At 44.2% G+C, this 72,089-nt stretch overlaps 1 protein-coding gene across 3 annotated transcripts; it reads right to left on the reverse strand.

Moving 5' to 3' along the window:
• Window positions 1-17,726: 17,726 nt before the first annotated feature.
• LOC100280151 (uncharacterized) lies at window positions 17,727-38,002 on the reverse strand. 3 transcript variants are annotated; one of them, XM_008678910.3, is made up of 18 exons: window positions 37,449-38,002; window positions 32,973-35,753; window positions 26,790-26,880; window positions 25,268-26,702; window positions 25,057-25,136; window positions 24,332-24,416; window positions 24,158-24,249; window positions 24,004-24,072; window positions 23,893-23,929; window positions 23,724-23,806; window positions 21,294-21,740; window positions 21,126-21,162; window positions 20,985-21,042; window positions 20,783-20,922; window positions 20,624-20,689; window positions 20,408-20,522; window positions 19,732-19,770; window positions 17,727-18,309 (listed from the first exon to the last, which is right to left on the reverse strand). In XM_008678910.3, exons 2-18 carry the CDS (start codon window positions 35,683-35,685, stop codon window positions 18,182-18,184), a joined length of 5,715 nt encoding a protein of 1,904 aa, XP_008677132.1. In that variant the 5' UTR covers window positions 35,686-35,753; window positions 37,449-38,002; the 3' UTR covers window positions 17,727-18,181. The 3 variants fall into 3 exon arrangements, with proteins under 3 accessions (XP_008677132.1, XP_020407095.1, NP_001307457.1); XM_020551506.2 differs by lacking the exon at window positions 37,449-38,002 and adding an exon at window positions 36,148-37,221; NM_001320528.1 differs by having other exon boundaries at window positions 17,768-18,309; window positions 37,465-37,791.
• Between the last annotated feature and the right edge of the window lie 34,087 nt (window positions 38,003-72,089).

Below are 72,089 nucleotides of genomic sequence, written 5' to 3' on the forward strand. Positions count from 1 at the left end.
ATGACAAGTTTGTAGAAGCACAAAAATCACTTGCATTAGAGATTAAGAGAAATGAAATGCTTTCTTGTGAGTTGTCTACATGTCATGATTCAATTGCTAGTTTAAAGAGCATAAATGATGATTTAAATACTAAACTAGAAAAATCTAGTAAATCAACATCTTGTGTAGAACATGTTGAGATTTGTACTAGGTGTAAAGATTTCGATGTTGATGCCTGTAGTGATCATTTAGTTTCAATTTCCAAACTAACTGAGGAATTGGCTAGTCTTAATGCCCAACTTAAGACTAGCAAGAATGAATTTGATAAACTAAAATTTGCAAGGGATGCCTACACGATCGGTAGACACCCCTCAATTAAGGATGGACTTGGCTACAAAAGGGAAGCCAAGAACTTAACAAGCCATAAGGCTCCCATTCCCGCTAAGGAGAAAGGGAAGGCCCCTATGGCTACTAGTGCTAAAAAGAACCATGCCTTTTTGTATCATGATAGGAAAAATTCTAGAAATGCTTGTAGAAGTTATGATGCTTTTGATTCACATGCTTATGATTCTTATGCCATGACTGCTTCTAGTTCTTCCTATATGCATGGTAGAAGTATGACTAGGAGAAATGCTATTCATCACGTGCCTAGAAAAAATACTATTCATGCTCCTAGGAAAGTAGTAAATGAACCTTCTACAATTTATTGTGCTTTAAATGCTTCCTTTGCTATTTGTAGAAAGGATAGGAAGATAGTTGCTAGGAAGTTAGGGGCAAAATGCAAGGGAGACAAAACTTGCATTTGGGTCCCTAAGGAAATTTGCACTAACCTTGTAGGACCCAACAAGAGTTGGGTACCTAAGTCCCAAGCCTAAATTTGCCTTGCAGGTTTATGCATCCGGGGGTTCAAGCTGGATTATCGACAGCGGATGCACAAACCATATGACGGGGGAGAAGAAAATGTTCACCTCCTACGTCAAGAATAAGGATTCCCAAGATTCAATTATATTCGGTGATGGGAATCAAGGCAAGGTAAAAGGGTTAGGTAAAATTGCAATTTCCAATGAGCATTCTATCTCTAATGTGTTTTTAGTGGAGAGTCTTGGATATAATTTGCTATCTGTTAGTCAATTATGTCATATGGGATATAACTGTCTATTTACAAATGTAGATGTGTCTGTCTTTAGAAGAAGTGATGGTTCACTAGCTTTTAAGGGTGTATTAGACGGCAAGCTCTACTTAGTTGATTTTGCAAAAGAAGAGGTCGGTCTAGATGCATGCTTAATTGCTAAGACTAGCATGGGCTGGCTGTGGCATCGCCGCTTAGCACATGTGGGGATGAAGAACCTTCACAAGCTTCTAAAGGGAGAACACGTGATAGGGTTGACTAACGTACAATTCGAAAAAGATAGACCTTGTGCAGCTTGTCAAGCAGGTAAACAAGTGGGAGGAGCACATCACAGCAAGAATGTGATGACCACTTCAAGACCCCTGGAGCTGCTGCATATGGACCTCTTCGGACCCGTCGCCTATCTGAGCATAGGAGGGAGTAAGTATGGTTTAGTTATTGTTGATGACTTTTCCCGCTTCACTTGGGTGTTCTTTTTGCAGGATAATTCTGAAACCCAAGGGACCCTCAAGCGCTTCCTCAGGAGAGCTCAAAATGAGTTTGAGCTCAAGGTGAAGAAGATAAGAAGCGACAACGGGTCCGAGTTCAAGAACCTTCAAGTGGAGGAGTTCCTTGAGGAGGAAGGGATCAAGCATGAGTTCTCCGCTCCCTACACACCACAGCAAAATGGTGTGGTAGAGAGGAAGAACAGGACGCTAATCGACATGGCGAGGACTATGCTTGGAGAATTCAAGACCCCCGAGCGTTTTTGGTCGGAAGCCGTGAACACGGCTTGCCACGCCATCAACAGGGTCTACCTTCACCGCCTCCTCAAGAAAACGTCATATGAGCTTCTAACCGGTAACAAACCCAATGTATCGTACTTTCGTGTATTTGGGAGCAAGTGCTACATTCTAGTGAAGAAGGGTAGAAATTCTAAATTTGCTCCCAAAGCTGTAGAAGGGTTTTTGTTAGGTTATGACTCAAATACAAAGGCGTATAGAGTCTTCAACAAATCATCGGGTTTGGTTGAAGTTTCTAGCGACGTTGTATTTGATGAGACTAATGGCTCTCCAAGAGAGCAAGTTGTTGATTGTGATGATATAGATGAAGAAGGTGTTCCGACGGCCGCTATACGAACCATGGCGATTGGAGAAGTGCGGCCACAGGAACAAGATGAACGAGATCAACCATCTTCCTCAACTATGGTGCTACCCCCAACTCAAGATGATGAACAGGTTCATCAACAGGAGGCGTGTGATCAAGGGGGAGCACAAGATGATCATGTGATGGAGGAAGATGCACAACCTGCACCTCCAACCCAAGTTCGAGCGATGATTCAAAGGGATCATCCCGTCGACCAAATTCTGGGTGACATTAGCAAGGGAGTAACTACTCGTTCTCGATTAGTTAATTTTTGTGAGCATTACTCCTTTGTCTCTTCTATTGAGCCTTTCAGGGTAGAGGAGGCCTTGCTAGATCCGGACTGGGTGTTGGCCATGCAGGAGGAGCTCAACAACTTCAAGAGAAATGAAGTTTGGACGCTGGTGCCTCGTCCGAAGCAAAATGTTGTGGGAACCAAGTGGGTGTTCCGCAACAAACAGGACGAGCACGGGGTGGTGACGAGAAACAAGGCTCGACTTGTGGCAAAAGGTTATGCCCAAGTCGCAGGTTTGGATTTCGAGGAGACTTTTGCTCCTGTGGCTAGGCTAGAGTCAATTCGAATCTTGCTAGCATATGCCGCTCACCATTCTTTCAGGTTGTACCAAATGGATGTGAAGAGCGCTTTCCTCAACGGGCCGATCAAGGAGGAGGTGTACGTAGAGCAACCCCCTGGCTTCGAGGATGATCGGTTCCCCGACCATGTGTGTAAGCTCTCTAAGGCGCTCTATGGACTTAAGCAAGCCCCAAGAGCATGGTATGAATGCCTTAGAGATTTCTTAGTTGCTAATGCTTTCAAGGTTGGGAAAGCCGATCCAACTCTTTTTACTAAGACTTGTAATGGTGATTTGTTTGTGTGCCAAATTTATGTCGATGACATAATATTTGGTTCTACTAACCAAAAGTCTTGTGAAGAGTTTAGCAGGGTGATGACACAGAAATTCGAGATGTCGATGATGGGCGAGTTGAACTACTTCCTTGGGTTCCAAGTGAAGCAACTCAAGGACGGCACCTTCATCTCCCAAACGAAGTACACGCAAGATCTGCTAAAGCGGTTTGGGATGAAGGACGCCAAGCCCGCAAAGACTCCGATGGGGACCGACGGACACACCGACCTCAACAAAGGAGGTAAGTCCGTTGATCAAAAAGCATACCGATCAATGATAGGTTCTTTGCTTTACTTATGTGCTAGTAGACCGGATATTATGCTTAGCGTATGCATGTGTGCTAGATTTCAATCCGATCCTAAGGAGTGTCACTTAGTGGCGGTGAAGCGAATTCTTAGATATTTGGTTGCTACGCCTTGCTTCGGGCTCTGGTATCCAAAGGGGTCTACCTTTGACTTGGTTGGATACTCAGACTCCGACTATGCTGGATGGAAGGTCGATAGGAAGAGTACATCAGGGACGTGCCAATTCTTAGGAAGGTCCCTGGTGTCATGGAACTCTAAGAAACAAACCTCCGTTGCCCTATCCACCGCTGAGGCCGAGTATGTTGCCGCAGGACAGTGTTGCGCGCAACTGCTTTGGATGAGGCAAACCCTCCGGGACTTTGGCTACAATCTGAGCAAAGTCCCACTCCTATGTGATAATGAGAGTGCTATCCGCATGGCGGAGAATCCTGTTGAGCACAGCCGCACAAAGCACATAGACATTCGGCATCACTTTTTGAGAGACCACCAGCAAAAGGGAGATATCGAAGTGTTTCATGTTAGCACCGAGAACCAGCTAGCCGATATCTTCACTAAGCCTCTAGATGAGAAGACCTTTTGCAGGTTGCGTAGTGAGCTAAATGTCTTAGATTCGCGGAACCTGGATTGAATTGTAGCATACATGTATTTATGCTTTTGATCATGTTCCTTTTTGCATTTTGTTGCTTATTATGGTGCTCAAGTTGTACAAACACTCCCTGGACCTCACAAGTCCGTTGCAAAGTGATGCACATGTTTAGGGGGAGATGTGTTACAACTTGACCCTTTGAGACTAACCATGTGCTTGAGTTTGATGATTTAGTCTCGAAGAAGGATTGAAAGGGAAAAGGTGGACTTGGACCATGAAAGACTTCCACTGCACTCCGATGAGAGGGTAACTTATTCCAAGTTCATCTTTAGACTCTTATTGCCTTTGTATTCTTATGAAGATTTTGGTGAGGCAATGGGGTTAAAAGGCCAAGATTGATCCCGTTTTGGTGCTTGATGCCAAAGGGGGAGAAAATAAAGGCCAAAGCGATAAATGGATCAGCTACCACTTGAGAGATTTTGAAAATAGTAGAATAGAGTTTTTGTTTTGTTAAACTCTTTTATTGTCTCTCCTGTCAAAAGTTGGCTTCTTGTGGGGAGAAGTGTTGATTATGGGAAATAGGGGGAGTTTCTGAAATCTTTGATCAATCTCTTTTGGAATGACTCTCTTTATGCTTCAACATGTGTGTTTGACTTAGAGATAGAGATTTGAGTTTGATTTGCAAAAACAAACCAAGTGGTGGCAAAGGATGATCCATATATGCCAAAAATGAATCAAAATAGATTTGAGTTCTATTTCAAGTGATTTTGCACTTGTTCTAGTTGCTTTATGTTGTGTTGGCATAAATCACCAAAAAGGGGGAGATTGAAAGGGAAATGTGCCTTTGGGCCATTTCTAAGTATTTTGGTGATTGAGTGTCAACACAAGTGCTTAAATGTGAATCTATGCCCATGGATGAACAAAGTGCAAATCACAAGCAAAGGTATGTTTCTATGTCTTAGTACATTGTTTTTGTGTACTAATATACTTGTCTAAGTATTGGAAACAGGAAGAAAAAGAAAAGGAATGAGGTGGTTGTGTACAGCCAAGGGGCTGTTTCGGTCTGGGGCACCGGACTGTCCGGTGGTGCACCGGACAGTGTCCGGTGCGCCAGGCTGCCTCGGCCGAAGTGGCCGCTCTCGGGAATTCGCCGACGGCGTACGGCTAAAATTCACCGGACTGTCCAGTGTGCACCGGACTGTCCGGTGAGCCAACGGTCGGCTAGGGCCAACGGTCGGCCGCGGATTCAGCGCGCGACACGTGGCCAAGCCAACGGTCGAAAGGGGGCACCGGACTGTCCGGTGTGCACCGGACATGTCCGGTGCACCAACGGCTCCCAGATCAGCAACGGTCGACTGCACTGTTTAAGGAAAGAAATCAGGCACCGGACAGTGTCCGGTGTGCACCGGACTGTCCGGTGCACCCGACGACAGAAGGCAAGATTGGCCTTCTGGATTTGCTCTCAACGGCTCCTAGCTGCCTTGGGGCTATAAAAGGAACCCCTAGGCGCATGGAGGAGAATACCAAGCAACCTTAGAGCATTCTTGATCATCCACACTCAGTCTTTGCGCATTCGTTTGTCATTTTAAGTGATTCGAGCTCCGTTCTAGTGAGAACTTTGAGATAGTCTTTTGAGCTCGATTCTTGGCCGTGTGTGTGCGCATTTTGCTGTGGATTTCTGTGTGTTGCTTCCCTCCCTTACTCCATATTTCTTTGTGAATCTCAAGTGTAAGGGCGAGAGACTCCAAGTTGTGGAGATTCCTCGCAAACGGGAAATTGAAAGGAAAAGCATAACACTGTGGTATTCAAGTTGATCATTGGATCACTTGAGAGGAGTTGAGTGCAACTCTCGTCCGTTGGGACGCCACAACGTGGAGTAGGCAAGTTTTGTACTTGGCCGAACCACGGGATAAATCACTGTGTCTACTCTGTGTTGAACTCCTTGTGGTTATCATATTGTGCAAGATCTTCTCTCTAGCCACTTGGCATTAACTGTGCTAACACTTAATCAAAGTTTTGTGGCTTAAGTTTTTGAAGTATACAGGATCACCTATTCACCCCCCCCCCTCTAGGTGCTCTCACAAGCTCATCTACAGAGGGCTTTCCCTCACCTTCATCATCACTACCACTTTCATCACTAGAGTATGGAATGCTTTTGTTACCTCTTGCCATAAGGCATTTGTGTGATGACCGTGATGAGCGTGATGAGGACCGGTGGCTGCGCGTCCTTGGAGGTTCATCTTCACTTGAAGAGTCATCCCAAGTTCTAACACTTGTTAGCGCCTTGCCTTTGCTCCTCTCCTTTTTGGGTTCGGCCATAGTTGGACAGTTGTCCCTGAAGTGGCCCTTCTCCCCACATGCGAAGCATCCTCTCTTCTTTTGCTTTTTCCTGTCAATGTTAAAGAGAAGATCTTCGACCTGCAGGGGCACACCCATTAGATTAATCTTGCGGATCATCCCCATTACCTTTCCGACGCGTCGGATTGTTTCTTCGTCCTCGGAGGATGATGTGCATGGTTGATTATCTTCATCATCATCAATTTCTTCTTCTTCTTCACTTGAGGAACTTGGAGTGGGAGCCTTCTTTTTGTCCTTCCTTTCATCACATGCAAAAGCATATGACCTTGAGGAAGTTGGCTCCTCTCCCCGACACATTTTTCGCGACATCTCAAAAGCCGCAATTTTTCCAATTACAATGGTTGGGGTCATGTTACCCAAGTCCTCCATGTTGTGAAGGATAGTGATGATGCTCCCATATCTTTGTTGTGGTAGTAGGGAGATAATCTTCCTCACAATGTCTGCATCACCTAGCTTATTAATGCCAATAGAATTGAGCTCATTGATAATTAGATTCAAACGAGAATACATGTCTCTAACAAGCTCATCATCTTTCATAGCAAAAGAATTATACTCATTTAAGACTAGGCAATGTTTTTGCTCACGGACATTGGATGTGCCGTCATGGAGCTCATGCAATTTTAGCCAAATCTCATTAGCAGTTTTCAAGGTAAATACTTGATTAAAAATATCCAAGCTAAGAGATTCATACAAGCAATTTTTGGCTCTAGCATTTAAGTGAATTTCTTTTTCCTCACTCGTGGTTGGTTTCTCAGGATTCTTGAGGGGTTTCATCCCGTCACGAGTGACTCTCCAAACACCTAGACCAACGACCTCTAGGTAGCAAGCCATTCTAGCACTATAATATGGGAAGTTAGTGTCGTCGAAGTGTGGTGGCCTATGGGTATCCATCCCTTCCTCTAAAAAGCGTCGGCTCTTTTAGCGGTGAAGCTAAAACGTTTCAAATGAGCCAAACCAGGCTCTGATACCACTTGTAGGAAACGGGTGACGCCTAAGAAGGGGGGTGAATTAGGACTTATAAAACATTCGCTAAACTAGGCCACAATTAAATCCCTAGAGCAAAACCTATGCAAATAGTCAAACTAGAATGTGCAAACTTGGTTTTGTCTAAGTCTTGCTATCTCTACTGCAAAGGCTAAGTTTCAATCTACACTAGATATGTATGAATACAAGATTGAAACTTAAATGCTTAATATAAATGCGGAAACTTAAAGAGCAAAGTAGAAAAGAAAACTCTCGTGGATGACGCCGGTATTTTTACCGAGGTATCCGGAACCGTGCAAGGTCCCGACTAATCCTCGTTGGTGCCCCTACGCGAAGGGAAGCCCACGCGAGGGCCAAGCACCTCGGTCGAGTAACTCCATAGAGAGCCGCGGGCCTTCTCCACACGCAAGTGGTGCTCCGCTTCCGGCTCCTCTCGGACGCTCCCCGCCGTCTCCACTATCGAGCTTCCGGCCGAAACGCCGAGGGCCTCGTTCCCTCCGGTACACGGTGGCGGCCGTGACACAAACGCGGTTGTCACGGTCTCGCAAGACTCTCGCCCCACTCGGTACAATTACAATGGCTCACGCAAGAGCCGAGGGGTTGTGAGGTTTATCTAAACTCACTCAACAATCTAGGGTTCACCTTGTTGGGGCGAAGGCAAAGACGCCACCCTTCGCTCGAGGCCTTCGCTGAGGTCGCTGGTCTGACAGAGACAAAACGGGCGGGGACACCCTTCGCTCCATTTGGCACCAGACGAAGGCCTGCGGCGGAACCAACCCGCTGCGCGGCCTCGTTCGGCTCTGAGGCCCACGTGTGATCTGGCCCATTGTAAACGGGCCCTGCGTGGCCGCCTTTGTGTTACGGGCCCGATCTGTAAAGGCATGCTTGTAATTACAGCCTGTAACCCTGCTTTATGGGAATATTCTGGGGATAAACTAGGTGTCTGAGGGCACATGCGTCCTTAACACAAGGCGCTGGGCACTCAGATACCTATAAATATCCCCGCACAGTGCCCGTGAGAGGCTAGATTAACAGAGCTATTGCCCCCGAGCACGTAACCCTGTTGTCGCCACTGTTCACCCCTGTTGGCCTCCTTGCTGCTGAGAGCAAGTTCCAACATTTGGCGCCCACCGTTCGTGCTACGACAAAACCACCCGCGATGGCACCCAAGAGAGCTAACCCGAAGGCTGACGAGGCTGCGAAGGCAGCACTGCTCGCCGCAAGAAAGGGCAAGGCCCTCGCCCTCACCCAATCCACCCACCAAGAGCCCACTGAAGACAATATTCCCCGCACCTGCGAAGACGACACCTTCCGCACCTGCGGGCCCGAAGGACAATCGCAGCCGCCCCAGGCTTCGCCCCACTGGAGGGCGCGGATCTCACCGAGGACGGCGAGGTCCTCGGCGTCTCAACAGAAGAACAGTTACAGTTGCGCGCCCTGCGCCTCAAGAACCGCAATCTCCAGAGGCAGAAAGAGATACTGGAGGCCAAGCGCCAGCGTGTGTCCGCACTAGCCAAGGTGCGGCAAATGATACGCGACGAGGAGCAGAAGGCCCAAGACCTCGAGCGCGAGATCGCGCTGATGCAGCGCGAAGGCCACCTCGGTCTACAACAAGAGCCACCCCTCCAGCAGCGCGCACAACCGGAAGACACGCGCGAAGGCCACCTCGGCCTGCAGCATGGCCCACCCCCGCAACACCGGGCGCAGCCGGAGAACCCGCGTTTCCCCCAGCATGACTACGCTTTCCAGCACGGTGCGCCATTCCAAGGGGTCAACTACCTCGACGAGCGAAGTCCCCTGGCGCCACACCTGCAAGTGACGCCTTGGCCAGCTAACTTCCGAGCAGGGGCATATCCCAAGTACAACGGCAGCACCGATCCGGCGCAATACATAATGAGTTATCAAGTCGCCGTTGCATCCGCCGGAGGGGACGACGCCACAATGGCGAAGTCTTTCATCATCGCCCTAGAGGGCCCAGCACTCACCTGGTTCACCAGATTGCCTCCGCTGTCCATTGATTCGTGGAGAAGTCTCAGGGACAAGTTCCTTCTCAACTTCCAAGGGCACCAATAACCCTGTTCCTACAGGGGTACTATCATCCAACCGACGTCAGCGAGGCCAAGCGCCTCAGACATCGAAGCCGGGACTTCGCACTGATCGAGGGCCAGCTCTACAAGAAAGGGGTCAGTCAGCCAATGCTTAAGTGCGTCACCGAAACCGAAGGCATGCAGATCCTACGTGAAGTCCACAGTGGCACGTGCGGCTCGCACGCAGGGCCAAGGGCCCTAGCTGCCAAGGTGATCCGCCAAGGGTTTTACTGGCCCGCAATGATCTGCGCCGCAAATCGGGTCTCAAGGTCCTGCGAAGCCTGCCAGAAGTTCTCTCCTCGGTCAGGCAACCCCTCGCAGTATACAAAGCTGATTGCCCATACATGGCCTCTCCAGCGCTGGGGCCTGGACATTGTCGGGCCCCTGCCCACCGCTCAGGGGAACCTTAAGTTCGCCTTCGTAGCCGTCGAATACTTCACCAAATGGATCGAAGCGAGGGCTGTTTCTACAATAACATCAAAGACTGCCCAGAAATTCTTCTGGCAAAACATTGTTTGCCGCTTCGGAGTACCGTCCGAACTAACAGTTGACAACGGCAAGCAGTTTGACAGCCAAGATTTCAGGGATTTTTGTTTTTCCATTGGCATCAAGCTTGCCTTCGCTTCAGTCTATCATCCGCAGTCCAACGGGGTCGTGGAGCGCGCCAATGGGAAAATCTTCACAGCTGTCAAGAAAATGCTCCTCGATGAAAAAAAAGGCAGATGGACCGATTTATTACCCGAGGCAGTCTGGGCGCTAAACACAACTGAGTGCAGGGCGACTGGGTTCACTCCTTTCCGCCTTCTATACGGATCGGAGGCCATGACCCCGCAAGAAATAAAGCATGGGTCCCCCGCGTACAGTTCCGTCAGCCGTCCCCGACGTGGACGAGCCAACTTCAAAAGATCTTATTGACGGAGACCGGGTCTTCGCCCTACAGGCCCTAAACAAATACCAAGCCCAGACCAAAGCATGGCGCGACCACGCAGTCATCCCGAGAGAGTTCAGCGAAGGGGACCTCATACTCGTCCGAACAGCTCGGACGGAGTCCAGGGGAAAGTTGGAGCCCAAGTGGGAGGGCCCCTTCATAGTCAAGACAAAAGCATCCCCCAGCGCCTACAGGCTCACAACGCCAAACGGCGAGGACCTGGAGCACTCCTGGAACATCGACAACCTCCGCAAATTTTTTGTCTCACTAATCGGGGCTGATTTCGCCCTTGTAATTCGCCAAAAAACAACCTTGTACCGGCCCGCACTCTTTTCCTCCCGGGGGGTGAGGTTTTTAACGAGGCGGAGCCATGTAATATATGTGCGAAAAATCCCCCGCAAAAACATGCGTCGAAAACAGACCGCGACGACGGCCTTCGATATTCGACCAATCCGAGGTCACCGCGAGGCTAAGCGCTAGCCACCCTCGCGTGCGACAAATCCGCGCAGAAGTCGCCTAAGGGTGCAGCCGGACTAAGCACAACAAGTGCGCAAAAAATCTGATGTCTATCGCGAAGACTATCCGCGCAGAAGTCGCCTAAGGGTGCAGCCGGACTAAGCACAACAAGTGCGCAAAAATTCTGATGTCTATCGCGAAGACTATCCGCGCAGAAGTCGCCTAAGGGTGCAGCCGGACTAAGCACAACAAGTGCGCAAAAATTCTGATGTCTATCGCGAAGACTATCCGCGCAGAAGTCGCCTAAGGGTGCAGCCGGACTAAGCACAACAAGTGCGCAAAAAATCTGATGTCTATCGCGAAGACTATCCACGCAGAAGTCGCCTAAGGGTGCAGCCGGACTAAGCACAACAAGTGCGCAAAAAATCCGATGTCTATCGCAAAGACTATCCGCGCAGAAGTCGCCTAAGGGTGCAGCCGGACTAAGCACAACAAGTGCGAGAAAACCCGAAGTCTATCGCAAAGACTCCGCGCAGAAGCCGCCTAAGGGCGCAGCCGAACCAGTACAACAAAAGCAGAAACGACAGCATCAAACCGTCTGCGCTAAGACCGACTATAATCACACCAGCATAGCAAAACCAAAACATACAAAGTACACAACACCCTCGCAGGCACAGGCACGCGAGGGCACACAACTTCATCTTACAAGCCTTTACACATATATAAGCGAGGGCGCCACACTCTACATCGGCTCAACCTTAGGAATAATTCTCATCTCCCTATAATTAAATAACATTATCCTAAGCTCCTCACCCGCAAAAAGACTTCGCAGTTCCCCTTCCCCTGTACCCGCGGCGGCCGGGAAAGACAACAGCTCCTGCCGACCAGCCCCACTCACGCGAAGCCGAGCCCCTTCCTCCGCACTAACCCTACGCTTTGCAACCGCCCTTCGCCGTCGGCGCCCGGTGCTAGGACCTGGCACGTCCGGCGCGTCCGCGGCGTGTGGCGAAGCCTCCGCCGCAGCCACATCCAAGGCCGCAAAATAATCCAAGTCCTCCTCCGACGACTCCTCAGTCCACTCAACCGAGCTCCCAGAGTCAGTAAAATCAAAAAACTCAGATACAGACCCACCATATTCATTCCCACCTTCCGCGGTCGAAGCCGCCAAAAACTCAGTAGTAGCGGTTGCGTGCGCAGGCCCAAAATCTTGAACCTGCGCAGCAACCAAAATTCAGCACAGCATCCAAAAATTCCCCAACCCTAAACAACCACTACGCCACCTGCGAAGGCCCTGACGCTGTGGGAGCCTCCGCCGTTGGCTCCGCCGTTGGTTCCGCCGCTGCCTCCGCCGTTGTTTCTGCCGCCACCGCCACGGGATCTTCAGCACTCGGCACAGCAGCTGCGGGGGCATCAGGGGCGCCTTCGGCCACCTTCGGGGGCAGGTCTTCGCCGGCCGCAGCGGATGTGGAGGCAGCCGTCGCGATCGCTGCGGTCTCCGGGGTTGGCTCCAGGGCGACCCCAGTCACAGCCTCCGCTAGGGTCGGCTCCGGGTCTGGCAGCGCGCTGTTCAGAGCCCCGAAGTCGTCCACCCGCTCGCCGCGCTCAGCCTAGGACAAGACACACAAATTCAGCAAACGCACGCACAACACGCATACAACAAACGCCAAACAAACAACAACGTTACCTGAGCCCTCGCAGTCTCGGCCCGCTCCCTGACCACCTCACAACCATGCAGACCCCACATCCGGTCGTAGAGGGCCCCGGCAGATTCCTTCACAACGGGGTCTTCGACCTTATAAACATCTCGCTCAAAATCTTCATCTGCCTGGTCGAAGACCTCGAAGTGCCGGCACCCTTCGCGGGAGAGTGCGTTCATCGCCCCCTCGCAGGTGACCAGGGAGGCGTACGACATCAACCCCCCCCCACAACAGTGGGGAGTTCCTGCAGCTCCTCCTGCACCCATTGCAGACAACGAAGCCCGGGCTCTCGGTCCGGCACCTCGAAGTCGCCGGTCCGCGCGCCCAGCTCGCGATATGTATCCATAAGCTGAGCGCGCGTCCGTTCAGCCTCCGCACGCATCGCGGCCTCGACCCCCTTCGCGCGGCTCTCCAGGGCGGTAAGCCGCTCTTGCAGATGTTCGGCGAGCTCCTTGGCAAGATTGCCCTCCGCCCGCGCCAGCTTGGCCTCCGCCTGCGTAGCCTGCTCTTTGGCGATGGCCTCGTTTGCCTCCCTCCTCTCCGCCGCCAGTTGGCACCGGAGGTCAGCCTTCTCCTTCTCCAGGGCGGCCACCCTGTCCGTCAGCTTACGGCACTTGCTGTCGGAGGCCGATTTCTCACGGACAGCGTCAGCATGTTGTGTCCGAAGTCTCTCGACTTCGACGGACACAGCTGCCGTGAGGGCCCCCGATGCAGTACGGCTGGCGAAGTCAGCCACCTGCAGAGCACACGTAAGGTCGTTGCCCCAAAAGAAAGAGGTGGGGGAGAGAGTATAACTCAGCGGACCTGACTCAGCGCCTCCGTCGCCTGACTCAGCGCCTCCGTCGCCTGACTCAGCGCCTCCGTCACTCCCTTCAGCCGGCGGGTCGCTGCGCCCGCCTCGTCCCTAACCACCGCGAGGGCCGACACCTCGCCTCCGGCGCCAAGGGCCTCGCCCCTCGCCCTCGGCACTATGGCCGCCGTCGCGATCTCCGCGCCAGGCGCAACCATAGCAAGCTGGCCCTCGTCCGACCCTGCAACGCATCCTCGAGTTAAATATATATATATATATGTATATATATATATATAATAATAATAATAATAATAATAGGCCAACGACTTACCACCAAGATAGTCGTCTACAGTAATATCGGTGCCGAAGTCGGCAACGCGCTTGCCCGACAACGGCAACGCTCGGGCCGCCTTCGAAGCCTCCGCCACTCCGCTGGCCGGCGGCACCACCTTCGTTGACTTGGAGCCTCCAGCGCCCGCCGTTGCCTCCGGCGCCTTGCTAGGTGCAGAGGCGCCCGCCTTCGCCGACAGCGGCGGCTTGCCTCCGCCGGAGGCCGCAGCCTTCGCAGCCCCCCGCTGCCTCTTCGGCCTAGCTTCATGCAGCCTGACAGTCGCCTGGCGTTTTTGCGCCGCGCCTTGGCGATCCTTGTCCATCACTGCCCACACAACAGCACCGATATTCCGCCCGTAAGGAAAAACTCTCCACTGACGAACCATACGAGATGTAAAACAGTCCTCGCCAGCCGCGCAGGGGATAGGAACATTCCTAGGCCAGCAACCCCCGGTAACCCTCAGCATCCGAGCCGAAGACTCCCGGAGCTCGGGCGAAGACATCCTTTCCCCCGGGGCCGCACACGTCCTCATTAACTCTCTAGCAAAACTATCAGACACCCCAAGTCCTCCCATCGCAGTACCTAATTTTCTCTTTTTTGAGGAAGGGGCGGCCACCGGCGCAGGGTCGTCTCCTGTCTCCACGGCCGTTTTCTTCCCACGGCGGTCCGCTTCGTCTTGACCAGGATAGCCATCGTACGGCAATTGATTTAATTCGAAGACCCTGTTCAAACGGTCATTTGACCCGCGGATATCAAAGCTGCGCTGGCCTTCCGTCCTCGCCACGTAACGCCCCACGAGCCGCACCGCCCCATCCTCCGCATCGCGCACAAAGGCGGCCGGGTCGCGTTTTCGCAGATTCAGTGCGAAGGCAGGACTTCGCACCTCCCTCCCTCCGTGAAAGGGCATCTGGCGAGGGCACACTTCGCCCAACGCCCAGCCATGCGCCAGGGGCCACACCCCGTACCCCACGAACTCTTCAACTAAATCACGCCCACTGCTCTGACCGGCGGCGCACCGAAGGGCCCCTTCGTCTGCATCCTCCTCTGCCACTTCAAAGGGCGGATACACAGAGTAATAATGAGAGCACATCTCAGCCACGGGGAGTCCTTCATGGCCTTCGACAGTAGCCTCAGCAACGTAAAACCAAAATTCATTCCAATTGCCCCACTTGTTGCGGGCGCACGGAACCAACTCCACTACTTGCATTGTGGTCTTGCCGGTCTTCGGCGTGAATGTGCATGACCCGAACTGGGCAACTTCGTCCCCAATCACCCTCTTCTGCCAGTGCAAACAATAATACTTCGCAAAAACTTCAACCGATGGCTGTCCACCGTACGAAGTCGTCGCCCAGACATACTTCGACAGTGCCACCATGGCATTCGGTGTCAGCTGATGTATTTGAACGTTGAATCTACGCAGGACTTCGCCAACAAACCGGTGCGCAGGCAAGCGGAGACCGGCGGCGAAGAACGCCTCGAAAACGACCAACTCACCCTCCGGCTCGGGGACCTCCTCCGTCCCCGGAGCACGAGCAACTCCGCCGCCAAAGTAGCCCAACCGCTGCATATCTTCAACGCGGGCTGACGTCATCCGCGACACACCAAAATCAACAGAGTCGCCAGCGCGCAACTCCTCCACCATCGAGCTACTCAACGTCTCCTCAGACGAGGCGGCGGCCGGCGGCGTAGTGGCAGCGGAAGAAGAAGAGGACGGCATTGCTACGTACCGTCGGCGGCGGCGGGCGGTCTGCTTCACTCGCGCCAGAACTCCGGCGAGCAAGAGAGCAGCGGAAGAAGAGGAGCAGCAAGACGGCGGGCGGCTAGGGTTTTCACGGAGCGCGGAAGGCAAAGTTCAAACAGCGCCAACCCCCGCCCCCTTTTATAAGCAGGGCGCGGCTCTTCGGGAAACCCGCAATCCGACAGGGCGCGACGCTTCGGGAAACCCGCAATCCAACAGTACGCCGTCCATCAACGGTCACATCAAAAACCCCCGCGGAACCACTTCGAGCGAGGGCAGCGTCTCCGCCATCTAACAACGTCTTCGGCACCAGGTGACTTTGTCGAACTGGTCCCTCGGAGGGCAAATGTTGGGGCGAAGGCAAAGACGCCACCCTTCGCTCGAGGCCTTCGCTGAGGTCGCTGGTCTGACAGAGACAAAACGGGCGGGGACACCCTTCGCTCCATTCGGCACCAGACGAAGGCCTGCGGCGGAACCAACCCGCTGCGCGGCCTCGTTCGGCTCTGAGGCCCACGTGTGATCTGGCCCATTGTAAACGGGCCCTGCGTGGCCGCCTTTGTGTTACGGGCCCGATCTGTAAAGGCATGCTTGTAATTACAGCCTGTAACCCTGCTTTATGGGAATATTCTGGGGATAAACTAGGTGTCTGAGGGCACATGCGTCCTTAACACAAGGCGCTGGGCACTCAGATACCTATAAATACCCCCGCACAGTGCCCGTGAGAGGCTAGATTAACAGAGTTATTGCCCCCGAGCACGTAACCCTGTTGTCGCCACTGTTCACCCCTGTTGGCCTCCTTGCTGCTGAGAGCAAGTTCCAACACACCTAGAGCAAGCGCTAAAGCGGTCTAACTAACCTAAGCACTTCGCAAAGCACCTACGCTAATCACTGAGTGATTCTATTATAGGGTGTTTGGTTTGAGGAATAAGCTAATCCATCATCTTCTCATTCCTCACTATTTTTGTTTGGTTTGTGGAATGGAATGAGTTGATCCATCATCACCCCATTCCTCATAGTTAGTTAGTTAGTACTAATATGAGGAATGAGGTCATCCCACCAAATTTAAGGAATGAACTCATGATGCACCACCTCAATTTGGATGTAGTGATTCCTTAAACCAAACACACCCTTAAGCACTTGGGTGTTTGAGCACTTGGAAATGTCTACAATATGCCTTGGTATGTTGCTTGGGCTCCCACACCTCCAAATGGCCGGTTGGGTGAAGTATATATAGGCCCCCAACTCAAATATAGTCGTTGGAAAGCAGTTCTGCAGCTTTCTGCGGTGCACCGGACAGGTGCACTGGACTGTCCGGTGGTGCACCGGACATGCCACGTGTACTAGCCGTTAAAAGTAGCCGTTTGAGCTTCCGAAGATGGCGCACCGGACATGGCGCACCGGACAGTCCGGTGTGCACCGGACAGCCCATGTCCGCTTGTCGTATTTTGGTCGTAACTTTTAGCTCCGAACTCCGATTTCGATGATCTTGTACTTTTTGGAAAGCTTATGAAATTCTCTACATCCCAGAGTTAAAGCCATACCAGTTTGAGCAAATTTGGCACACCGGACAGTCCGGTGTGCACCGGACATCCCATATGCTGCTCTTGTTTCTTCAGCAATTCCGACTTCGTATTGTGGCCATAACTTTTAGCTCCGAACTCCGATTTTGATGATCTTGGACTTTTTGGAAAGCTTATAAAATTATCTACATCTCAGAGTTGAAGCCATGTCAATTTGAGTAGATTTGATTTTGTGAAACACTTCCAATTCAGTCAGCCCTTCCTCTCAACTTTGTCAAGTTCACTTTTGTTTTGCATCTTTGTATCTCACTTCTACTTCTTGATGTGCTGGACTCTTAGCATATATAAATTATCTTCAATATGACTTTGTAATGTCTTATATGGGTATTATAATGTCTTCTTTGAGGTGTTGCATCCTCAGAGCCTCAGTCCAATCCACTTTGCATCCTGTGGACTACAACACACAAACACTTGGAAAATACATTAGTTCACAGGTTGTGTTAATCATCAAACACCAAAATCTATTAAGCCAAATGGCTCAGGGTCCATTTTCCTTACATAGTGGAATGTCACATTCTAAAAAATAGTCTATTCCATTAGTAAGATTCCAATTCCTCGAAATGAAAAGAAACAAACGGGACCGAGAATTCCATCGACAAGTATTTTTCCCCCCTACCAGCATTACATTATAGAAGAGACAAATTATTCCATATTATTTTGATATATTCACTGTCAGATCCCCACAAGTAAAAAATTAGTCAGTTTCCATCTCAAGATAGAAGGGGGGAAAAGGAAATAGTCTTTGAACAGATGAATTGAAAATGCTTTTCCTTTGTTTTGAAACAATCAAATAACGGCTGATGAGGCTTACATTGTTTATACTATGATCAAAGAACATGTACGACCATTGTACAGATAGGTCCATCTTCCTGTTGTACAACAACTGATTCCACTCACAAGAGGTACAATTAGAACAGCTCGACTGTGCACTATGTTTTTTCTCCCATTTGCTATATTGATCTTCAGAATAAAGAATATGCGACTCAACAAGAACAGCTAGGCTGTTACCAAAGACGGAATCTAATTTAAGAGATCATGTCGCCACAAAACATCTCCATCACAGGTTTTCAAGGTATTGCCATTCATTACAGATGGAAGTCATTGGGTTAGAATTTGGAGGTGATTTGGCGACCTATTGGGTCAGCATCTCATTTCGGGCTATCCATCCTCGTCTGGTTAGCACCCCTATATTTCTTCAATGTACTATTATTCTTCTGCTCTTGCTGCTCCAGGCTTTTTGCCTCTAACAACCTTGCTGACAGGAAAATGCAACCTTGCATAAAGGGGCCTTGGTGCCCTCACTGTCCTATCAAAGCCCCTCACGCAAACAAATCCTGACATTTCAGAACAGAAGGCAACTACGTATAAGCAAGTTGTAGCTGATAAAACAAAGTTTGTAGTTGCTAAACATTAAGCTTGCACAATTGCTCCAGGACCTGCTATATTTACACAAAAAAATGGAATACACTATATGCATGAATCATGAATGCAATTGTACAAAATGTATGGTTTCTCAAACTGAGCATGGAAATCTCGACTCAGTTGAAACTGCAAGACGCAGACAAAGTGCATGCTGGAGTAACAATCATTGTGCTCCCAGGACAACCGATGTAAAAAAAGAACCCAAAACTACTATATTCTCTCTCTTTTTTGCATAATGTTTTCATAGTTTTACATCGAGAAAGAGATACACACACTAAAAAATGAAGGAATAAAACAATAAGTACCCCAAACTTATTTGGGAGTGGACCAAAATTAACGTAAACTGATGCATTTTACAAGGGGGGAGTTCAGCTGACCAGTAGAACATTCATTGATTCAGTTGTTCCTTAACCAAAGAAAAGTAAAGGTAGTTGTGTTATCTGTGGGTCCCATATACAGCCGGTTGCTTCCTATACTAGATATTACATTGACTAGATTTATTAGCGGCATCCCTTCACAAAAAAAATTGCACTTATCTATCAGTTGTATCCATTTTCTGTCAATGGGTCACCGGTCACAATAGGGGGCAATCTATTGGCTGATACATTATTCGCCCGATTGGATTGCTGCGCATGGGCGGCCAGCCTTGCCGGAGCCTGGCTGGCGGGACACGGCTGTTTTGGGCGAATGTGCGGATGCAGACAAACTGTTTTAAAATGGCTTGGTTTGCATCCACTCATGCTGGCCACACTTTCGGCGTGCAGACAACCAAACAGACGCTCAAACAAAGTCAACACATACGGTTGTTTAGGATAAGACGGTGCGGGCAACCGATCAGATTGTATGTAAATTTACCTTTCCTATGACGTGCGCGCTTGGATCACATTAGACGGTGCGGGCAATGGTGATTGTTGTTCAAAGTGAGGGCCATGGAGATGGTCAACTATATGCAAGAGTGTGTGACCTTACATGCATTAAGATCGCCACCATACTAATAGGCCTGCTGCCTAATCACAACTTGTTAAGACTAGATGTACTAGTCTACCAAGTGAAACAGTTGCGTCAGTAGTTTTTTGTTTTTTACCGAACAAGCAGGACTGCAGGAGAGTTGTGTTTATTTATATTTTAAAAAAATGGTGTCAGATGTTAGTGTGGATTTGGTGATTTAATAACATTATTAGTGGTCCTATAATGCCAGATATTCAACAGTACTACCATTCTCATAGAAAATGGTGTTGACACCAGGATTCTTGCAAGCCATAGTATATATGTAGGACTCAACTCTAGATTTGTTCATTGTAATCATACACCATAAAAGGAGATAAAATGGGTACCTCTCCAAAAGCATCGTTGTATCTCTTCAGTCGTTAAACCTGTCGGCAAAAACATGTAATACATAGTTAGAGAATGGTAACACACACACACACACACACACACAAAGAAATAACAATAATAATAGCCAAAAAATAATTGGCCGACATAGATCGCTGCATAAACCACAAGGCAGTGCCATCCTGCTCTGAATACTTTCGCTTGACTAGAATATCTTACAACTTACTGCTTACTATGTCAGAGATTGTACTCAGATGATGGTTTAATCATGAACATGAACCTTGGTTATTGCTGTGTTCTGTCCATTTTAAAGCATTATGTTCAATGTTACAAAATATCATAGCCAGCACTAAGAAACAAACTTTGGGAAAAAGTAAGATATTTATGCAAAGTCCAAACTCTTGATTATCATCTGGAGGAGCAAAAGTTTATGCTGAGGCTTTGGGAACTTGCTGGAGCCCGTAAGCTTCAAGAACTAGACCTAGGTTGTATAGGGGGGCTTGTTTAATCAGCTGTTTAGTCAGGTCGCTATTTTTCTATGCCAGGTGACTGTGTTTTCTGTACCCAAACCCCTCTGTTTTCCTAGAAGAATCAGAGTGGTTGCTTGTAAGGGACCTGTTTCTCCTCTCTTTAATACAAAGGTGCAGCTACCGTGCATGTTTGAGAGAAAAAAACTACCTCTGAATATTGTAGGAACTGAGGTTCCAAAGTAAACAGTTCGTCTTGGGAGGTCCCAAATCCAACTTCGTGGGACATCAATTGGATTTTGACTTGAGCAATGGTCAGCAAATACCTGCATAATGACATTCGTACCACTGATAAATCTGTTGGGCCAAGAATCGTTTCTTCTACTGTATAGAAAAAAAACTATTCCATATGATAACTAATGTTCACCTCATTAACTTGAAAATACGTCCCATTAAGTGGGAAGCTTCCTCTCATTGCTGTTCGGCATGGTATCTGCTTAAAATTTGTCCAAACAATGAGCACTTTTAGTGTAGATGTATATAATACCCAACACATAAAAATTAATAAGACTCAAAGCAAACTTGCCAAAAGTGTTCCTCTGACTTTCTGAGCCTGCATTTCTCGTATATTGTTGCAACTAAAGCATGTTGAACTTCCACATAGTCTACCCGTCTCCCCTGAATCACAGAATGTCTTGGGGGCATCGATCGATTGTGCAGTTTCACCTGTTCAATTCTTAAACATTAGAGGAGTTTAGAAGAACAAAGGGTTCAAGCAAATATCTTGCCTGGGGTCCATATGGAAAGAAGATATGGACAGGGATCATCTGGTTCTCTCTGTTCGAACTGCAAAGATACAGACGAACCTAAATTTGGGATGAATATTTAACACAAAAGCAGTGTTTAATTGGTATCTACTGGGAACTTACTCCTTCCAGAAGAGGGTGTGAATCTGGCAGTTCATAACTGCAAGCAGATGAAAGTAAACAGATTAAAAAGACAGGTGTGGACCTCATCAGTGATACAGATAGTACAAGAAATGAAGGAACTTAAGTTATTATCAATGACATTAAATTTTGTCAAGACCAATGTCATACACTTGGTGTTCTGTCCTCAGACGATTGACATTCTTGAGCTTTGGAGTTGGAATGGAAGCAGCATCAGGCGTGATGGCAACCAATGCCTTTGACATGTCAGCATATTCAATCTCAACATTGTTTGCTTGCATATAGTCCTTCAAGTTTTGTGTGAACTCCTCGATATTAAGATTAATGGTAGGAATTTCATCAGATTCTTCACAAAAGAAATCCTCAATTGCACCCTCATGTGCCTCTATATTTTCAGTTTCACATTCTGGGCTCAGTGGTTCCTCGATGATTGGCTGATGATTACCAGAAACAGCATGTTTAGGATAATTTGCACTCCACTCAAGTTGGCCAACACTCCCTGAGTTTATGTATGTTTGGTGAGAAAACTCTACAACATTTGGATCTTCCAATGTAACCAAACATTTTTCTTCAGGTGCAGGAAGAGCAAGCCTAGCACTGTATTCATAAAAGAGTGTTACCAAATGTCTATAAATGTGCAATATTAAATTGCAGCCCACAAAATTTAGTATTCCAGTTAGTAGAAATGAACATTTCAAACCACAGAAAATGCAACAAGACAATGACTTTTTTGTTTTCAATAAATGCAACAAACCAGGAACTTTTTAAGTTTTCCACTAAAATCAATTATAGCATTAATCAAAGCTCAAACTGGAGTGAACTAAGGCTCGCTGGCAATGTCACAACTATGGTTCGATAGCTACAAGATATTCTGGATATGAAGTGAATTTTAGCAACTGCAAAACAGAACAAATAACTTTTCCCTGAAAGGAAGCTCACTCTCTTTCACAAACTCGAGTGATTTGAGATTTGTCTATAACAATGCAATAACTTTCTTGATAGCTAAAAGCCTAAAAGATTGTCTCGAATGTCAGTATTATGTCATTCACCATGTTGATAAATACGTGAAAGAATATCCAGCCCTACTTTAAGTGCTCCCATGTTCCTGCAGTAAGAATTACATCCAAAAGTGCAAGAAAATATTCAACAAAATATGGGTACACAAATCATGCAATCATCTCTCACTCATGCAAAATTTGAACTTAAACAAAATTTTGCGCGAGAAACATAAGACAAATCAGCATGTCAACTGAAGCAGGTTGGAGGTTGCAGATCACGCATGCACGGTTCACAGTTGCACTGCATCAATCAACATGCTGATTTGTCTTTATTTTCTCCTTTCACAAATACTATGTGTTAAGAAGATTGGTGAAGGATGCCTTGACTAATTGGAGTTGGGTTTAAGATGTTCAGGGAGCTCTTTCCTATGCTTTTTGGGTGCAGTTTTTGGATTTGGCTGAGCTTTTGGAAGATACCTTGCTGCAGCCCAATGTGCAAGATCGTCATGTTTGGAGGTTTTCTAGTTCCGGGGATTATTCTTCAAAGTCCGCTTACTGTGTTATGTTTCATGGCTCGGTGTTTTTCAAGCAGGCTGATCGAATTTGGAAGACTTGGGCCCCTAGCAAATGTCGGTTTTTTCTTTGGCTTATGGCTCACAACAAATGTTGGACAGCAGATAGATTGGCCAAACGAGGATTGACTCAGTCGCTTCTTTGTCCGTTCTGTGATCAACATGTTGAGACTATCAACCATCTGCTGGTGGGCTGCTCCTTTGCGCGGCATTTCTGGTTTGAGTTGCTAAGGTCTTTTGGTTTACAGGACTTCTCTCCTGGACAGGACATTGATGATTTTGATCATTGGTGGTGTTCCAATAGTGCTCGGTTGGGTGGTCTGAGTAAGAAGGGCTTTGACTCTTTGGTCGCTTTAGGCGCTTGGATGTTATGGAAGCATAGAAATGGTGTTGTCTTCAATGGCTCCCACCCAAACTTGGTGGTGGCCATTCGGCTGGCCAGGGAGGAAGCTCTCTTGTGGTCTTTGGCTGGGGCTAAAGGTTTTTCTTACCTCCTAGCTCAAAGTCGGGTGGTTTAGTTTTTCTCTGTTTTAGTCTTGGGATGGCTGTCAGCTGACAGACGCTCTGTCCCTGCCCTGCTCCAGGTGGGGTTCTGTGTGTGTGTGTGTTTAGGTGTGTGTGTGTTTGTGTGTGTTTATGTGTGGGTTGTACTGTCTGTTCGGGGTTCTTTTTCCCCTTTTCTTCTTAATATATTGATGCGCAGCTCTCCTGCGTGTTCGAGAAAAAAAAGCTAAAAAATTTGTGCGAATATGGATGATTGCATGATCTATACATCATCATTGTTGTTAGAAACTTTCCTGCACTTTTAGATGTAATTTTTATTCAGGGGAAGCACAGGAACACCTAAAGAGGTGGGTGCAGTGCATATTCTCTCGTAACTATACATATCAGTTCAATGCAACAACTAATGAACAGTACCCCTTACATATATGTAAAGTCTAAACTCTAAAGAACATAATTCAGCATGTCCATTAGCTGAATAACAAGGATATTGCATTTCCTGGAATTACCTTGCAAATGCACTAGCAAAGTGCTTACATTCAGCTCTCATTGGACATGAATTGCAATTAGGCTTACTTTTTGTGCAGAAAACCTAAAAGTGGACGATAGAGAAAAGACAAGTCAGTTCATAGTAAACCAGGGCGTGTTAGATCATTTTCTTTATTTCATGTTTATCACCTTTCCAAAAGTAATCATTTGGTAGTGAAGCTCATACCTGCATATTGGAAGGCGTCATTGAATCTAGCCATCTAAATATAGTGCGAAAAGTATCGATTGAACTAATCTTACAATGTACGTTGATCTAGTTTGCATAGTCGAGGCCAGAGGTACTTCTGTATGTGCTCCAGCATGGGATACCTTCAGCAATAGAATATCAGACTTATGCCACATATGCACTCTGGGTGATCATGTACATACAAAGAACTATAGAGAATAGAAATACATTTCCAAGAGGTGCAACTGAAGAGACTCTGGCAGTGGTTGAAGTGGCACCCATCCAAGCCTCACACATATCCGACCAACATTTGTGTCCACCTAGGGAATCAACATACAGAGCTTTAGAATAAGGAATATACTTGAGAAAAAACTTTATGAGATTGAGCAACAAAGAGCATACTGGAAAAGCCATATGATGTAGTGTCAAGAGGCGAACACACTCAACACTTTTGAGTCCAAGCCCTCTAATGCTTAGAAGGAAGTCCCTGGAAGAATTAGAAGAAATGTGCATGGCATATTAAAAAATGGCAATGCCACCTTGAAGGCTTGAATGAAATATTTGACTACCGGTATGATTACAAAGGTAATGAGCATGAAGTTTTTAATTTTCACCGCCCAATTTGTAATCAATACTTTGACAAGACCAGCTACAGATTGCATTGTTGAAAAATTTACAGAAGCCTAAATTAATGTCCTTTTTTCATGATTTTAATCAATATTACTTGTTGGACACTCAAACTCTTCATGTTTGCATGTTTGATCCTAGTGAAACAAGAAGTAGCATCATAAATTTGTATCAGTGCTACAAAGGGTCTTATAAGATTAGGAACTCCATGCGAAAGGGCCTCTAGCCGAGTAGGTTAGGAGGTCAGAGCAGAACTCCTCAGGTCTATCCCACACTAAATCACAGGTCTAAGGCCCGGTCCCGATCGCGGTCTTTTCTCACATGGGCTACAGTGCCACTGTGTATGGATGGACCAGTGGTTCGAGTGTTTTCTCGATCTACGTGAGAAGGTCTTCTTAATATAATGCTCGGGGGCTGTCTTACCCCCGCAGGTCGAGTTTTTTTTAGATTAGGAACTCGGTAGCTCTTCTAATTTTCACAGTGTGTTCCACTAGACTTACTTTGCTTTGTCTGGTTGAACATCTCTTAGCCATTCAAGATCAATGCTTCCATGGTCTGTCACCAATCGGTTCAAGAATTCCTGCGCAAAGGTAGTCAAAACTTAAAAATGGTTCAAGCTAATATCGTAGTGAAAATAAATATTAAATCAAAATATGGTTGCATGCTTGAACAAGTAGAACCTTTTGGAGATCTTTCTTCTACTAGACTTACCTTTATCCGTTCTGCTAGCATATTATTCATTCCTCTCTCTCTGATGGTTTCAGATATTTCCCGTACTTCTGCTTGCCTAACTGCCTCCCAATCAACAGTATCCCTTGCATCATGACTTCTTTGTTTGTCCCCACCATTAGAAAGCACTTTTTTCCGTAAACTGTCCCAGTCATCAGTTTTCTTTTTAGGTCGGCCCCGTACCTTAGCTTTTGATCCATTTTGTCGAGCTTTTGACGGCCCCTTTTGAGTATCAACGAACTTCTGTGTTGAGTCTGAAGCAACTCCTTGCAACACCACCGAACAAGAGTTCTGGTTATCACACAAGGTTGAAGACTGATGCCTTTCATGTGATGCTGTCTGAACTCTGGCATCATTGTACTTTTGGCCACATCCTGATTGAGATTGTTCAGCACCCATTTGATCTGTTGAGGTTGTGTACACCTCTTGAGGATTTGAACAGACAAGTGGTTCCAGAAAATGAGCTTCAGTTTTGTTCCTCAAAAAATCATTACATGAAGAGTGCTCCTTGAAAAATGGCACTTCGTCTGAACTATGTAATGGTTGGAAGTTTTGTTTAATTAGTGGTGAAAAGTCGCCTTGTTCTAAAGGATCAATAGGGTAAAGACTAGCCTCAGACTGTGTAACACTGGAAAGATTCACTTTATCAGGGCCTGTGTGGAATGATTTACCCATATGGTTCAAACATGACACACCTGTGAAATCAGACTCACTATTCTGATCATAGGGCATATAAGTATGTAATGGCTGATATGATCTGTTTAGATCAAGCAACATGTCCTTGTTCACACCTGAAACTGGAAGAGGATTAAGTCCACAATATTCTGATAATCCGAGCATGCCTTTTGGATCTTGAATTGGCAGAAACAATGTATAGTCAGTAGAGATGCCAGTCCCATTGGACATATTTCTCATAATACAGCCCTCTTCAGTGAAATTTTGTAACGAACTAGAACCTATTGGATCGGTTCTACGAACAACATAATCTGGGGAATTCTGGGAAGAAACAGCAGAATTTTGAGAAGAAATAACATCCTCCAGTGATCCATCTTCAGTTTCTACCACACCTGAAAAGCCGGTAGTTGGAAAAACAGATCCTGATAGCCCATTTCCATGGGATCCAGTTAGTGACTTACTATAAGAGACATGGCATCCTCCAGTTGCACAGTTTACTCCATTCCCAGCAGAGTTTCCAATCAATTCGTTATTATTACTTTCTTCATTATCTTCTGTAGTAATTAACGATTTAATGTCACTTATCTCTTCAATGTATATATTGCCCTGCAATTTGATAGAATCACCAAACAGTCCAGAACAACTATCCTTCTGTTCAGGAGTATGAGACATCTCAGCCACAGGTTTTTTAGGGACCTCTATCTTAACAGGAAATTTGGCAGCAACCGCCATGAAAGCAGAACTGAAAAAAGAAAGGACTAAATTGGTATAATATATGCTAAAATCACAGCATATTCTTACTTAAATTAGCCAGAAGTGCATATTTCACCTAGAAAGATGATCTGAAACATTCTGGGTAAGAAATACACCCACGACTGAATCCACGACTGATCCTTTCCATCGAGAGAAACGCCTATCCCCTGTAAACAATTTAGATTATGTAAAACGTTAAGTTTCGTTATTAAAACAAAAACACATGTCCTCCGTCATCACATATAAACTATGCATAGAAGATCCACATCTTACCAATTATTACAGTGTCCCATGTTACATTGTGAATCACTGTTCAAATGGACTCAGATATGATCCTTTCATCACAAAATAATATGGTTTCTGTTCTTCATGTTAAGGCCCATTAGGCCCAGGCCTACAGCCTATATATATTATATAGTCCTTAGGGACTCATTATCAATTGTTAATCCCAAGGTTAGTAACATGGTAACAGAGCAGGTTACGATTAGGGTTTCTCAGATTTTTTTTAGCCGCCGTCGCGGTCTTCCTACGGCCAGATCTGGTTCGCCGGCCGCCGTCGCGGCCCTTCCTCCGGCTGCTGTCGCGGCCCTCCCCCTCCCTCCCGCCCGCCGTCGCGGCCGCGGGCTCTTTTCCACCGCCGTCACGGCCCTTCCCGGACGCCGTCGCGGCCTTTCCCGGCCGCCGTTGCGGGACCTCCCCGGCCGCCAACGCGTCTGCCGTGCGCCGTCGGCCCCTGCGCTCCCGTTCGCCGTCGCGGCCGCCGGTCGTCCGTAGTCGCGGCCACCGCTCGCGGCTGTCGTCGCGGATTCGCGCAGATCCGCCCGCAACGAACCGGCCGCCGTCGAGCCTGCCGTCCGCCGTCTCTGCGCAGATCCGTCTGCTGTCAGATCCGTCGACGGCCTGCTGTTTCCTGCACCGGCACCTGCGCAGATCCGCCGTCCAGGGAGTGCGCAGATCCGTCTGCTGTCAGATCCGTCGACGGCCTGCTGTTTCCTGCACCGGCACCTGCGCAGATCCGCCACACAGATCCGTCCAGGGTGTGCGCAGATCCGTCTGCTGTCAGATCTGTCCGCCGTCGGCCTGCTGTTTTCTGCACCGGCACCAACGCGTCTGCCGTCCAGCTGTCCCTGTGCAGATTCGTCCACAGTCGGTCTGCTGTCCTCTGCACCTGCACCAACGCGGTCACCTCGCCCCAGCACGTCCAGAATCTGCCTGCCCTTGTGCTGATCTGCACAGTTTTGTTCAGGCTACCTGCCAGGAATTTTGGTATTCTCTGTTATTCTTCAGTGTTTTCTTGCTCTTTAATATGTTGACCAACGCTATTGTTGTCAATATTATGCTCGATGGCCAGAATTATCCCGAATGGACTTTCTGTGTTCAGACTGCATTAAGAGGTCATGGTTTATTGTTTCATTTGACTGAAGATTCACCAGTCTTAGCAGCCGATAGAAGTAATGCTGCTGCAATCAAGACTTGGCAGATCAATGATGGCAAGGTAATGGCTGCAATGGTCAATAGCACTAAACCAACTTTGATTATGAGTATATCTAAGTTCACCACTGCTAAGGCTATCTGGTCACATCTAAAAGATCGATTTATTCAGGACAGCGGTGCTCTTTTACATACCCTTATGCAACAGACTCATGTCATTGAGCAACATGATATGTCCATTGATGAATACTATTCAACCTTTGATCGTCTTATGAATGCTTTGACCTCTATGGTGCCTGCTTGTACAACTGTGCCTTACCCAGCCCACAAGTTCATTGAGAAGTTTTCCACATACAGATTTGTTATGGGAGTTCGATCTGAATTTGATTCTCTTCGTGCAAGGTTGCTTCACAGTTCTGATACTCTCACTATGCTCGGGCGTTATCTTAAGTCCATGTCTTCTATTACTGGTGTTAGTTCTCACAGTGTGTTGGCTGCTGCTCAGAAGTCTAGAAACACCTCTTTTTAGCCTTGTGAACATTGTAAAAAGACCACTCATAGGTCTGAGAACTGCTTCACTAAGTTTCCAGAGAAACTGGCTGATTTTCGTGTCTGTCGTGCTACTCGTGGTCGTGGTACAGGACCATCTCCTAGAGGCTCAGTTGCGGTGGCTGCTACTTCATCTGCTGGTGCTTTGTCATCATCTTGGGTTCTTGATTCTGGAGCTTCATTTCATATGACATCTGATCAGTCACGGCTGGCGACTACTACACCTGTGATCGTGGGTACTTCTGTTCAGACTGCTGATGGTACACTATGTCATGTCACCCACAAGGGTTCTCTTTCTGATCCAAATTTTATTGTCCCAAATATATTTTTTGTACCTGATTTATCCATGGATCTACTATCAGTTGGTCAAATTACCGATCACAATTGTTTTGTTGGATTTGATGACTCATCTTGTTTTGTACAGGATCGCAAAACAGGGATGTGATTGGGACTGGTCGTCGCCGTAGAACTTCGCCTTGCCTCTACATCTTGGATACTCTATGTCTTCCTTCATACCATACCACTACACCTCATGTGCTTGCTGCTTCGGGTCACACGACGTCATTTGCCCAGTGGCATCATCGTCTTGGTCATTTATGTGGATCTCGTCTGTCTACTCTAATAAAGTCAGGATGTTTAGGTCCTACACATGTTGAGTCTAGTTTTCATTGTAAAGGTTGTCATCTTGGAAAACAAATACAACTCTCATATTTTACTAGTAATTCCAATTCTGCTAAACCTTTTGATCTAACTCACTCTGATGTTTGGGGTCCAGCTCCGTTTGTTTCTAAAGGTGGTCATAAATATTATGTCATTTTCATTGATGATCATTCTCGTTATACTTGGATTTACTTCATGAAACGTCGCTCTGAATTGCCTTCTATTTACAAGTCCTTCACTCGCATGGTTCACACCCAGTTTTCTGCTACTATTAAAAAATTTCGTTCTGATTCTGGTGGTGAATTTTTATCTGATACTTTTTGCCAGATATTGACCATAGAGGGTACTCTAGCTCAACTTTCTTGTCCTGGTGCTCATGCCCAAAATGGTGTTGCTGAACGCAAACACCGTCATATTATTGAGAGTGCTCATACTCTTTTGATATCTTCTTTTGTTCCTTCACACTTTTGGAGTGAAGTTGTTTCCACTGTTGTGTATCTCATTAATAGACAACCATCATCTAAACTTTCTGGCAAATCACCGGGTGAAGTTCTTTTTAGGACTTCTCCATGATATGATCATCTTCGTGTGTTTGGATGTATATGTTATGTCTTGTTACCACCTCGTGAGCGGACTAAATTGACCGCTCAATTTGTAGAGTGTGTATTCCTTGGATACAGTTCTGAACACAAAGGCTATCGTTGTTATGATCCATCTACTCGTTGTATTCGAATTTCTAGAGATGTGAGTTTCAATGAAAATTGCCCCTTCTTTCACAACCAGTCTACTCACTCATCATATTATCCCACAGAATCTACTTCTTTCATGTGTCTTCCTTCCATTCCTGTCGTTGAACCATCATCTTCTACATCCACATCTGATGTTCTCATTCCCATAACACCACCTTCCACCTCCACATCATCCTCTACTTACTCTTCCAAGCCACCTATCATCCAAACCTACATTCGTCGTTCCCGGTCTATTCCTGCGGCTGGTCCTGATACTGATCCTGTACCTGATTCTTGTACTAACAATTTTGAGTCTAACGATGTTTTTTATCAAGGATATCGTCGTCGTGATCGTGGTACCATTGAACCTCCAGATCGCTATGGTTTCCCACGAGCTGGTGTGGCAATTGTTGAACCCACTACTTATCAGGAAGCTTCTGGGATTCTTGAGTGGCAGCTAGCTATGATCGATGAATTGGCTGCTCTTGAACGCACTGGTACATGGGATATCGTTCCTTTACCCTCGAATGTTGTTCCTATCACATGCAAATGGGTCTTCAAAATTAAGACAAAATCAAATAGCTCCATTGAGAGGTATAAAGCTCGTCTTGTGGCTCGTGGTTTCCAACAGACTCAAGGACTTGATTATGATGAGACTTTTGCTCCTGTTGCACATATGACTACTGTGCGAACCTTGATTGCAGTTGCAGCCTCATCTTCTTGGACTATCTTCCAGATGGATGTCAAGAATGCTTTTCTCAATGGTGATCTAGGTGAAGTTTATATGCATCCTCCTCCAGGGGTTGATACTCCCTCAGGGCACGTTTGTCGTCTCCGTCGCGCATTGTATGGGCTGAAACAAGCTCCAAGATTCATCTCTGTCATCACAGATGTTGGTTTCTCTTCTAGTGAACATGATCCTGCATTGTTTGTTCATGTCTCTCCAAAAGGGCGCACTTTACTTCTATTATATGTGGATGATATGCTGATTACAAGTGACAACTCAGAACATATTTCTCATGTCAAGCAGCATCTTAGTAAGGAATTTCATATGTCTGATTTGTGTCCACTTAGCTATTTCTTGGGTATTGAAGTTCAGCAGACTTCAAAAGGTTTTTATGTCTCAGTCCAAGTATATACAAGATCTTCTTGATCGCTCAGGAATTACTGATACACGGACAGTTGCAACACCAATGGATATTCATTTAAAACTTCGTCCGCAGGATGGGACACCTCTAGCAGACCCAACTCGATATCGTCATATTGTGGGTAGTCTTGTTTATCTCACCATCACCAGACCTGATATTGCTCATGTTGTTCATATGTTGAGCCAATTTGTATCCACACCAACCTCAGTTCATTATGGTCATTTGCTTCGTGTGCTTCGATATTTACGCGGGACACGATCTAGATGTTTACTCTATGCTTCTGATAGTCCACTTCAGCTACATGCGTATTCTGATGCCACTTGGGCAAGTGACCTTGTTGACCGTTGTTCTACTACAGGTTACTGTATTCTTCTTGGATCATCTCCTTTTGCCTGGAAATCCAAGAAGCAAGCGGACATATCTCGTTCTAGTGTTGAAGCCGAACTTCGGGCTATTGCTACTACCACTGCTGAAATTATTTGGCTGCGCTGGCTATTGGCTGATCTTGGTGTTTCTTGTGACACTCCTACACCTCTATTATGTGATAACTTGAGTGCTATACAGATTTCTCACGATCCAGTGAAGCATGAACTTACTAAACACATTGGTGTCGATGCATCATTTACTCGATCTCATTGTTAGCAGAAGACTATTGGTCTTCAATATGTACCCTCAGAATCTCAATTGGCAGATTTCTTCACCAAAGCACAAGCACGAGCACAACATCAATTTCACTTGATCAAACTCAACGCTTCAGATCCTCCTTTTCCACATTGAGTTTGAGGAGGGGTGTTAAGGCCCATTAGGCCCAGGCCTACAGCCTATATATATTATATAGTCCTTAGGGACTCATTATCAATTGTTAATCCCAAGGTTAGTAACACTTCAAAGTCTTCAAAATGTAAATGTGGCTATAAACTTTCTATAATGATATAAGCTACTTTATGAAGACGGGGTTATTGATGTTAGCCATATAATCAAAGCAGGGTGGGTGGAGTGGCGTCAAACATCTGGCATTCTATATGACAAGAGAGTACAACAGAAGCTAAAAGGCAAGTTTTATAGGACAACGATTAGACATGCTATGTTGTATGGTGCAAAATGTTGGCCTACAAAAAATATGTCATGTCCAACAAATAAGTGTTGCAGAAATGCATATGTTGCATTCGATTTATAGTCATAAAAGAAGGGATCGAGTCCCAATGATGATATATGTGATAGGGTAGGGGTAGCACCAATTGAAGAAAAGTTTATCCAACATCAATTGAGATGGTTTGGACTTGTCCAATGAAGACCTTCAAAGGCACCAATGTGTAGTGCGATCTTAAGGAGTGATAGCAATTGAAAGAGAGGAAGAGGAAGACCGAAGTTAACATGGGAAGAGATAGTAAAAGGAGACTTGAAAGGATTGGAATATACCCAAAGATTTAGCCTTGAATAGGAGTACATGAAAAATAGCTATTTATGTGCCCGAATCTTGATATGTGGGTTTTGTTGGATTTTAACTCTAGTCTACCCCAACTTGTTTTGGACTAAAAGGATTTGTTGTTGTTGTTATAGAAGCTACGTATGTCTATTTAGTGCAAACTTAATATGATTCCATTCACATTACCAATATGAATATTTTTGAAATATAGATCAACAATTAAAAATACCTGAATAATGGAAACAAGAACCTGAGATAATGAGTGCAGATTATAGAAAAGGAATATTAGAAATATAAAATTAAAATGGTTTCCATACCCTGAACTAGATGCATACGAGCAATGAATGAATCAACCCGTCCTCTGAACACTCTTCTTTCTTCATCAAGCCACTTCTCTTTATCCTTGTCTAACCCTTCGGCATCATCACCCATATCTGGCCCCATTAATAAGTTCCACATCATAGTGGTGACTGGATCGATGTTCACTTTGGCCCGAGGACGGCTTTTCTTTGCCTTCCCCTCAAATGCAATCAGTGCACTAAATTCACCTTCATAAGGAACAAGAGCATTTTTAGGTACCTCTGACACACCCTTGTCTGGTCCGTTTATGGTTAAGAGCTTAATCTTTTCAATTATGCCATCTAAAGGATCAACTGATGCTGCTGTAGCTTGAGGCATGGCACCTCCATGAATCTCCTTATCTTGGTCAGAACTTTTCAACTCCACAGTTGACATCCTAGGAGTAATTCCAGTGGAAGATTCAGAAGCATAAGTAATACCATTAGTTTTTAAAAAGTCAGCACATGAACCTTTTGGTGATATAAGTTCTGCATGACCAACATTTTGTTTCCCTTTAGTACCTCTTTCTTTTGGCTCCCCATTGGGGTTTACTACTTTTCTTGGACGACCCCTTTTTCTTGGCTTCTCAGTGCAGTTTGCTTCTGCAGTTACTCTAGAAGATTTAATATTGTAGTTCCCATTTGTAGTTGGTTGGCTTGCACGTCGGGTGAGGGATCTAACAACTTCATCACTTGTAGTTCTGATATGCTCATCAGTAGTAGCAGCAGTGCAGTGGTTATGGCCCTCTTGAGTGGAAGTATTTTGTGTTTCAGACAAAACTGGCACCTTAGCCACAACGTTTTCTAAGCATTGATGTTCATGAATAGCATTACTCTGAATATAGTTTTCTGAGGATGGATTCACTGTGCCATTCGAGAACTGTGTGTTCCCTGGTAAAGAAAAATTGTCTCTAGAGTCATGTAGCCTATATGTAATTTCCCAAGGTTGAATTTGATGCACTCCATTCCTCAAGGTATTACTTTCTCCCAATTGGTTCACAGTACTGCCAGGCAAAGGTATGTTCTGTGCAGCGAAGCTTGGGAACTGTTTATTAGGTAGAGCAATAAATCCTTTGTCAGCAATATTTTGCAGAGCAAGCCCAGTACGTTCATGGATCATGTTATTTTGTGACGTAACATAGTCAAACTCAAACATTTGTTGTGAAGCTTTTGATTTCTCAAGGGCCATCAACAATTGTACGTCAGCCAAGGTACCAATTCTAGGGTTCATAGCTGAAACTTTATTTGTGTTCAAACCATCAGAAAATGCTGATGCGGAAGAAAGCTTACCCATAGTTCCATGGAGCTGATTGCTATGATCCTCTGGCCTCATCCTTTTGCATGATTGAGGACAGTAAGATGTTTGAGAGCTAGTGGAAAGGGGGTCATCACTACAGAACTTCCTTGTTCTATTTGAGTTAATAAAGTCAATGCCAAGAGAAATCTGATGGCCACTGATAGCATCATGTTCTCTTTTTGTACCCATTGCAAGAACATCTGAATAGTCTGGAGAACAATGATCAAAACCTGCTCCAGTTTGGTAGTTACTATTGGTAGAAAACTTCAAGTAATCATTCTTCACAGGAAACTCGTTCAGATTTCCGTTCATCATATCCCTTTCATTATGATTGGGAGGTACAAATGGACTTTCTAGAGGTCTATAGCTTTGGGCCATTTGTTTGATTATTGCATCTTCGCCCATACAAGCTTCAGGGTTGAAATTGCCCCCCATAGACACCCTTTCGGTATACTGAGAAGCTGTTGTCATATTTTCTAGAATTCTATAACTACTGACCATCTGATAATGTCTGGGTGATTTTTCTGGACAATCTTGAGATGTGCTTATGTATTGGTCAAAATTGACCGAGGGGTGTCGTGTGTGATCTACCGAGCTGGTTAGATGAGGCAATAACTGGTTTGTTCGAACTTCTTCTCTTAAATCAAAATTGAAAAATTGTTCAGAGCTGTCCATTGGACTAGAATAATTGGTTGGCAGCTGACTTACTATAGAATTGTTCAGATCAAAACTGACTCTTTTAGAATTGCAGTCTGCCTGTAATCCGTGTATACCAGCTATTGGGTCAACTGAACTAATAGAACTGCTTGTACCACCCCAATGGTATGATATTTGAACATTACTTCTTTCAACTCCAGATATTGATGGTTGTGTGTCCGCAGGACCAGTCTGTATCTCTGTTTCCTGGGTTTGCGGTACCAGATCCAAATGTCCATGCTGGTCCTCCACATCAAAGTCCAAACATCTTTGGACTACTCCTGGTTTAGCTCTAGTGTGTGTATCAGCACATAGTGGAATTTGTTCAGCTGGTGCACTTAGTCCCTTCCTCCTGACATACTTTCTTTTTCCAGTAGGCTGATTCCCATTTTCCTTGGGAGGCTTGGGAGTTTTAGGCTTCTGCAGCTTTGCTGATTGTCCTTCTTTAATGACCTTTGGCCTATGTTTTTTCCTCTTAGGTTTTTGAACCGATTTTTCGTTCATGTCAGTACCTTCAACTGCTCCAGCATCATTAACAGCTTGTGAGTTAGCAGATAAGTTTTCAGATGTTACAGGAGGGTTCACTTGTCCGGTACTGGGCTCAATGAAAGATTGCGCCTGAAAGGGCATGGAAGAAGTTGCGATACACAGATTGATACCATGAGGTACATGCATCCTTTGCCCTAGCCCCTCCTGCATATTTCTGTAAAATCTGGTGCCAGTCAAATTGTTATCCAAATGAGGTACATCATATCAGCTGACTTCACCTGTAAAAGTAATGAAGACACAATACAGTCACATAATATTCAAAAGGTCACAGTTTATATTATGGAAAAGAAGTACAGTGAGTCAGTGCACTCGTTACAATTTGAAACATCAATGCAAGAGACTCTAAATAATATCAGCGGTCCTCAAGTTTTGTTTAGCTTGCTGGCAAGCTAACTGACTGGTGTGACATGATTTAGTTAATATCAAAATAAAGCATATTTTCTCCACAAAATTTAGGTCTATATATCAAAGAGAAAACTAACATGATTACTCAACTTGAAACCCGAGTGAGCAAATCAATCCAACCAAAAATACGGGAGAACTGGAATTTGTTTCCTCAAAAGTGAAACTGAAGAACCTAAATAACCCAACCAAAGTGAGGCATTGCCTGACCTTCTGCTGCCTCACTCGCCAGAGTTGCAAGGGAATGAAGTAAAGGATGGCTTCTCCAGTTGTTCTTCAGATTTTTTTTTCTTGGTGTGGATGTAACTTGAGTTTTGAATGTAACCCATTTATCACATTCACCTATAAAGGCTAGCCTTAATTATATCACAACTATCCAGGACATTTATGAGTTGTCAAAGCCAATTCAGTCATTTCCTTTATTCCAATAATAGCAGATTAATTATGTGATTTGTACAGAAAATAATGTGTCAATTTCATAAATTATTACATATAAAAAAAAGATGCCAAACGCGAGTTGAATAAAAAACATCTTATTTTTCCAAATTTTATTTGGTACAATGAAAAATGATATCACATCAAACCAAACGCGCATGATATTAGCATTTAAAAGATACGTGAATACTCTACTAACTATACACTTAAATCTGATAAAATATGTGAAGATCTTGTTCATAATCAAAGGACTAGTGCAATCTGCATTAATTTCGAACAAATTAATGAGTAAATAATAAAACAGGAAGTCACATATTTATAGTAGTGGTTTTCCGTAACATACTACTTGGAAGCAAACCAGAAACATCATGATTTTGTTGTGATTGTGGGCAATGGTGCAGGATTATTCATTTTATTATCAGAAGCTGTCCTGACGAGGCATGCCACAGACCCTCTATCATCTTGGGTAATGCAGCTTGCATAAATGTCCCGGATTCAAAATTAAGCTCAAAAATAAACTGTGACAAGCATGGCACAACCAAGGCTCCTGTCCCAAGCTAAACTTACACAAAAATCATTGTAAATAGTACACAGTGCCCATGTTCTATTAAGACTAAACTCTTCAAACGTCAAAAGCGGCAGCCACATGCACCATCAGTACTCCAAATCCAAACAACATAGACATGGCGACACTCTTTCACGCAACTAGAAGAGCGATTCATCAGAAGAAGAAGAAATGCCTAGACAACAGCACGGCGGAGCTGCATTCGATCGGAAACCCAAAAGTCTTCGCACGTCTCTAAACCTTACCTGACGCCTCCCCTGTTCTCACGCGCCTCTGCGGAGTGTTGGGAAACCGATCCCAAAATAGACCCCCAGGCGGACCAAAAAAAAAAGCGATTCGCCCACCCAAAAACGCCTCCCGGACGAATCCAAAGACCCAGAGAGAGAGAGAAGGAAAAAAAGGAAAAACAGGAGCGAGCTCCTCAGGTGAAATTACCCGCGAGGCTCTCCACAACACGACCCACATTTCGGCACGCAGGAGAGCGGAACGCGAACGCAGAACAGCCACATACCCCTCCAGAAGCTCACCTCGCCGGCGGAGCAGATCGGGCGCTCCCTTCGAGTCCCGTGGTCCCCCCAACTTCGAAGAACCCGATGCAGTGGACAGCCCCGGACCAGTGCCTCCTCTTCGATCCTCCCGCTGGGCTCCTCGGCCGGAAAACTTCCGGCCCCTCCGCCCCCTCCTCTTCCTCCCGCACCGCCCGCCGGAGCCGCGCGGAGCAGCGAAGGAAAAGCGGCGCAAGAAGAGAGAGAGAGGAGAGAGAGGGAGGGAGAAGGCTGGGTCGCTGCGACTCTCCTTGGGGTGAGAGAGACACCAGTCTAGTAGTAGAGTGAGAAAAGAGGAGTGGGTACGACGAGCTGTAGAAGCCTCTCACTGCTGCGTAGGCCCCCTCCAGTGGTAGCCTTGCCCCTGTGAATGATCTCCCCTGGCGCGCCGCGCGTGCGATGCGAATGCGATGGGTTTCACCGCCAGCCAGGGCGATGCCACGGCCAGGCGGCAGCCCCGGCACGTGTTTTTACCTCGCGCCGAGGCGGGGCCCACACAGGCAGAAGCTGGAACCGCGTGCGGTTGAGTACGGGGCGGGCCGCGGGCGACACCACTACCTGTCGCCTCGCGCGTGCCTTTTATTCGCCTGCCCGATTCGCCCCTCGCGGCCGTTAAAGGCCTTCCGCTTCTGCGGCCGCATCGCGGATGCCAGGAAGTGATGGCGCGCCTCGCGCGGATCGGACGGCTGGACTAGGAACAGCCATGCAGCGCCGCGACCCGTACGTACACACGTCCGCAGATCTGGCACTGGCACACCGGCCGCCACGAAACCTAACGTGCACATCGGATCAAGGGGGCAGGAGCTAACCTGTGTTGGATCGCCGGCCCCGACGCGGCGGTGACGGAAGCGTGGAACAGTCGTTATATTGGCACGGGGCTCTCGCCGGCCGCCGGCGAGGTTTTTGGGGTGTAGCGAGTGACGAGACGGCGGGCGAGGGGATGGAAGGAGAGAGCTGCGGGTGCACAAGTGGTATAAGATCGCGACGCCAGTTGCCCAGACCCGCCAAGGCGAAGTGTGACTGTGTGTGAGTAAAAGCAGCCTATTTTTGCTTTCCCGTCCTGCGATTCTTCGGCTAGACTGACGTGTCCTCCCGTTCCTTTCCTAAGGTTATTCTCCTTGGATATTTTTATTCTCGTTAAACAACATGCCACATAATTAATTAAGATAATATAGCATGTAATTTAACGAAGAGAGATGTGAGAGAGTTTCGTAAGAGATGAGAAAGTTTAAACTCTGGATACAATGTTTCCAAGATAAATATTAACATGGCAGCTTTCAAAACAGTGTAACAAAATGATCACTGAGAATGGCCTAAAGGCAAATGGTACAGATCCGTGAAATAAAAAAAATAACATGACGTAACTTAAACAGACAAAACTGGTTTTAGCCGGAGAATATCAGCTTATTATTTTTTAAGTAGCTGAAAATTCGGTTTTCTATAAACTAAAGCATAAACTTGTGTGTTTGGAACCACTCTAATTTCTATAAACCAGTTTCTTAAAAGCTAGGTGGCTCTTCATCAAACAGGCAAGGGAGGGATTTGGTTTCGTAGAATCCATGGGCGGAGGGATTTGGTTTCGTAGAATCCATGGGCGGTTTTATCATAGGTACGTCAATGCCGTGGGTACGCAAGGAAAAGATAGAGCAGAGATAGGATACAATGTAGCGATAGACTTATAGCTTCGATTGGTGGGCCCGTCGCTTCCAATGTGCTATATTCGACTCAATGAGATTCCCATTCTATATATTTCGGTGCAGAACGGTTAGATAGCTAATATCTAAAAAAGACTATATTGCCCATTTTTATCATCATAGCTTATGAATAAGCGTGTTTTTTTGTTTTCATTGAGTCAAATATTTTTAACTTTAACCAAATATATGTGAAAATATCGATATTTATAGAAAATAATTAGATTTATTAGATAAATTGTTGAGTTTATTATTTTTATAATAAACTTATTTCGAGATATAAATAATATCAAGTAAATATAGTTAAACTTTAAGAAACGTTTATTCAGAAATAGAAAAGGTAAAATATGCCAAAACATGCACATTTATGTAGTATAAACTAGGTAATATGTGGATACTCCTGCTTACAACGAAACAGAGACTTAGAATGTCCAAACCTAATGAACATAGCAAAGTTTAGTTTTTATGACAACTGCACACATTTATTTTAGTTAATAATGCTTATCATGTTTCTCTTACTGATGACAAGCCACACATCCTGCTTCAACAACCCCATAACAATGCATCTAGACATGGGTGTTAACACAGTTCCTCTCATGTCCTCGATAACATGGTCTACCTCTAACTGCATTGAACATTGAATGTTGCGAAGTCATTTAATACAGTGGTACCTTCAATGTGATCGCAAGTCAGGGCACTCTCTACTCACCTCAAACGCCTTCACCATTTTGTTGTGTCGCCCATGTCTATCACTTCGCTGGCCATATATGGTACTCACTATCTTGCATTGCTCGACATCTTGTTTGAGCAATCCATCGCATGAGGAAGCCTGGTACTCTTGTTTCGGCAAACACGTGTGTTGCCTCTACCTCCTTGGATGACGTATTATATAATATGCATGCACCTGTCATCATGCCATCCCTACCAACACTCTCTGCGTCAAGTACACGCACTTTGTCACACAAAGAAGTCCACAACCACCACTCTGACCATTGTGTTGACCACCTCTAACCTGTTGATCACCTATCCAAGGAGGCACTCGTGTTTGCTGCCACGACTTTCTCCTCATGTTGTCTGCCCAATTCTACTCAAGTCTATTTGCACGCTCATTTCTCGCGCCCTTATCAAAGTAGCCACGTAGGAGTGCGTAGATGGAGCTTTGATAGTAGAGCTATTTAGAATGTGATCTATAAAATAATTGGCTATGGGGTGCAAACAACTAGATGGGCCCATATATCATAGAAAATGTGTTAAGCAACATATTGAAGAATATTCTTAATTTTAATACTAAGTGTAGATATAGATTAACACTACTAGATCCTAACACATTTTGATATTAAAACTCCTCTCAGCAAAATTGGCTACCAACATGAAAAAACTTGATGATGAATGCAACCATTATAGCAACACCATCCTCAAAATAACCAATTAGGTGTTGAGTTGCCTATGATAATTGAGATGTAAGGTGGACATCAAAGTTCGGTGTAGCTACAATTAAAGGTATAATGAATGTTAAGCTCTTTATACTAGTTAGATATTTAGAGAAAACTTTGATCGTGCTACTTTAGTAAAGCTTCGTAGCTAAATCACATTATAGTGTATTACAATGCCAAATAACTAATGATGATTGTTGACGGTCGTTATTCCACATGTTCGACCAACAACTATCCAAAAGGATGGGAGAGTTTTTATGAACAAAGTAACTAACATTGCTTATAATTGAGTTTCACAAGTTATGTTTGGAATATTTGAGTGTAGGTTATGAAAAAAATATAAAAGGGAGTGAAAATGGCCAAGTCATAAAGGAGTAATGGTTGACCAACATTCATGGCCGACCTACCACCCCCTAGACCGATCGACATGCCATGGTTGCCCAACCACATCCTTGGTCACCCAGCTATCCCCTTGGCCATTCAGCCACTTGACCGAGCCAAATACACTCCACATTTGATCCTACATGCATGACATGATGAACTCAACGCAACTTCAAGGTGTAGCCACGTGGATGACACGTCTAGGACCAAAAGACAGCCATGTTATTGATCCAGCTCATGGATTCGTGAAGTCAGTGATAAAAGGAACATCTATTCAATGGCTAAGGAAGAAGCACATATCCAATCCAATGGTTATAGGAGAAACATGCCAAATAATCGTTAAACTGACTTGAAGAAGGCTTCTAGACCGTAGGATGAGTAATTGAGGGGAGGGAATGGTCGGCCGACCAAGTTTCTTGACTGCTTGACCACTTAACAGGCTATCCGGTCTACCATTTGTCCTCCATACAAATGACTTAGCTTCCTTAACTGACCTAGGTTCTATATATATCCCTCATGCTTGGTGAGTGTACAAATAACCCTTTGGAGTTGATGTGAGAAGAGGAGAATAAAGTTGAGAATAGACACATACTATAGAGCTTCCTCTCTTTATCTTAGTAACTTAGGTTAGTTCTTGGGAGTTAGAGTCGAGTTTAAGATTTGCCTCAGAATATTCTGGAGTCATCGTTGAGATCCTTTGGTATAACTCTTCTATATCATTTGATTATCAAGATAATTCTAGTTTTACTTTGTGTTCTACTCTAAGTATTACTTACAGTTTCACTTCAAGCATTACATTCAAGTATTGCTTTACTTCATTTTCTATTTCTTGGTTATTGTTGTGGTAGTATAGGAACACTTCAATTCAAGGCTTAGGATTGTGTTAGTTTGTTGTTATTCAAACCTTGTTAGATTTGTTGGTGTTAAAAGCCACACCTAGTATTGGTTACTAGACTAGCTAGCTCTACCCCTCCGATCAAGGAGGAGCTTAAGTGTCAAAGCTTCGCTTGCACACTGTTATAATATGCCATCCTATTCACAACTATGGTTGGTAGCCCCTCTTAGTGAAAACAAGAGGGTGACCAGATAGAAATATGCCCTAGAGATAATCATAGAGATGAGCATATTTCTTTGTATCCATGATATATATTGCTTAATTGAATATTCATGAAAGGCACCTTGTATCGATTAGCAATTATGTGAATTGTTTGTGAGATTATTTACTTGTATGGTTATTCTAAAAGATGGCCCTAGTTAGATTTGATGACTAGCACATGTATTAGTTGATGACTATGTTTCACAAGTCATGGACATGGAGATGTAAAACTAATAATGTGGGCGCATGTATGACATGAGGCTGGACCAACCTAACGTGAGTTTTATAATATAGTTCTCTTTTTTACAACATGTACGTTGTGTCCATAGACCTGAGATTGTCACATGTTCTCAAGATGTTAATTGACCTACTTAGGGACTATCAAACGCTACTACGTATACTACCAGAATCTGACTCTTTGCTGAGTGCTTGGCGGTTTGTCGAGTGCAATTTATCGGGCACTTGGCCAAGCATGCTTTGCCGAGTGTTACTCTCGGCGAAATAAGACTCTCAGCATAGACCTAATTTGCCAAGGGCACAACACTCGTCTTTGCCGAGTGTCAAGCTCTCAGCAAAACGTGATGCTCGACAAAGGGCTGTCAGAAGTCGTATATAGTTGACGACTGTTAACTTTCTCAAGTGTCAGATGCTGACACTTGGCAAATTTCTTTTTTGCCTAGTGTTACCTGGCAAACACTCGGTAAACAATTATTGCCTAGTGTTACCTAGCAAATTTCTTTTTTTTGTCAAGTGTCAGATGTTGACCCAGCCGCCCCCTCCCTCTCCCGCGCACCCATGATCTAGGAGAGGCGAAACCACCCCTCTCCCTCTTCCTCCTCTCCCACTCTCTCCCTGCCCTCGCTTGGATCACCAGAGAGATGTGGTTGTTGTCGTTCATCGTGCTCGTGGTAAGCTCTCCCTCCACCTTCCCCCTCCCTCTCCTTCTCCCTCCCCGCGCAACCCCCTGGCCCTTGCCCCGGCGTGCGTGCCTCCCTCCCCGCGTGGCCCTTGCCCCCGGCGCGCGGTGCCTCTGCGCGCGCAGCCCTGGCCCTGGCGGTGGCTCTTTGGCACGGCAGCATCCCGGCGTGGCCCCCAACGCGTGGTCCCCGGTGCGGCCCCCGACATGTCCCAGCTCCGCGCGCCCTTGCCCAGCGTGCAACCTCGTCGCTGCCATGGCGCGGCCGTGGCGCGACCTCAGCGCGCGTGTGCCTTTGACGCACTTCGCGCTCGCTGTTTGCCGCTTCGTGCACGCCGTAACGCTTTAAATTTCGCTTGGGTTATGTGTCGTGTCACGTGCTTTGCCACGTAACGACCTTTTGACCCACCTAGACTCTCGTACGATAATTAAAGTGCGTAGTGTAACGACGGTTAATCGATTACCGTACTAATCAGAACCAAGTGCATATTTTATTTACGCGTTGCATGAATATCAATTAATATAATTATGCTAAGATAAATATTTTAGTCCATAGCCGCTTAACATAATCGCTATGTCTCTCGGCCGTAGCTTTGACCGTCGTAGTTCTTTTCTCGCATAGTCGTAAATGCGAGCTCTACGTCACGTGTCTGTTTAATTGATCTATTTCATTGTGTGGTGTATTTTTTCCTTCTATGTCAAGAATTTGGAATGTTTGTTTGCACTCGTATAGATAACGGTCTGTTGGTGGAGTCTGAGGAAGTTGCAGGAGAAGACCCTGAGCAGCAGCTAGTTGGTGAAGGCAAGTGTCGTCTAACCTACCTATGTCCTACTCATTTTATAATTCATCTCCACGCATTTACATAATTTACACCTAAGGATTTACTAGTCTTTTGTTTATCCTGTCCTTGATCACCTATTTGGGATGAATTATTTCTGGATTAGCTCTATGCTAGCTGAAAGTCGCCTAGAGGGGGGGTGAATAGGCAAATCTGAAATTTACAACTTTAAAGCACAACTACAAGCCGGGGTTAGCCTTAGAATAAAACCGAGTCCGAAAGAGAGGGCGAACACAAATCAACCAAGAAATAAAGCGAGTGACACGGTGATTTGTTTTACCGAGGTTCGGTTCTTGCAAACCTAGTCCCTGTTGAGGTGGTCACAAAGACCGGGTCTCTTTCAACCCTTTCCCTCTCTCAAACGGTCACTTAGACCGAGTGAGCTTTCTCCTTAATCAAATCGGGTCACTTAGACCTCTACAAGGACCACCACAACTTGGTGTCTCTTGCTTTGATTACAAGTTGCTTGAGAACAAGAATGGAGGAAGAACAAAGTGATCCAAGCGACAAGAACTCAAATGAACACGAAAATCTCTCTCTCACAAGTCACTAAGTGTTTGGAGTGGTTTTGGACTTTGGAGAGAATTTGATCTCTTGTTTGTGTCTTGGAGTGAAGTCTAGAGCTCTTGTATTGAATGCAATATGCTTGAAACTTGGATACCTTGAATAGTTGTGGTTGGGGGGGGTATTTATAGCCCCAACCACCAAAACAGCCGTTGGGGAGGGCTGCTGTCGATGGGCGCACCGGACACTGTCCGGTGCGCCAGCCACATCACCCAACCGTTAGGGTTCTGACGGTTTCGACCGTTAGAGCTCTGACAGCTTGGGGCACCGGACAGTCACTGTTCACTGTCCGGTGCGCCTTCTGGCGCTGCTCTGACTCTACGTGAACTGTCCGCGCACTGTTCACGTTGTCAGCCGACCGTTGAAGTCGACCGTTGCGCTGGCGACCGTTGCTCCGCTTGGCACACCAGACAGTCCAGTGTTACACCGAACAGTCCGGTGAATTATAGCGGAGAGCGGCCTCAGAAACCCGAAGGTGAGGAGTTTAGCCTGTACGGCCCCTGGGGCACCGGATAGTCCGGTGCGCCAGACCAGGGTTCTCTTCGGTTTCTTTTGCTCCATTTGTTTTGAACCCTAACTTGTATCTTTTTATTGGTTTGTGTTGAACCTTTAGCACCTGTAGAACATATAATCTAGAGCAAACTAGTTAGTTCAATTATTTGTGTTGGGCATTTCAACCACCAAAATCATTTAGGATAAGGTTTGACCATATTTCCCTTTCAATCTCCCCCTTTTTGGTGATTGATGCTAACACAAACCAAAGCAAATATATAAGTGCAGAATTGAACTAGTTTGCATAATGTAAGTACAAAGGTTTCTTCGAATTAAACCAATTTATACTTTTACTAGATATGCATGGATTGCTTTCTTTTATTAACATTTTGGATCACGCTTGCACCACTTGTTTTGTTTTTGAAAAAATGTTTTGGAAAATCTTTTCAAAGTCTTTTTGCAAATAGTCAAAGGTATTTGAATAGAATTGCAAGAAGCATTTTCAAGATTTGAAATTTTCTCCCCCTGTTTCAAATGCTTTTCCTTTGACTTACACAAAACTCCCCCTCAATGAAATTCTCCTCTTAATATTCAAGAGGGTTTTAGATATCAATTTTGAAAGAGGTTATACCAATTTGAAATTATATCAAAATAAGATACCAATTGAAAAACTTCTTTAATATCATTTGAAAGACTGCTTTAAAAACTTTTTGAAATTGGTGGTGGTGCGGTCCTTTTGCTTTGGGCTAATACTTTCTCCCCCTTTGGCATGAATCGCCAAAAACGGATACTTTGTAAGTGAAATATGAGCCCTTTTACTTTCTCCCCATTGGTACTAGTAATAAGAGTGAAGATTATACCAAAGTGGAGAGCGGTGCGGAGTGATGGCGAAGGATAAATAATACCGATAGAGTGGGGTGGAAGCCTTGTCTTCACCGAAGACTCCATTTCCCTTGCAATCTATGACTTAGCATAAAATATACTTGAAAACACATTTAGTCATGGACATAAAAGAGATATGATCAAGGATATATATAAATGAGCTATGTGTGCAATGTTTCAATCAAAGTTCCGAGAATCAAGTATATTTAGCTCATGCCTAAGTTTGGTAAAGGTTTTCTCATCTAATGGTTTGGTGAAGATATCGGCTAATTGTTCTTTGGTGCTAACATAGGCTATCTCGATATCCCCCTTTGTTGGTGATCCCTCAAAAAGTGATACCAAATGGCTATGTGCTTAGTGCGGCTGTGTTCAATGGGGTTATCCGCCATGCGGATTGTACTCTCATTATCACATAAGAGAGGAACTTTGCTCAGTTTGTAGCCATAGTCCCTAAGGGTTTGCCTCATCCAATGTAATTGCACACAACAATGGCTTGCGGCAATATACTCGGCTTCGGCGGTAGAAAGAGCTTCTGAGTTTTGTTTCTTTGAAGCCCAAGACACCAGGGATCTTCCCAGAAACTGACAAGTCCCTGATGTGCTCTTCCTATCAATTTTACACCCTGCCCAATCAGCATCGGAATAACCTATTAAATCAAAAGTGGATCCCTTGGGGTACCAAAGACCAAACTTAGGTGTGTAAACTAAATATCTCAAGATTCTTTTCACGGCCCTAAGGTGAACTTCCTTAGGATCGGCTTGGAACCATTGAGGAAGGCACTTTTCACGTCCATTTGGTAAAGCTAAAAGCCATGGTAAGTAGCATAGGCAAGTAATATGTGAATTGACTCAAGCCTAGCTACGGGTGCATATGTTTCACCGAAATCCAAACCTTCAACTTGTGAATAGCCCTTGGCTACAAGTCGGGCTTTGTTCCTTATCACCACACCATGCTCATCTTGCTTGTTGCGGAATACCCACTTGGTTCCTACAACATTTTGGTTAGGACGTGGAACAAGATGCCATACCTCATTCCTCGTGAAGTTGTTGAGCTCCTCTTGCATTGCCAACACCCAATTCGAATCTCTTAATGCATCTTCCACCCTGTATGGCTCAATAGAAGACACGAAAGAGTAATGTTCACAAAAATGTGCGACACGAGATCGAGTGGTTACCCCCTTATGAATATCGCCGAGGATGGAGTTCACGGGGTGATCTGTTTGTATCGCTTGGTGGACTCTTGGGTGTGGCAGTCTTTGACCCTGATCTTCTTGATCATCTTCCTTGTCTTTGTCATGGTCATCTCCCCCTAGATCATTGCTCTCCTCTTGAGGTGGCTCATCCTCTTGATCTTCATTTTCATCACCCTGAGCTTGATCCTCATCTTGGGTTGGTGGAGATGCTTGCATGGAAGATGATGGTTGATCTTGTGCTTGTGGAGGCTCTTCGGATTCCTTAGGACACACATCCCCAATGGACATGTTCCTTAGCGCGACACACGGAGCCTCTTCATCATCTAGCTCATCAAGATCAACTTGCTCTACGTGAGAGCCATTAGTCTCATCAAACATAATGTCACAAGAAACCTCAACTAAGCCAGTGGATTTGTTGAAGACTCTATATGCCCTTGTGTTTGAGTCATAACCAAGTAAAAAGCCTTCTACAGCCTTAGGAGCAAATTTAAATTTTCTACCTCTTTTAACAAGAATAAAGGATTTGCTACCAAAGACTCTAAAATATGAAACATTGGGCTTTTTACCGGTGAGGAGTTCATAAGATGTTTTCTTGAGGATTCGGTGAAGGTAGAGCCGGTTGATGGAGTTGCAGGCGGTGTTAATCGCCTCAGCCCAAAACTGATCCGGAGTCTTGTACTCATCAAGCATGGTTCTTGCCATACTCAATAGAGTTCTATTCTTCCTCTCCACTACATCATTTTGTTGAGGGATGTATGGAGAAGAGAACTCATGCTTGATGCCCTCCTCCTCAAGGAAGCCTTCAATTTGAGAGTTCTTGAACTCCGTCCCGTTGTCGCTTCTTATTTTCTTGATCCTTAATCCGAACTCATTTTGAGCTCGTCTCAAGAATCCCTTTAAGGTCTCTTGGGTTTGTGATTTTTCCTGCAAAAAGAACATCCAAGTGATGCGAGAATAATCATCCACAATTACAAGACAATACTTACTCCTGCCGATGCTTATGTAAGCTATCGGGCCGAATAGATCCATGTCGAGTAGCTCAAGCGGCCTGTTGGTCGTCATGATGTTCTTGTGTGGATGGTGGGTACCAACTTGCTTTCCTGCTTGGCATGCGCTACAAACACTGTCTTTCTCAAAATGAACATTTGTTAGTCTTAAATGCATTCTCCTTTTAGAAGCTTGTGAAGATTCTTCATCCCAACATGGGCTAGCAATTAAGCAAGTGTCGAGTTTAGCTCTATTGAAATCAACTAAGTATAGCTGACCCTCTAACACTCCCTTAAATGCTACTGAATCATCACTTCTAAAGACAGTAACACCTACATCAGTAAATAGACAGTTGTAGCCCATATTGCATAATTGAGAAACAGAAAGCAAATTGTAATCTAAAGAATCTACAAGAAAAACATTGGAAATAGAATTGTCAGGTGATATAGCAATTTTACCAAGTCCTTTGACCAAACCTTGATTTCCAACCCCGAATGTAATAGCTCTTTGAGGATCTTCGTTTTTCTCATAGGAGGAGAACATCCTTTTCTCCCATGTCATGTGGTTTGTGCACCCGCTATCAATTATCCAACTTAAGCCCCCAAATGCATAAACCTACAAAATAAATTTAGGCCTTGTTCTTAGGTACCCAAACGGTCTTGGGTCCTTTCACATTAGAAACAAGCACCTTGGGTACCCAAACACAAGTCTTTGAGCCCTTGTGTTTGCCCCAACATATTTGGCAACTACTTTGCCTGATTTCTTAGTAAGCACATAAGATGCATCAAAAGTTTTAAATGAAACATTAGGTTCATTTGATGCAATAGGAGTTTTCTTTTTAGACAATTTAACATGGGTTGATTGCCTAGAGCTAGAAGCCTCATTTTTATACATAAAAGCATGATGTGAAATATTATGAGGTTTCCTAGCATGAATTCTCCTAATCTTATGCTCAGGATAACCAGTAGGATATAAAATGTAACCCTCGTTATCCTGTGCCATGGGAGCCTTGCCCTTAACAAAATTAGACAATCTTTTAGGAGCATTAAGCTTGACATTATCTCCCTGTTGGAAGCCAATGCCATCCTTAATGTCAGGGCGTCTCCCATTATAAAGCATGCTACGAGCAAATTTAAATTTTTCATTTTCTAGTTCATGCTCGACAATTTTAGCATCTAGTTTAGCTATATGATCATTTTGTTGTTTAATCATAGCTATGTGATTATGGATAGCATCAACATTAATATCTCTACATCTCATGCAAATAGAAACATGATCAACAGTGGATGAAGAGGGTTTGCAAGGTTTTAGTTCATCTATCTTAGATTTTAGCATGGCATTTTCATTTCTAAGACAGGAAATAGAAGCATTGCAAACATTTAAATCCTTAGCCTTAACAATTAATTTATCATTCCCAATTTTAAGGCTAGAAGTTGATTCATTCAATTTGTCAATCTTAGCAATTAAATTGGCATTATCATTCTTAAGATTGGCAAGAGAATCATCACAAACATTTAGCTTCTCAACCTTAGCAATTAAATTAGCATTCTCAAATCTAAGGTTGGATATAATGTTATGGCAAGTGCTTAGCTCACTAGTTAATTTTTCACATTTCTCTATTTCCTGAGCATAAGCATTTTTAACTTTAACATGCGTTTTGTTTTCCTTAATAAGAAATTCCTCTTGGCTATCCAAGAGTTCATCCTTTTCATGAATGGCACCTATCAATTCATTCAATTTTTTTGTTGCATGTTTAAGTTGGCAAAAAGAGCAAGCAAATTATCTTCATCTTCACTAGAGCTATCCTCATCACTAGATGTTGCATACTTAGTGGAGGCTCTAGATTTTATCTTCTTCTTTTTGTCGTCCTTTGCCATGAGGCACTTGTGGCCGACGTTGGGGAAGAGGAGGCCTTTGGTGACGGCGATGTTGGCGGCGTCCTCGTCGGTGGTGCTTTCGTCGAAATCCCATTCCTGACACACATGGGCATCGCCACCCTTCTTCTTGTAGTATTTCTTCTTTTCCTTCCTCTTTCCCTTCTTGTCGTCGCCCCTGTCACTAGAAATAGAACATTTTGCTATAAAGTGACCGGGCTTACCACACTTATAGCAAACCTTCTTGGAACGAGGTTTGTAGTCTCTCCCCTTCCTTTGCTTGAGGATTTGGCGAAAGCTCTTGATAATGAGCGCCATTTCCTCGTTGTTGAGCTTGGAGGCGTCGATGGGGAGCCTACTTGATGTAGACTCTTCTTTCTTCTCTTCCATTGCTTTGAATGCAACGGGTTGCACCTCGGGTGTGGAGGTGCTGCCTTGCTCGACAATTTGTTTAGAGCCTTTGATCATCAACTCAAAGCTCACAAACTTTCCTATCACTTCCTCGGGAGACATTAGCTTATATCTAGGATCACCGCGAATTAATTGAACTTGCGTAGGACTACGAAAAACGAGTGATCTTAGAATAACCTTGAACATTTCATGGTCATCCCATTTGGTGCTCCCGAGGTTACGGACTTGGTTCACCAAGGTCTTGAGTCGGTTGTACATGGCTTGTGGCTCCTCTTCTTGGTTGAGGATGAATCGACCGAGCTCCCCCTCGATCGTCTCTCGCTTGGTGATCTTGGTCACCTCATCCCCTTCATGTGCGGTCTTTACTATGTCCCAAATCTCATTGGCACTCTTAAGCCCTTGCACCTTATTATACTCCTCTCGACATAGAGAGGCGAGGAGTATAGTAGTGGCTTGGGAGTCAAATGCCGGATTTGGGCGACCTCGTCCGAGTCATAGCCTTCATCCCCCACGGTTGGTACCTGCGCTCCAAACTCAACAAAGTCCCAAATGCTAGAGTGGAGTGAGGTTAGATGATGCCTCATTTTATCACTCCACATACAATAATCTTCACCGTAAAAAACCGGTGGTTTGCCTAGTGGGACGGAAAGTAAAGTGTGCGACCTCTACATAGGGTTAGAAACTGACATATCAACCGTGCTCACGGTTATGAGTGACCTTGGGAGCTCCTTTGATTAGAGATACTATGATTACATATGATGATGAGGATAATAATGGTTTTAATGGTGATGATTATGGTTATGGATTCCGGTATTCTTTCCTTTTGGAGGGAGTACCTTTGGATTAATAACTTATGATTATTGCTAAAACTTGACTCTTTACTAGTAATAATTACCTGACCAACTAAAAGCAACTGCTCTGAGCTTCACCCCACATACAGCTAGTCCACTTTTAGCCAAACGGGACATTTGCTGAGTACGTTGATGTGTACTCAGCCTTGCTTAAAACAACAAAACACCAGGTTGTCCGCATTGGAACCCCTGCTCGGGAGAAGATGAAGGCATAACAGTGGATTTCTAGGAGTTCCAAGACTATGATGAGTTCTATGCGTGGGTTAGCGGCAAACCCTGAGTCGGCTGCCTATGAAGGTCGCATTTTACTACGTTTTGTATTCACACTTTGATCTATGTTTAAGACTATGTGGATGTCTCAGACATCATGATGTAATCAAATTAATACCTCTTTACGTTATTATTTGAGCACTATGTGATAATGTCCAGTTATGTAATCGCTGTGTATGTGAATTTCTGATCCTGGGACGTACATAGTTCACATTTGGTTTGCCTTCTAAAACCGGGTGTGACATAAGTGGTATCAATGGTGTGCTGGCTGTAGGACCGCTAACCTAGAGTAGAATGGTCGTTCTAAGGATTATAGACCCCTATTCTCACCTTGACCTTTGGTGTCACTTCAAAATTCGGTCATCTCGACTAACTCTATGTTCTACTATATATATTACACCTTGTTAAAATTTTGTTTTATTTTATTTCCTAATTCTTTTTTATAGTTTACTTGCTGGTCATATTAGTTTTGTTCTTACTCTTATGCTTACAATGTCTTTTGTAGATGGCTCATCTTAGACACACAACGCAAAAGTCAGTCATCTCTTTCTTGCCCTCTCGTCTTATGGAGCGCCCGCTTCGTCGCCCAGTGACTGGCCAGTCCAACCACTTGGAAAGGTTGCACCACCGCCTGTATGAGGAGCAGGAATGTCAGCGCCAGGAGCTGGAGCAGTATGGCTCTTCCTGCCCACCTCAGCAGGAGTAGAGTCTGCGAGGCGTCGTTCCCCTATGCCCCACTGGAGGCGTCCCCTGCACCACCACTAGACGCCCCGACCGCTGGAGTAGGTGCTAGAGGAGTGTCACACCCGGATTTAAGGGACAAAGCCGGGTGCATCTCATACATGCGCCAAAGAAGAGAACATATATAATAACAGAGTGTATAGAGATAAATGTCACAATAATCAGAGTATTTATTACATAGTGCAAGTCTTACAAAATTAAAGATAAATATAAAAGGATCTAAAATCCATCCTTGGCGCCAGAAAGTCAATTGGGAGACGCCACCTAGATCGAATCGAACTCCTCGATGTGTGGCTCCACTTGAACCACCTGTTCTTCTCCTGTGGGGGGGGTGTGAGACAGCAAGGGTGAGCTCACACATGTTCATCGCTCAACAAGTTGCGGGAAATAATGTGGCATGAACTCACCAGGTGAGAGTTCATGTGAAGTATAAGGCTGATCAATAAAATAAAGGTTGCAGCTGAGCATTGCTTTTATAAGTTGGTCAAAATTTTATTAGCAATTACTAAGTATAAGTAAATACCAAACCTTAGTAATAATAAGTAAAAGTAATAATAAAATAATCCCAATGCGAAGCAAATGACAAATTAAGTTTTAATTCCATAGATTAATCATGTGAGGGTCCGAGCCGCTCATGACCGTGAGCACGGCTAGTATACCGGTTTTACACTCTGCAGAGGTTGCGCATCTTTACCCACAAGTCATGTTACCCATCTGCCAAGGGGTCATGAATCCCATACACCTCTACCAAGAAAGCGAGGCAGGGTAACACTATGAGGCCTTTACAAAGTTCCACTAGCTTCAGAAAACCCGCTACAGTTTCTAGGAAGCTCCAGTGCAGGGATCCCTCGCCTGACCGCCATCGCAACAAAATCTACCGAAGGACCTCCCTACACCGACCACTCCCCTACTGCCCTTGCCCCTTTCGGGTAAGGTATTCATCCACTAGCTTTCCTAGTTAATCAGCCAAGGGCATCCCATACTACCCTTGTGTAGCACTGTTTTCCCGGGTGGTCGCTCCATGTTTCCATTAACATAATGATCTTATCATGAACATAAATAACATAACATAATAATAGGAATATTGATACAATGAATTATTAACCCAAAAACCGTGTAAAGAAATAGCAGATATACCCAATGATTCAGGGGTAAACAAGGTAAAAAGAAAACAGTCTAGGTGACCTATTGGGTCCCATCAAGATTAAACCTATGCATGAATAAGTGATAGTAAAGAATATTATTGGGTAACAAAAGTGGTCAAGGGCACAACTTGCCTGACACTTGTGATTCCAGTTACCAGGGTGATTCTTCTGATCCTCGTGACCTCTCTGCTAGTCGTAGCAATACAAACAAACATGGTATAGACAAAATTAACATCACACCAAACATAAGAACATACTGCATATTAATGATCTACGCGTTGCTACGAGATCGTGAGATCGAGAACTACTAAGATCGGAGTCATGGTTAAGGAGTTATGATCTATAAAAGCTCTACATGATTTAAATATTAAACTTATATTATAAATTGGTTAGTATAGATCATATGAGAGGTTATTCTATAAATACTTATCTCAACTTTAATCTAAGTTATAAATTGACTATAGATCATATGCTAGTAGTCAATAATGATAAGCAGTTTAACCAGAATAACCAACATCAGTTAAATACAGATCTAATTATAAAATAATGAGACATGGTATAATAAATGTTGTTATTGCATAGTACATACTTATACGAGACTAACACAACTTGAATGGATCAAATCTGAGTTAAAACGGAGGAGTTATGAATTTCCTAAGGTTTTATGTATTTGATATAAGATTAATTAGGAAATAATTTTAATACCATTTTCATGTTAAAATAGAGACACAGGATGATAAACAACATTATTACAAAATTATATGAACTAGAATGAACTAATTTGGACTCAATATGAATTTTATATGAATTAAACAAGTTTTAGGAATTGTCTTTATATTAAAAATTCAATTTCTAATTCAATTTCCATGTTTTTCTTATTCACTAGACTGCGCCTGAATTAAACAGAAATGCAGGGGCCAACATGAAAAAATATCTTAGACTCAGTCTACTCCTGTAGTGGACCACAAGTTCATTTCCTAATTCTTCAGGGTCTTTTTAACAAAACTTCCTGGCCGAAGGGGTATCGGCCGCGATCAGTCATCTGATCCACAACGGACGCCTCAGATTAGATCGCTTTATAACTGAAGCGGTATGCAATAGGGAGCGTCAGATTCAATTCTACGACCCAGATTTTATGTAGATTCCAATCAACGCCATCCATCAGATCAACCATCGATGCTCCGGATTTATTTCCCCGAACCGGTGCTCTACTTCTAATCTGAGCCATCACTGGAGAATCCAACGGCCCGCGCCCCCATCTTCTTTCCTCCACCAGACGCGCGGCGTCGCCGCCCACAGATGCGACCACGACCCACCAGAGCTACTGCCTCCCGCCACACTAGTGCTCCAAACCCCAACCCAAATAGTTCTACGCATGGAGAGCTAGGCGAACACGACAGTAGAACACTTACCGACGATTGGTGCGGTAGAAGCCCTGGCCACGACGAGACTTGGTTCCGCGGCGGAGGTCAACATTGGTGAGAAATCGCGGGTCCCTCGATTGGTAATCCCATCAAGAGAAGCCCGGTGTTGGGGACTTGTTCTCAAATGCTTCGAATTAAGAACAAGGCAACATAAACTGTTAAGTGTTAATGACCTTCGTCCATTGAAGCATTATCTCCCCAAGGATATAATGAACTTCGGACGAAGGTCATGAGCAAGAATCACGAAGGTCACACCTTCGTGACTAGAATTGTGAAATAATGAAAGATGAAATATAAAATATAAAACATGAAGGAATAATATATCAAAACACATAAACTTATTCATATATTTCATTATATAAATTCAAATATTAAAACATAACATTTAATCACATTTATACCTTCGTCTTGACAGAAGGCAATAATCCAAGTGTCGCGTGCAAGCGATTACCAGATTGCGTGAACAGTACGGGGGTACTGTTCATCTATTTATAGGCATAGGGCGCAACCTGTGTGAAATTACATTTATGCCCTTTACAATCGATTACAATCATGACACAAACTATCGTGGGTCTATTGGTCATTTTAGCTTTAAGTCGGTTCACTCCTTCGTCTTGAGTCATGTCACTATGCCGAAGCTTTATGAGTGATAGCTTCGGCACTGCTTTTGAGAGGATCTGCCGAAGGTGTTTCTTTCTTTAGGATCTTCGGCTACGAAGCATACCCCCAACAGTAGCCCCTTCGTGGTGCTAGATCGTTTTTCGTAACGAGCTTGATCCGTGAAAAAGTCTCTTAGGCTTCGGGATGCCGAAGATCCGAAAAACACCTTCCCTAAGCTCGTTGCCGAGAAACGATTAAAATAATCTGAGCGCAAGGTGGTCCCGCCATGCGGCAGTTACGCGCGTCCTGGCGATTCACCTTCTCGGGCTCTGTGGCCCACCGTTCAGTGGGTGCGCGCGGCTGTTTGTCCGGTGCGGAAGACTTGACGATTTACCTTCCCACCTGCGGCACTATATAAACAGACGGGTAGGTGTGAAGTTACCACAGCATTCATTGCTATTGCACTGTTTTGCTGCCAAAAATTTGACCATAGCCGAAGCTTGCTTACTACATCGTCAACCGAAGCTTATTCATTTTGCTCAAGCTTCGTAACAAAAAAGAGCTTCGGCAAAGTTAAAAAAATTTCAACTTCGTCAAAAAACAAGAAATTCAATCATCAGATGGCTAGGGTACGCTCAACAGCTAGGGTTACTCGCGACGGAGAGGAAGCCGAAGGTGCCAAAACCGCTCCAATCTCTAAAGTGATGCAACGATCAGGGCTGGTAGTATTGGAGGATGCACCTGCCGCTGAAGCTGAGCAGGTTGATGCTGAGGAAATTGAATCTGAAGATGATTACAACGCCGTGCCATCTAAACCCAGCCACCTGGAGTTTGGGAAATCCACCATTACCGAAGGTGATATGTCTAAGCTGATGAAGTTAGGCTATTTCAGTGAAGCAAAGAAGGAGCTGGTTCGTTTTGGCAGAGAGGAAATTACTCCAAAGCCGGAAAAGGATGAGGTGGTAGTCTTCAAAAGCTTCTTTAAAGCAGGATTAAGATTTCCTTTGAATGAGATGATTGCTGATGTTTTGAAGAAGTTTGGGATTTATCTTCATCAGCTAACTCCTAACGCCATCGTTAGGCTTAGTGTTTACATCTGGGCCCTCCGAAGCCAGAGGGTAGAACCATTTGCCGAAGGCTTCTGCCGAGTACATGAGCTTCATTATCAAACAAAAGCTAGAGAAGATGGGTTGCATGAAAACTTCGGCTGCTACAATTTTGCTTATCGCAAAAATATGAAGTTTCCAGTTATCAGCTATCATACCAAGTGGCCAGCTGGCTGGAAGACTAAATGGTTTTACGTCAAAGTTGATGAAGAAAAGGAGAAGCTAGTCCAAAGTCCACTAGAATTAATCTTCAGAGAAACCAGGCCCCAGTGCAACATGACACCGAAAAGTCCGAGCCAAATTGCACTGGGCGAATTTCGAGTTATTGCGGAGCATATTGGCACTAGGGATCTGGTGCAAGAATTCTTGGCTTTTAGAGTGTTCCTAACTTTGAAAGAGTGGGACATGCCGAAGCTCAAGGGAGAAAAGAAAAAGGGGGAACTTGTTCGGTTGCCCTACTATTATAAATTCAAGAAACATTTCAAAGTACCTTGCCAAGAATGGTTAGACACAATTGAAGTTATGTGCAACGACATTCTTGGCAATTATTCTAAAAAAGAAGATCAACTAATGACTGCAGCCTTCGGCACCTGTCCGAAGCGAAGGTTGAACCGGGTAATGGATGCTATGAACTTTGAGTATCCTGACTATGAGCGACTGGACCGAGGCGCCGAAGGGCAGAAGAGAAAGAGAGTTGCCAGCGTCCTGAATAAAGAAGATGCTAAATTGGTGAAAGATGATGAAGAAAAACTGAAAAAGAGAAAGCTGAGGCCTGAGCCGAAGACAGATGCTTCGAAGAAAAGAAAGGCCGCGGCTCCGAAGCGGAAGGCAACTAATATAGAAGAAGAAACTGCTGCAACACCTTCTGCCACTGACGTGGAGGAAATATTAAAGGTAATGACTAAATCTTTGCCTATCAAGCTAAGTCCACTGGGGCCGCATCTGACGAAGCTTTTTCAGAAGGAAAAGGAACCCTCGATAACGAAGAAGGCAGCTGGGCCGAAAAAACGAAGAATTATTACAGTGACAGAAGTTATTGAAGGGACACCACCGTCAGCTTCGGCTTCGAAGGCACCGGCTGTTGAAAGCGCAACAGCCACCGAAGTTGCACCTACTAAAGCTGCAGCTGCCGAAGCTGCCACGGCCGAAGATGTACATTTAGAAAGCACACTTTCCAACATTGATAAGATGCTTCTGGACATGGCCATAGAAGAAGCTACCGCAGCCGCTGAAGAAGCCATGGCTACAATACCTGAGAAGGAGAAGGAAATAGCCGAAGACGCTTCAGAAGAGGAAATTTTCAACTTTCAAAACTTAGTTGGACAAAAGTTGACGAAGTCTGAGAAAGAAGAGTTAAAAGAATATGCCATATCCTGCGGATATCAACCAGGGGCACTACTTTTCGGTGGTGTTGACGATGAAAAGTTAGGCTGCGTCCAAGATCAAACCGGAGCAAAGGTTATCGGTACTCTATCGAAGAGTATTGGTTTCCTGAAGCTTGAGACTGACATAAGCCACTACCGACGACTGCATCTTGTCGGTAGTTTATTCTATTCCAATTTCAAGGTAAAAAACTTTTCTTCATCTTTTTATTGTCTTTAACAATGAAGGTGTTTTCTAACGAAGATTGCTTATGCACAGAGTATGCTGTTGAGTAAAGCTTTGAGAATGCAACAAGATCTTGAAGATAAAAAACATGAAGTTATAATTGAGGGTTTAGAAAGCAAAATAAAAGATCAAGCAGCGGCTCTTGAAAAGAAGGATTTCGAGCTTCAGAAAATAGAAGGTTTATTGGCAGAAGCTGAAGCTAAAATTGCAAAGTTAAATACGGAGCTTCTCTCAAAGTTAGAAAGCTTCGAACGGGAAAAGCAAAAGTTAAATGCCAAATTTAAGACTGAGGTCGAAAAAGTTCAAATTTGCAAAAATCATTGACGGAGCTTCAAAACAAATGTCTGGAGTTCAGTAACCGATGTGTACAACGGCTGAAGTAGATCTTCAATTTGGTTGGAGCCATCTGTGAAAAATTTAGTCCTTCGGCTGAAGACTTGCCAGAGGCCTTCGAACATATCGAGGGTGAAATTGATGACCTTGATGAAATTATAGCCGGACATGGTGATTTCTGTGCCCTGGTAGCTTCTCGGGGCACAGCTGTCGCCTATCCTGAAATCAGGTTGCACACATGGAAAGGTTGTCAATAGACCCAACTTTAGTTTATCACCAGCAGATCTGATTGATATTCCCAGTCTTGCCCAAAGCATAGGAAACAGATTTATAAAACTAGTATGGACGAAGGGTGGACGAAGCATAGCTGGTGACGAAGCCCGAAGTCATCTTAAGCCGGTAACAAAATCATACCTTGTGCTTACCTTTTCCTTTAAACTTGAATTTTCCTTATAATACTTTAATATATACAGGATGACGAAGCTGAGGAGCAAAATGACGAAGCTAAAGTGCACAAAGCGGAAGCTTAACAGACGATCCGAAACTCAATAGGAGCTTGAATAGATAGCTGTGGAAAAAACTCTAAGAACTCTTGTAATAACCTTTGTAAAGAATATTGTAATTTAAGAATTAGACTTTACTATGTAAATTTTGTCCATACCTTGTAATATATTTTTACCTTTCCACCAATGTATGAAGTGCTTTGATGTGAACGAAACTAGCATTTTTTGAGCCGAAGGCGAAAAACACCTTCCATTCTTTTCGTACACAACGAAGCATGAAACTGCTTCTTTTTCTTTTTGCCGAAGCCTTATCCTTAGAGCCAAAGCATCCGCCTATGTTATGACGATGATGACCCTATGTATGTCTAAATGAATGTTTATGAATGCAAATGTATGATGTAATGTGTTGTGAAATGAATGTCCAAACACACGCATGCGAAGCCACAACCATAGCCTTCATTCCCTTCGGAATGACCGAAGTCTCTTTGCCATTTATTTTTCGGCTTCACCGCTTTTTTTCAGTGCATCAGTGTTGACTTTTTGCTGTAAGTTCTGCATCCCCTTAGGAACGTCTTTTGAATTTCTTCGCCTTCTATTTCGGCGGTATCACATTGAATTTTCGCGCTTCGCCTTATATTTCGGCGGTATCAGCGTTGACTTTTCGCTATAAGCTCTGCATTCTCTTGGGAACGACTTTTGAGTAGAAAACTTACGCTGCGCTCCCTTAGGAACGGCTTTTTGTAGCTTTGTCGTGCTCTGCATCCCCTTAGGGACGACTTTCGAGCTTCTCCTTGTTTTTTCCTTTTTGCCTGCACTCGATGGTGCATGGTCAGTTTTTACATTTACATTTTTGGGGGATTTTGCTCTCGTAGAGCTGAATAAGAAAAAGAGAAATTACATGCTATCGCCCCATTTAAAACCTTTCTCCCCCTTCGGAAAGGAAAAGGGTGCCATAGGAAAAATAAAAAGATTACATCAAGCTAGACATAATATCGCCGAAGCTCATCCGCATTCCAAGATCTAGGAATGTCGTTGTCGTCCATATCTTTCAGTCTGTAAGAGCCGGGTCTTGACGAAGATACTACCAAAAAAGGTCCCTCCCACTTCAGCTGTAGCTTGCCTACTGTATCTGGGTTGGCCACTCTCCGAAGTACTAAGTGCCCTGGCTTAATGTTCTTTAGCCGAACTTTTCTGTCACGCCACTTTATTGTTTCGGCTTGATATTTATTGATGTTCTCCACGGCCTGAAGCCTGATCCCTTCTATAGCATCTTTTGCCACAGAACAATCAGCTTCGTCTTCTTCTCCGAAGCCACTATTCTTATTGATCCTGCCTTAGCTTCTTCTGGGGTCATTGCTTCGTCACCAAACAGTAATTTGAATGGTGTAAAGCCTGTTGACCTTGATATTGTTGTGTTGTGGCTCCACACCACTTTGATCAATTCATCTGGCCACTTTCCTCTTGGCTGATTGAAGATTAACTTCATTATTCCCGTCATTATAATGCCATTAGCTCTTTCAACAAGTCTGTTTGACTCCGGATGTCTAACCGATGCAAAATGAATCTTTGTGCCAATTTGTTCACAGAATTCTTTGAAAGCTTCAACATCGAATTGTGTCCCGTTGTCCACAGTAATAGCCTTCGGCACTCCGAAGCGACAAACAATATTTTGCTAGAAAAATTTCTAGATAGTGACCGAAGTTATTGTGGCTAAAGGCTTCGCCTCAATCCACTTGGAAAAATACTCTACCGCCACCACAACATATTTTAGATTTCCTTGTGCTGGTGGAAGTGGGCCTAGCAAATCGAGGCCCCACCTTTGCAACGACCAAGTGGGTTGTATTAATTGAGTGAGAGATGAAGGTTGCTTATGATCTCTTGCACATTTTTGACAGCCTTCACATTTTTGGACTAATTCTGCTGCATCCAAAGCTACCTTCGGCCAATAAAATCCTTGTCGAAAAACTTTTCCCAACAAGGGCCTAGATCCAATGTGAGATCCACACAGACCTGCATGTATCTCTTTCATTAATTCCATACCTTCGGTTCTTGATAAACATTTGAGGAGTGGTGAACAAACTCCATGTTTATACAATTCCCCTTCTATTATCACATATGGTCTTGTTCTTGCCTCCATTATTTTGTTATAAGCTTCGTCACTTGAAAGACAATTGCCTTGAAGGAAAGATATTATTTCAGTTCTCCAGTCTTCACTATGCACTGGAGAAATAGTAAGCACTGCTCTCTCCATGAGCTCAACCGAAGGTGCTTTTATTGCTTCAAAAAATACTTCGGAGGGTAGGGGGAGCCCCTAAGCGACTGATTTGGCTAGCAAATCTGCATGTTCATTTTCACCTCTTGGAATATTTGTGACGGAAAAACCTTCGAAGGAAGCTTCCAACCTTCGGACTGCATCTAGATATTTTTCAAGCTTCGGATCTCGTGCCTTGCTGCTCTTATCCACATGGCCAGCAATAACTTGAGAATCAGTCTTTAGGATGGCCCTTCTTATTCCCATTGCCCTTAGTTTCCGAAGCCCTAATAGAAGTGCTTCATACTCAGCAATATTATTTGTGCAACTGAAATCCAGTTTGACTGCAAAACATGTTTTGACTTTTGAAGGTGCCACTAGGACCGCAGCTGCTCCTGCACCGAAGGTTCCCTAAGAACCATCGCAGAACACCGTCCAAACTTCGGTATCCTTGCTTGTCCCTTCTTCATGAGCCCCTGGCGTCCAATCAGCGATGAAGTCTGCTAGCGCCTGGGATTGAATTGAAGATCTGTGCACGTAGTCAATGGTGAATTCATTGAGCTCCGTGATCCACTTTCCAACCCTTCCAGTAGCTTCTCTGTTCCTCATAATATCCTTCAGAGGCTGTGACGAGGGAACAATTATATGGTAAGCTTGAAAATAATGTCGAAGCTTCCTGGAGGCCATTAATACAGCATACAACACTTTCTCCAATTCTGTGTAATTTTTCTTTGATAAGCTTAATACTTCGGAGACAAAATATACTGGGACTTGCTTTTTAGTTTGTCCTTCAAGCTTCTCCTGTACAAGTGCCGTACTTACTGCAGAGTGCGAAGCTGCCACATACAATAGCAGAGGAGCCCCTGGCGTGGGTGGAGTTAGCGTTGTTAGATCTATCAGGTATTGCTTCAGCTCTTCGAAGGCTTTCTGCTGAGCTGATCCCCATTGAAAGACTTCGGCCGACTTCAGCACTTCAAAGAATGGTAAATTTCTCTCTGCTGATCTAGATATGAATCGATTCAAAGATGCCAGTCTTCCTGTCAGCCGTTGAGCCCCCTTCTTTGTGCTTGGCGGCTCCATCCGAAGAATAGCTTCGATTTTGTTCGGATTAGCTTCGATTCCTTTCGTTGAAACTAGACAACCAAGGAATTTTCCCTTCTTTACTCCGAAGACACATTTCCCTGGATTTAGTTTAAGGCCAGCTTGCCTAAAATTAGCAAATGTTTCCTGCAGATCAGCAATGTGATTTTCCTGCTTCGTGCTCTTTACTATGATATCATCAACATATGTTAGCACATTTCTGCCTATCTGAGAGTGAAGGACTTTGGCTGTCATTCTACTGAAGCTTCCTCCAGCATTCTTGAGCCCCTCAGGCATCCGAAGATAACAATATGTACCATTGGGGGGTTATGAAGCTGGTTTTTGGCTCATCTTCATTCTTCATCCAGATTTGATGGTAGCCTGAATAACAATCTAGTAGACTCATGAGCTCTGACGAAGCTGCTGCATCTACTAGAGAATCTATTCTTGGTAATGGGAACTCATCCTTTGGACAAGCCTTGTTCAGATCAGTAAAATCAATGCACATTCTCCATTTACCATTGGCCTTCTTCACCATAACAGTGTTGGCTAGCCATTTTGGGTATTTCACTTCTCTGATGACACCAGCACTGAGAAGTCTTTTTACTTCGTTCTGAGCACTTTCGGCTTTATCGTCAAACATTTTCCGAAGCTTCTGTTTCCTGGGTCGGAAGGATGGATCGACATTGAGTGAATGTTCAATGACGTCCCTGTTGACACCACAGAGATCGTTGGCTAACCATGCAAAACATCTTTGTTGTTGAATAAAAACCTTAACAAGGTTTTCTCCTGCTCTTCAGATAGTTGGGATCCCAGCAATACCTTTTGCTCTGCTATGTCTTCACATAGAAGCATGGGCTTTGGCTGATCAGCCAAAGCAGCCTTCTCTCTTCTGTACTTATACTGTTCACAAGCTTCGGCTCCATCTATATTATGGATTGCTTTTGAATCTATCCAGTTTCCTTCAGCCTTTCTAGCAGCTTCTTGACTTCCATGAATAGCAATAGGCCCTTGATCCGAAGGTATCTTCATGCATAGATATGCTGGATAAAGAATTGCTTCAAAAGCATTGAGTGTCCCACAACCATTGATTTCATTGTAGGGATACTCCATGTCGACAATATCAAACACAACTTGCTCAGTCCTTGTATTGTTGACAAATCCGAAGGTCACTGGCATCGTGATCTTGCCGAGTGCTACGATCTGCCTTCCTCCGAAGCCACAAAGAGGGTGCGTAGCATCATGAATCTTATCCTCTGGCTCTTGCATCTGTCTGAAGGCCTTGGCAAATGTAATATCCGCTGCATGCCTGTATCAACCAGAACATTATGGACCAGAAACCCCTTGATGACACAAGAAATGACCATAGCATCATTGTGAGGGTAATCCTTGAGCTGAAGGTCCTCCTGGGAGAAGGTAATTGGGATGTGGGACCATTTCGACTTGATGAAGGGTCCCTGCACCCCGACATGTTGTACCCTTCTCTGGGCCTCCTTCTTCTGCTTCTTGTTGGTCGGTTCTGAGCATGAACCGCCTGTTATCGGGAGCACCAGCTTCATAGCCGAAGCAGCTTCAGCTTGGTTGTTGAACGAAGCCATCAGCTCAAAAGGTGGAAGTGAGTTCACCGGAGGTGGGCGCCAATGTTGGGGACTTGTTCTCAAATGCTTCGAATTAAGAATAAGGCAACATAAAATGTTAAGTGTTAATGACCTTCGTCCATTGAAGCATTATCTCCCCAAGGATATAATAAACTTCGGACGAAGGTCATGAGCAAGAATCACGAAGGTCACACCTTCGTGACTAGAATTGTGAAATAATGAAAGATGAAATATAAAATATAAAACATGAAGGAATAATATATCAAAGCACATAAACTTATTCATATATTTCATTATATAAATTCAAATATTAAAACATAACATTTAATCATATTTATACCTTCGTCTTGACAGAAGGCAATAATCCTTGTGTTGTGTGCAAGCGATTACCAGATTGCGTGAACAGTACGGGGGTACTGTTCATCTATTTATAGGCACAGGGCGCAGCCTGTGTGAAATTACATTTATGCCCTTTACAATCGATTACAATCATGACACAAACTATCGTGGGTCTATTGGTCATTTCATCTTTAAGTCGGTTCACTCCTTCGTCTTGAGTCATGTCACTATGCCGAAGCTTTATGAGTGATAGCTTCGGCACTGCTTTTGAGAGGATCTGCCGAAGGTGTTTCTTTCTTCAGGATCTTCGGCTACGAAGCATACCCCCAACACCCGGTATGCCGTCCACGCCACCAGGCGAAGCCCTCAGACCCACTGGTTGGAATTCGAGCGGTAGCGTGGGCAAGTTCCACGACGGCCAAATCTTCCCACGTCCGCTCCTCTAGGTCTCACGGCGAGGTGGTCAAGAAGGAGGCACCCAGGGCGTGAGCATCGATGCCTGCTCAACAGTGGCGTCAAGGAAGGCGGGGATGGAGGAGAGCGCCACCCACGAGTGGGACTGGAACTCGACCTCCCCTGCTGTTTATGGTACTCCAGTGGCGGCTATTTTGCTTCGTCTGTGATGAGTTCCTGGTGGGCGTGATGTCGATGATTAGGGAAGGTCGCATGGGTAGGATTATATGCTCCTAAGGAAGGGGTCCGAGCGGCGAAAAGGGCCACGACCCCGGAGGAGCAGCGCCGGCATGCGCGGGGTTAGTTGAGCTCTGTCCGGTGCAGGATTCCGTGAAGACGACTCCACAGTTGAGCGGGTCCACACGTAAGCGAGACGAGGGCGGGCACGCGTGTGAAGAACGAGCGCTGAGGTGCTGACAGCTGGGCCCCATGTGGCAGTGACGACAAAGGTGTGGCTGGGTGGAGCAGTTGGGCCGCGCGAGGAGGAGGTTCAATGGGCCGAGCCAGGTTCAGGCCCAGAAGGTGTTTTTTATCTGTTTCTTTTATTTTCTTTCCCAAGTCCAAGACTTCTATTCAAATTTAAATTTCTATTTTGAACTTCAACTTTAAATATAAAACACAAATCTAATATGAATAAAGATTTTACTACCCACCATAATATTATATATTTTTTATCTTATAATGTGTATTCATTTATTTTTTTTCTTCTCTCCTCTTTTCTCTTTTATTTGATTTACAAATTTTCAACTTCAAATCTGAGTTAAGGTTTCAAATTTCAAATTTAAATTTGGTTGTGACTTGCACATATATCAATGTACAAAATTAGAATTTTATGACAAAAAGAATATTTCTTTATGTTATATATATATATGTACTTCCTTTATTATATATGGTATTCTCTTCTCTTTCTCCAATGTTTTGCTCCCCATTTCAGTTCAAGTTTAAAGTTCATATGCAAGAGTGCATTAAAATTCCATATTTCAATTATCAAATCACAGTCTCATAGATTATGCTTCTATTATCTGAATTAATATTATCTGTTACTTCCCTTGCCATTTATTTATGGGGCTAAATGGGTCCATAAACATTTTCCTTTCTTTTATCTTTAGGATTTCAAACTAAATTCAATTCAAGTTTTGAATTTCAGCTCCTGAATCGTACACTCAAATTCTAATATAAGGTAACTCTCTCAGTTTCCCCTTAATGTTATTTATGATAGTTCCATATGGGAGCGAATAGTTGACTTACTCGTTTAAATAAATGCTCATAGTGTATTATTTAATGAAATAAATAATCATTTAGTTGAAAAGAAAACTTTTCTATTACTTCTTTTCTATAATAATTCTTGGTTTCAAAATTCAGTCATCAATTTTCAGAACTCAAGTATGATTTGAGATGTCTGAATTTGCTATTTTATTTTCTTCATATATTTATTTTATTATTATATGTTTTTCCTTATACGCATTTTGGGCCTTACAAATCCTACCCCTTAACAGAAATCTCGTCCTCGAGATTTGTAAGGAAAGGGTGTATAATCATATTGTCTCAACACATATGCACAAACAAAAGTCTCAGCATGATGTATAATTTATTAGCAACATATGGGGTCTAATAGACCTTTTTATTCCTCCTAAAATAGTATCATACCATTTACTGACTAAAGTAACATCTAGGTCTTACAAATAGTAGTATATATATGTTTATGTAGCTTGGTGGAGCTGCTGGTGGTGGTGGAGGTAGTGGGCGTTGTTGTTGTCCTTCCAGCCGTGCTTGCCTTATTTCTTGGCGTATCTCCAGTCGGTCCTGACGTATTTCCTGGCGTTCTTGTCTTATCTGATTTTTGCATTTCGGTAACCATGTCTGCCATTAGTTGTATTACCAGCAGTTGGGCGGCAACCACTTGATCGATTCCAACATGTGGAGGATTTGGAGAATTCATTTCTGTTTGCTGTTGTCTGATAATCTTTCCTTGCTGGTATTGACCATGAGAGTTAGAAGCGTATGGAAAAATAGTTTTGCAATGGAAATTATTCGATAAGCGGAATGAATAAGCTAGTAGCTAGTTATGATCTGAAGATTTTTTTAGCAGGGCGTAATCCGTTGTTTTATATCAAGCTTGGGATAACTGGTCATATAAGGTGAATGTCCAAAGTAGGATAGAAATTGTCAAGATGAGATAGATATGGGTGAGATAGACTACATAATGTAGGTTAAAAGTTTGTTTGATGTTAGGTGGGGATAGATAGATTATACCATTCCTCAGGACTCTATGGGTTGGGTTAGCTCTTATACTCTCAATTAAGTTGGTCTGCACCTGGCTAGAAGGGTCCAAGTTCCACTAATATGTTTAAGCAGACCACATTGGATTTGGTCACACTAGATTCCATAATCCTATTTAAGAATGTCATTTGGTTGAGCATATCATCTTTATGAAATTCTAGTATATATTTTTTATCTCAGTGGAACTTCCAATTAGTATATATTTTTATACCCCTAAAATTTTCATGCCATTAATGGGTGTGGTATAGAAACAAGGGTACATCATGTTTTAGCTATTTGGTGAGTGTTGACATAGAATGAGTGTACTATGGCATAATCGAGCTTCCTTTGGGGGTCTGGATTAGGGGCCATCGGTCGTGGTGTTAGATGTCATTATCCAAGTTGGGATAACCATTGCGGTTACATGGGTAGGTAGATTAAACAGAATTTTACTTTTCTTTTTTGGAATAAATGGGTTGGAAACCCTATAACATAGGCTAGGTCATGATTTTATGGACGAGTGGGTCAAAGGTACCAGTTTAGGTTTAAACTCATTTATAGGAATATGGTTTAGTTAATACTTGTAACATAGATTAGACCATATTGGATTAGGTACGGTCTAGATTAGATTGGATATAACTGGATTAAACTTAGTTTAAGTTAGATAGATCTACCAGGGTAGAATATGTATTATTAATATGTGTTAGAATACTTTGAGATAGGATGAATTATATAGTGTAGGTAGGTCAGAATCTCTGTCAGGTTAAAATAGAGGGGTTATGCAACTATCTGATGGTTAAGGTAGTCACATATGGTTAGGTAGTTGTATGTGGTCTAGTTAATCCAGAGCACCAATTTAGGTTGAAACATGCTTATAGAAGTAGGGTCCAATCTATTTGCCCAATATTATCTATCATGTTTGTCCATTAGATTAGATCTGATCTGATTAGATGGAGTCAGAATTAATTTGGTGTAATCAGATTAGACTAGATAAGATCTACTTAATTTATTTTGAAATAGATCATGTTTGTTACACTATTATGAGGTAAGCAAAGTGGCGGGGATAAGTATGCTTATTAGGACAAGATGAGTCTCTAAGAATAAGATAGAATCTTTTGAGATTAGTTAGATCTATTAATATAAGAGAGAACCTTTCAAGATAAGATGGATCTATTAAGATAAGAGAGAATCTTTTAAAATAAGAGAGAATCTTTTAAGATAAGAGGAACCTATATATAATAGATATATTTTAATGGAGGATAATCTAAGTTGTTTAGTTATCTCATAAATTTTATTTATTTATTTTTATGCCTTTACGTATATGTAATTGTGGACATTACTCCACAACCCATCACACTCAATCAAAAATCCAAATCAGACAAGTGTCATGAGAACAAACACTCAAGCGTATAAATACCTATAAAAATAGTTTTGTTTTTGTTCCTAAGAGTAGGTTTCATATTTCCAAAGGTCACTTTAGGCACAGGATTTCAAAGTGTGAAATCCACGTTTGTCTTTAGAAGGAAAAAGGTAAGAATGATCAGAGTATAGCGGAAATAGATGAGAAAAGATTAAGAAAAGTTTAGAAAGAATCAGAGTAGCAGAGGTAAGTAGGTAAGGGTTGTCCAGTTCTATCTAGGTTTTGTCCTACAGTCAACATTCCTCTGATACCACTTCTATCACACCCGAATTTAAGGGACAAAGCCGAGTGCATCTCATACATGCGCCAAAAAAGACAACATATATAATAACAGAGTGTATAGAGATAAATGTCACAATAATCAGAGTATTTATTACATAGCGGAAGTCTTACAAAATAAAAGATAAATATAAAAGGATCTAAAATCCATCCTTGGCGTCAGAAAGTCAACCGGGAGACGCCACCTAGATCGAATCGAACTCCTCGATGTGTGACTCCACTTGAACCACCTGTTCTTCTCCTGTGGGGGTGTGAGACAGCAAGGGTGAGCTCACACATGTTCATCGCTCAAAAAGTTGTGAGGAATAATGTGGCATGAACTCACCAAAGGTGGGAGTTCATGTGAAGTGTAAGGCTGATCAATAAAATAAAGGTTGCAGCTGAGCATTGCCTTTATAAGTTGGTCAAAATTTTATTAGCAATTACTAAGTATAAGTAAATACCAAACCTTAGTAATAATAAGTAAAAGTAATAATAAAATAATCCCAATGCGATGCAAATGACAAATTGAGTTTTAATTCCATAGATTAATCATGTGAGGGTCCGAGCCGCTCATGACCGTGAGCACGGCTAGTATACCAGTTTTACAGTCTGCAGAGGTTGCACATCTTTACCCACAAGTCATATTACCCATATGCCAAGGGGTAATGAATCCCATACACATCTACCAAGGAAGCGAGGCAGGGTAACACTACGAGGCCTTTACAAAGTTCCACTAGCTTCAGAAAACCCGCTACAGTTTCTTGGAAGCTCTAGTGCAGGGATCCCTCGCCTGACCGCCATCACAGCAAAATCAACCCAAGGACCTCCCTACACTGACCACTCCCCTACTGCTCTTGCCCCTTCGGGTAAGGTAGTCATCCACTAGCTTTCCTAGTTAATCAGCCAAGGGCATCCCATACTACCCTTGTGGTAGCACTGTTTTCCCAGGTGGTCGCTCTATGTTCCCATTAACATAATGATCTTATCATGAACACAAATAACTTAATAGAATAATAGGAACATGGATATAATGAAATATTAACCCAAAAACCGTGTAAAGCAATAGCAGAACTACCCAATGATTCAGGGGTAAACAAGGTAAAAAGATAAAACAGTCTAGGGTGACCTATTGGGTCCCATCAAAATTAAACCTATGCATGAATAAGTGATAGTAAAGAACATTATTGGGTAACAAAAGTGGTCAAGGGCACAACATGCTTGGCACTTGTGATTCCAGTTTCCAGGGTGATTCTTCTGATCCTCGTGACCTCTCTGCTAGTCGTAGCAATACAAACAAACATGATATAGACAAAATTAACATCATACCAAACATAAGAACATACTGCATAATAATGATCTACGCGTTGCTACGAGATCGTGGGATCGAGAACTACTAAGATCAGAGTCATGGTTAAGGAGTTATGATCTATAAAAGCTCTACGTGATTTAAATATTAAACTTGTATTATAAATTGGTTAGTATAGATCATATGAGAGGTTATTCTATAAATACTTATCTCAACTTTAATCTAAGTTATAAATTGACCATAGATCATATGCTAGTAGTTAATAATGATAAGCAGTTTAACCAGACTAACCAACATCAGTTAAATACAGATCTAATTATAAAATAATGAGACATGGTACATAAATGTTGTTATTGCATAGTACATACTTATACGAGACTAACGCAACTTGAATAGATCAAATCTGAGTTAAAACGGAGGAGTTATGAATTTCCTAAGGTTTTATGTATTTGATATAAGATTAATTAGAAAATAATTTTAATACCATTTTCATGTTAAAACAGAGACACAAGGTGATAAACAACATTATTACAAAACTATAAGAACTGGAATGAACTAATTTGGACTCAATATGAATTTTATATGAATTAAACAAGTTTTAGGAATTGTCTTTATATTAAAAATTCAATTTCTAATTCAATTTCCCTGTTTTTCTTATTCACTGGAGTGCGCCTCAATTAAACATAAATGCAGGGGCCAACATGAAAAAAATATCTTAGACTTAGTCTACTCCTGCATTGGACCGCAGGTTCATTTCCTAATTCTTCGGGGTCTTTTTAACAAAACTTCCTGGCCGAAGGGGTATCGGCCGCGATCAGCCGTCCGATCCACAACGGACGCCTCGGATTAGATCGCTTTATAACTGAAGCGGTATGCAATAGGGAGCGTCAGATTCAATTCTACGACCCAGATTTTATGTAGATTCCAATCAACGCCATCCATCGGATCAACCATTGATGCTCCGAATTTATTTCCCCGAACCGGTGCTCTACTTCTAATCTGAGCCTTCACTGGAGAATCCAACGGCCCGTGCCCCCATCTTCTTTCGTCCACCAGACGCGTGGCGGCGCTGCCCGCAGATGCGATCACGACCCGCCGGAGCTACTGCCTCCCGCCATACTAGCAGGGGCGGAGGGCCCGTTATGGCCAAGTATGGCCTGCGTCATACCTCAACTCAACTCAGTAAAAGAGCAAAACCTAGGTATTCAGCCCAGCAGTCGTAGCCTCCATGCTTCCCCGTGGCCGCACAACAAGCACAGCACAGCCGCCGTTGGCGCACAAGACGGCCGCTCGCCCGCTCCTCGCCCGGCCGCCTGCTCGTCCGTCCGTGGCCGCGGCCGCCTCCGTCTGGACGGCCGCCGGCTGTGCTTACGTCCGTGCGCGGCGTGCCTGCACTTTACCCAATCAGACAGTCACTCGCAGGTCGCAGCCTCGCACAGTCGCACTGACGCACTTGCTTGCGCTTGAGGCTTGCTAGCCTTAGCCTGGCCTGCTGCTTCCTGCTGGGCCCGTTGGGCGTTGGCCGTGCTCGACTGCTCCCCCGCTGCTTGGCTGCAGGCTGCTTGCTTTACTCAATTTGCTGCTTGCTAGCCTGCTTGCCTGCTTGTTTGTCTAGTTGGCTTAGTTGCTTGCGTTGGCGTTGGCCGCGTTGCTTGCTTGCAAGCTTGCTTGCTTTGCTGCTTGCTACTTGCAAATTCGGCTGCTTGCAAGCCTGCTAGCCGTTGGTGTTGGCCGCGTTGCTTGCTTGCAAGCTTGCTTGCTTTGCTGCTTGCTACTTGCAAATTCGGCTGCTTGCAAGCCTGCTAGCCTGCTGCCCTGCAGTTGCAAATTGCAATGGATTCAAGCTCGGCGAGGTCGGCAAAAAGAAAAGCTCCAGAAAGAGGTAGTTGTGTTACATGTAACAATATTGTATATACATTTTAGTTATTCGTATTTCACGTGTCACTAGAGTAATTATATTTTAGTTATCCTAGACGTAACTAAAATAATTATAATTATCGGTATGTCACATGTCACTAGAGTATACTTGAATATTTTGTATTAAATTTAGCTCTTTATTTTAATGCTAATTTATGTTTCCTCTTTGTTTGACAACTTATATTTGGTTAAATTGCTGATTTGACATATAATTTACAAGGGATTCTTCATATAAGGTATTTCTTAATGATGTTTTTCTACTAAAATTTTGTTTTGCTGCAAGATATGCTTTTGCCATTGCCATACCTTATTTTTGGGTCGTGCTCCGCCACTGCACACTAGTGCTCCAAACCCCAACCCAAATAGTTCTACGCATGGAGGAGA

The sequence above is a fragment of the Zea mays genome, chromosome 4 (assembly GCF_902167145.1).
Source record: "Zea mays cultivar B73 chromosome 4, Zm-B73-REFERENCE-NAM-5.0, whole genome shotgun sequence".
Taxonomy (NCBI): Eukaryota; Viridiplantae; Streptophyta; class Magnoliopsida; order Poales; family Poaceae; genus Zea; species Zea mays.

What these genes read in the sequence shown, in the direction of transcription:
- LOC100280151 (XM_008678910.3), bottom strand. Translation starts at nt 35,685, where the DNA reads ATGCAGGAGGGGCTAGGGCAAAGGATGCATGTACCTCATGGTATCAAT. An exon ending in TCGTATGCATCTAGTTCAGG is followed by an intron (nt 26,881 to 32,972) that starts GTATGGAAACCA and finishes AATTGTTTACAG; the next exon opens with GGGATAGGCGTTTCTCTCGA. An exon ending in ACAACGATGCTTTTGGAGAG is followed by an intron (nt 18,310 to 19,731) that starts GTACCCATTTTA and finishes CTGAAATGTCAG; the next exon opens with GATTTGTTTGCGTGAGGGGC.